At 39.4% G+C, this 72,089-nt stretch overlaps 2 long non-coding RNA genes across 2 annotated transcripts; one reads left to right on the top strand and one right to left on the bottom strand.

Moving 5' to 3' along the window:
* The first annotated feature begins 15,322 nt into the window (after positions 1–15,322).
* LOC118496162 lies at positions 15,323–38,276 on the top strand. Its single transcript, XR_004898648.1, has 3 exons — positions 15,323–15,333; positions 16,112–16,114; positions 38,176–38,276. It is a non-coding gene; the product is annotated as an uncharacterized LOC118496162 (long non-coding RNA).
* On the bottom strand, positions 15,365–22,731 carry LOC116049798. The gene is made up of 3 exons (XR_004104901.2): positions 22,625–22,731; positions 15,904–16,048; positions 15,365–15,542 (listed from the first exon to the last, which is right to left on the bottom strand). It is a non-coding gene; the product is annotated as an uncharacterized LOC116049798 (long non-coding RNA).
* Positions 38,277–72,089: the final 33,813 nt, after the last annotated feature.

Raw genomic sequence — 72,089 nt, 5'->3', positions numbered from 1 at the left:
TGATTTCTACACATGCTAACAATGTAGAATTAACATAGCAAGCCAGACTTATTACAACAATTACATTTTTTTTCTTCGATTGCTAAACGACAGTGGGCACAACTGGAGTAACGTGCAAAACTCTAACTACAGTCTGCACTGCAGCAGTTCATGTGGACCAAACTCTAGTTTGTTTTTCATTGCTTGAACACAGTGCTTCAACAAATTGCTTTCAAAACTCTAAACACTTACCCCATGGCTTTAACCACAACCTGCACAACACTGTGGGTTTACAGCACTTTGTTCAAATGCTAACACACTGCTGTCAAAACTGTTAACTACACATTCAAAACAGTAAGGATTTCAGCCTGGTGCATTTCAAACACTGCTGATTGCAATGGTTTCTTGTTTTAGACTTGTTAGTGAACACATACTGTATATAGTGCTCATGAAGCCTTTTTAAAAAATAAAGAAACACCAAATAAGAATGAAACAGTTACACATTGTACTGTTTGAGAGAAACAGTGAACCGGTAAAAGAGCAAAGATACCAATATGTCCAGGTAAGATGTCTGACGTTACATACACAGTTGTGAAAATGTGAAAAACATTTAATTTACTATAGTAAAACTGCACACTTACTGTTTTTCACAAAGTAATAGAGGTGTAATCAATGGGAACACCACAGGCATTTGTATTTATATGATGATATAGAAAATGAGTTCCATTTTGTTTTCTATTGTCCTTTTTATTGTGAACAGCGTGATTTTTTTGTTTCGTAGGATAAAAGCAGAGATTGACTTGGTAAATATGGATGATGCTCAAAGACTGAGATGGCTGTTCACATATGAAACATATAAATTAGCCAATTATCTAGATAAAGCTTGAGAGAAGAGGAAAAAAAGCTCTTTATCGAAATGAATTGTAGATGTGAATTTGTTTGTGTGTGTGTATGTGTATGTGTGTACGTGTATATACATATATGTATGTGTATATGTGTGTATATGTATATATTTGTATTCATGTATCTCTCTGAATGATTTGTATATGCGACAGGAAGATGTTTGTTAAATAAGTAAATTTGTGGTGTCTTGTAATCCCATCGGGGATGGGCCAAAATGTTTGGCATGACACAGAAATAAAACATAACTAACTAACTATAGATAATGTAGGTTCATGGCAAAAGAATGAACTTACTGTGGATTTCCACAGGATGCAGAACGTCTGCGGTCTGGCTCCGCTGCGGAACGGCTGTGTGCTCCGCCGTCCGTCAATACCCACCAGGTCCGGATTTGTTGCGTAACGGCTGCGGCCAGCCGACCACGACATCTCGCGAATTCACGTATGTTCGCGCGATATAACAGGATGTAGTTTCTATAAACAGAACCACAAAACCAACAATAGTTTGTTTCCATCCAGAGGAGTAGAGGGGAAACAACTCTGTGCTGTGTTTTCAAGGTGTAGTGCAGGGAAATATGACCTGCCGTGAGCACGGTGTATTTTATTTTGAAAAGTTACCGGATGTTTTATTTTGTTTCTGTGCTCGACTTCCTGTCCTGCACAATCTGAATTGTGCTGAATTGCTGCGGAGCTCTCCGTCGTCCGTCAAAAATAGAAGCTCTGCGTATCTGCTCCGGAGGGCTGCGGACTGACGGAACTGGGACGGAGTAGGGACGCAGACGTTCTGCAGTCAGTGGAAATACACACATTGACTTTAATGGAAACCTAATGACTCCGTCGACGTTCCGGAGACGTTCCGCATCCAGTGGAAATTGCCGGTTAGACTAGTTAGTGAACATATACGGTATTTATATAGAGAAAGCTCAGAAAACCTTTTTGTTTTTGTATATAAACACCAAATAAGAATGAAACCATTATACACTGTACCGTTTGAGAGAAACAGGTAAAAAAGCAAAGATACCAATATGTCCAGGTAAGATGTCTGAGGTTATATACACAGCTATAAAAAAAATGTGAAAAACACAAGTATCAAATGCCAAACGCAAGTAGCTTTGTGGGTGGATCTCGGGCGCTGTTGCTATTACACCGACGGGATAAATGACTCTTGCGCCCGACGCAAATCTAAACTGGGTTGGTCTGAAGTAGCTACATTACTCTTAGGTGCGCTTTGGGCGTAACGTGCAATAAACCAATCAGAGCGTTATCTCACATTCCCTTTAAAAGCAGGCGCACTTGTTCCATGGTGGTTTGCTATTATAATGCCGGATTTGCTAGGCGCACGCTCTTAATACATCCATGGGCGCACGCCAGGAGCGGTTTACAGCCGATGAGACCGACGTTTGCTATTGATTTTTCTTTTTGTCAAAATGTAAATAAATAAATGTCACAAAAACATACTTCCCGATGTTTTGAGCTCACTCTCACTGAATCACGAGGTTATGAATGCATGGTGATATTTTTGCAATGTAGTCTAACATTAGACCGAGATGACCTCACTATAGACGATGAAGCTCTTCTGTCTCTCCTCTCCCGGGCTGCTGCTGCTGGTGCATTTGGGTTAAGTGGCATCGACACATGCAGTTCAACATCACATCTCCTTAAGTCCTTTAATATTTCCTCATTTATGTCATCAACACATCCATGATTCATGGAAATGTTGTGTAAAACAAGGTCATATTTTTCCTTGTATTTATGTATGGTTTGCAAAAATGGGAACTGCTGGGTCCGTGAGATGAGAGAAGCAAAGTGTATGCGCGGTGTGCACACTCTACATTACGGCCAAGCATGCACCCTTAAAATAACATCTGAATAACGCGCCACTGACTTTAGACTAGGTTTTTCCAGGTCTGTGGCGGAACTGTTTTCTGAAGCTGCAAAATAGCACTAGGGAACGTTTGCGCCGGAACACGCCTCCTCTTTTTGCTGAACCGCCCCCCGGAGCGCAAGTTCATTCCCTAATTTACCAACGTGAGTCTGTTGAGGGAAAAGTCCGCTGTGTGTCGGGTGCAAAATAGGAAATGCGTCGGTGTACAAAGTCAATTGCGCTGGGTGCAAGATAGGGCCCTATATCTTTACGATAGTAAAACTTACTGTTTTTCAGAAAGTAATGGAGGTGAAAGCAATGGAAACACCACATTCATTTGTATTTAGAGATGATGCAGACATCCAATGTGATGAAGAAAACTTGCCACATGATGCTGGAGAGAGGCAGGATTAGTCACACTATTCTTTGTTACGGTTATGTACCTTTTTAGTTTTTTTTTCTTTAAAGAAACTATTGAGTAGTGTGAAGTCACTCAAACTTTAAAGATGAAAAGTTTAATTTCTGTATTGGTGTTTGATGCTAGTGTTTTTACTCTGAGGTAGATTTAAACTGCGTCTGTTTATGCAAGTTCGGTAATAGCGCACGCTATGCTTCCTCATTTTGCGTAGTATTTATCAAACCTGACACCCATCAGGCAGTCAGCGCATACTCCGCCATCTAGCGTAATTAGCACGCCTCTAAAAGAGCAAAGAATGGGCCCACATGTATCTATCATGGATCTTCCTACGGGAAAAAGAAAGCGCAGGCTTAAATAAGTAATGCGTTGAGTACCTGGGTGAGTATGTGGCTGAGTGAAGGCTGTGATATTCCCACGGCTGATGCAATGACCGATTGAAATGATCCTGATGCCAATATTTGTAATGTTGCCAGGAGTTTAACGTGTGCTTGGATGGAATGTGAATGCTGAGTGAGAGGTTCCAGGTCATCTTTGATTTCGTCCAGTAATTGTATTGTTGCATGGCTGCTTAATCTGTAACGTCGGATGATTTCTGGTTCGCTTAATTGGAATTCTTTGGATTCTCGTGGCATAAATCCTGTCTGCTCGCCATTTTGGCCTATGCCTTCGCCTTACTCGGATCACTGCTGCCATTGAATAAGGTACATTTTCACACACAGGAAAACCCGCTCCCTGGTTTAGACCTGCTTTTAAGAGGCGGAGAATTTCCCCCACAGAATAGAGGCACGCTCTTACTGGCAGTCTTTGTAAATATAATTTGTGAATATATAATTAGGCGCACTTTAAGCGCATCCTCCCAACTTTTTGGGTGGAACCCCCACTTTCTCCATGACCCTCCCACGAACGCATATTGAAAGCGCAATTTGTCTCTTCTTGCTCATGTGGCAGGTAATCTGCGATTTTACCCAAGTGCGCCCTTTTTGTAAATAGCCCGCATCGGTTAAGTCAGTCTTTGCAAACAATTAACGTCTGGAAACAGGTGCAAACGGCTTGATAAATCTAGCCCTCAGTGTGTTTTGATTGACAGTGTGTGTTATCTCAATGAGGATTGCTCATAGTGTTTGGCTGCACTGAGCCTGTTTTGAGACGTGCGTGAAAAGTTGTGTTTCTTGGAATGAGTTTTGCAGGTGATGTGAACTGTTTAGCTCAGGTGACTGTTGGTAATGCAGACTGTGGTTAGAGTTTTGCACATGTGGCTTCAGTTATGACCACTGTCGTTTAGCAGTCGAAAAAAACAGTAAGTTGACATGACAGTATACTTGTAAATCGTCAATACCTTTACCTTATTCACATCTCTTAAATCATTTCAAGAACCCTCCATGTCATCCTGGCCTCTTGGTTGGAGCTGCTGCCTGAGACCTTAAGTCTAAACCACATTTTATGGATGGATGAGCAGACAGATGGATGGGGGGATCGATGGACCGATAAACGAATTGGCAGACAGATGGACGGATGAACAAATGGATGGTTGGATAAGTGGATGGGGGAATGGATGGATGGATGGATGGACATTTTAACACATGGCTGTCTGCATTCCTGTCATGTCCAAAGCTGATTTTTCACCCTGTGTGTGTGTGTGTGTGTGTGTGTGTGTGTGTGTGTGCGTGCGTGTGTGCGTGTGTGTGCGTGTGCGCGTGCGCACGTATGTGTATATAAAGGCAACAACTTTTGTTTTTATGTGTGTCAAGCAGCTGCGTTCAGCGGACAGGTTATCTTGCAGGGATGTGCCTCAGACGGCAAGATGATATTTATTCAGAGGGGCGGATTTGATTTCCGCCTGGACCATTTCCTACTGTCGGCTCCATGTTGTTTAATCCCATGAGATTCTGCAAATTTGTGAGACAGCACAGGCTTTTGGCCCAGACGTGATGCACACAGGCATATAGAAGGTGTGTTTTTATAAGGGAAAAAATAAAATGTGAAGTTTTAAACATAAAGAAAGGGAGAATTGCATGTCATACTTGTAGTGGCATACATAAATACTGGTTTACCAATATGCCAACCAATATAAGGCATATTGATATATTGATATATGACATATTAGTTGTCTAATGCATTTGGTTGATTATTTTGTCAATATACTGTGCTATGTTAATTGTGGGGTCAAGGGTAGGTGAGCGAGGCATTGTTTTGTATATTGCTTGTATTTATGTATTTTTTTTTTTTTTTTTTGTATATGTACTGTATGTCTAATTTTTGTGTTTGTATATATGTGCAGGACCCCCTTGAAAATGAGATGCTACATCTCAAGGGGTTATCCTGAAATAAATTCAATTCAATATAATATGTGGGTGTGCAGTGCACTGTATTGTAACTAGACCTACACTACATGTGTGCCTGTATGTTTATGAAGTTGAATCACACCAATGAAAACAAATCCCTAAATTCTTGATGTTTCCATCATTAAATGCCAGACTTGTATGTGTTAATGTGTTCAAATGTATGAATACAAAGCAATATAGACATACTGTAGCTACCGTAATGGCTACATGTCAATAGCAATCTAAGCTGTCCCTCGAGGCTTAAAACCACATAAACCACAGATGGTATAATTCAATTTGCTTGGATGCATCATTTCATAAACTGCCTATTCATTTGTGTTGAATGAATGCTGTGTTTATTACACAGGGTTGTTCATTATGTGTAGATGATAAGTGACATAACTACTAATTGCTAAAACAGTCTGTACATTGTATGTTACTTTTTTATTATATATTATTTACAGGTTAAAAAGTTTTCCCTATTTAATGTTTTATTGATCTTGTAAATTAACTTTGTGTTTGCCTTCACTTCTCTTTCCCCCTCAGAGGTTTAAGCTATAAATAGCAATAACCTTACTAGAGCAAAGAACTGGGAATGAGTCATTAATTATGAGACAATGGTTTGGCGAAGGGCCGCTGAGTGCAATCTATGAATTAGGAGCTGGCCAACAGTCACCCATTTGCATGATACTGGGGGACTAAATTGCGATTCCAAAGATCTATTGAGAATCATTTGTGGGGCAAAGCTAATGCATCTAAGTCAAAGGAAGCTAGGCACACATTCATAATAAATTATCCCTCATCTATGCAATCACTTGAAGAAGTGATTGCTCTCTTCTCTCTCATTAGCATTTCCTCTCTATTTCTGTCCTGTCTTTCTCCTTTTATTTCCTTCTGTACTTCATTCTTTCGTCTGTGAGACTCAAAGGCACAAATGCATACAATTATCCAAGTGCACTCTAGTTCCACCTTCCCTGAGCCAAACTGTTGCTCACTGCCATTTAGGTGAATCTCTGCAATGCATAGTAATGACATCAATTACTGAGAGCTTTTTCTTCGAACATCCCACAAAAGTAAAAGCACAACTAATGTCTGTATGAATAAGGGAAGATGGGCTTTCAGGAGCATGGATGCAAGGGTTTGTATTACTGCAGGAAGAGGAAAAATGGCACACTAGAGAATAAAAAAAAATCAACATCCATTCAGCGTGTGGCTCATTCTTTATTTTAGCTTTAAGTGCCGTCATTTAGGATATGATTTTTTAACCCTTATTTTATCAGGTGAAGTAGTTTGAGAATTATTGGGTTAAAATTGCAACATTAACAACAAGTATAAGATGCCATGCAAAACCATAATGTCAGTGTTGAAAGCAACACCAAGCCACCTTGCTTTTAAAATCACTATATGAACATCACACGTTATACTATAATTGCCAATGCAGGTTGCACAAGGCGACATACCCTTATGTTCAAGGATGAAGGATAGTGGGACAGAGAGACAGAGAGAAAGACGCACACACACGTGAAGAAAAAAAAATAGAGATAGATGCACAGAGACTGTGTAATATCCTGTGTCTGTAATCCCTTTCCAGCTGGACCATCTGCAACCCTGTCAATGTAGCTATAATTAAAGGTTACGACAGCCGAGGCCACCCGGCAGGGGGGCTGCCTGCCCCGGCCCATGATGCACGTCAAACGCACCTCTTCACCCTCCACTGTCCTTCTGCATTGCCCCTAATCTGGTGTGACATCCACTGGAAACAATGCAGAAAAGGGGTTTTCCTTAGGAATCTTTTTCCAACACTGCTCCAAACCAATGACCAACATTGAAAACACATTTAAATTAACTTAAACAGGAGGTTGGAGGTTTGACTAAATTGAGTTTTTAATATTTCCTTTCATTTAAATCATCCTCAAGCAGGTAACTTCAAGTAGTCAGCTTAAAACATTTGATGTAATCATCAGAGGGGGAAAGAAAAACATCTAAAAATGGACAATTTATTTGACAATGATACTGGATTATTTCATTCCCTTCTTGCTAACAAGTCTGATCGGACATAGGTTTTTTTTATGACAGAAGCTTAGCAAATCTTACAAAATGATGAATATATATTTTTGCTAACTTTACCATTTTTGCAGTGCTGCCTTCCTGTGAACCTTTCCATTCTGTCCTGTCTGTGCGGATGGGAAAAAAAATAAGGTTAACTGGGGTGGACTGTGTGTTGTGGCAAATCTTGGGAATTCCCGGTTGCCGAGATGTAATTGTAAGTGAAGAGGGACTTGTGCGTCTCTCCTTGGGCAATGCATATAGGCTACTGCTGGTCTTCATAGATAGAGGCTACTCAGCTTAGGCCGAGGAGATCTGGAGGAGGCTAGACATCTATTGGATATGACTTAGTGGTCCTGCATAAATAACTATCTCCCCACCACACAAACACACAAATCACCCTCTACTGCGCACGCACACACACACACACACACACACACACACACACACACACACACACACACACACACACACACACACACACACACACACACACACACACATATACTCTCTCTCTACTGTTAGTAACATGTAGTTATCTTGGCTCACACTAGCAGAAAAAATTCCCCCCCTGCAGAACTGCCACAACAGTGAAACACTGTTTTGCAATTTTTCTCTCTATCTACCGTATCTATCTCCCTCTTTCTATGTGATTATTTTTTTTGTTTTGGAGGCTGTAGTTTGTGGCGCCATATACTGGAACATTTTAGAAATAAAATGGAATATGGTAAGCTTCTAAAAATTGACTGTTATGTTGTTGAATTCCATTTCATTTAGCCAGGTGTGCATAATAATAAACTAGCAGCTTCATGGATTTGCCTGTTAAGTAAACAGTATTATTCAGAACAAAAAGTGTCCTCTTAGATTCACTGCGTTGTGTTATCACACTCCTTTCTTGCCCATTTACCTTTCTGTTCTGTAGTATTGATTTTAGTTTTGTTTTTTTTAAAAGAGAAAGTGAGTGGAGTGAGTATGTGAGAAAGACGCAGAGGTACAAACAAATCAGAGTAAAAGAAAAAGTAGCAGACAAAGCACCAGAGATATGTTATTCTACTGTTTGCTGTGGTTGATGCTGTGGAGCGGTGTCTGTGCCAGATTTTCTTATTAGAGTGGCAACAAGTGCAGGTATAAGTACTCCACTTGGACAACGTCCAACCAAACACACGCACGCACACACACACACACACACACACACACACACACACACACACACACACACACACACACACACACACACACACACACATCTATAGAGCGTTTCCCCTTGCAGGTGTTTGGCTTGCTAACAGGCATCCTCTCATTATTCTTTTAGCGAGCTGATTAACCACTGCGTCGTAACAATCATGATCTCTAATCAGCTGATGAATACCACAACATCGTAATTCAGGAACTTGTAAGTCTCGTTTGTCTTGATGGCATTTTAATAGTAAACCTTTAATTGTTAATGTATAACCTGCTTTGGGCTATAAAGCTTCTTTATGTCTCTGGCTGGCATGTTTGTTCTTTCTGGAGACAAAAAAAAACAAACGCAAATGCATATTGTTTTCTAACTTTGTTTTATCCTGATAACTTCCTGAGTTGAACAGAATGCATGTCGATAAAAAGCAGAATGATGGTGTTTTGAGTGTTACGAGTGCTGGGACAGTGTTTCAAAGTTACTTAGTGTAACCTGGATTTTACATCACAGGATAAAAATAAGACCAAAACACTGCATTAGTGAATTGCAGGCTCCTATCCATGCAGGAACTTTGTGGTACCCCGGGATTTACCCTTCGCTTATTGCTTTGAACTAAGTAGGCGAGAAGAAATCAATATCTGGTGACAGCTAGTCAATCTTGGACTCAATGTTGAAACTCCAGTCTGCTTAAAAGGACGGATCTTCCCAACACACATTCAATCTCAACAAGAAAGCTGCATAGCTCAAGACGGTGAAAGCTCCATGTAAATTGGACCAAGTAGGAATAAATCGCCTGACAGCATCACTAAATAACTTTAAGTCCAGCTGTCCCTTACTGGAAATGGGTTTACGTCGACTTGTACTGAGAGCATTTACATGTGGGTGAGCCTGTGGTGGTTTTACATGCCTGGACGCCAAATGAATAGAAATCCTGACACATCGAAAAACTGCTTGAAGCTCCTAGGTCTTAAAAGAAGCCCTTCAGCATGTAGCAGGAGTGGAAAAAAGCAATTTCAGTCTTTCACGGTGGTTGGATAAATCAGATGATGCATTTCTGTGTGCATGCAGAAGTTGATTTATCAGGCAATATCAGTGGGGTTGCAACAAATCCCCTATTAAGCTCAGGTGTTTGTTATCCTTTGGTCTACTGCCTTAAAAAGGTATCTCCCTCCCTTTTAGACGGTTTCACATAACAAGTTTCATATGTTTAACTTCTGGCAGAGTTTTATTTTATTTTATAAAAAAAAGTTTGATAAAAAAATATATATTATTACTGTAGCAAATGCCTTATTATGCTCTTCCCTGCAGACTTGTTGTATTGTGCTCATGTGCTCACGAGTGTGAACAAAACTGGATTTTAGCATTTCACACACTACAATGTTTACTGAACCAGCTCACCAATCATACAATCAAACATACCGCTTTACAAATAACCAAAAATGATCAAATTCTGTTCTCATATATGTACTGTATAGCTATCATTACTTGTACATAACTTTTCACCTACTAAAACTCATTCTGTGATATTTCAGTGCTTTGCAGGTGGCTTCAATTTGTCAAAAATATCATTTAAGATGTAATGGCACAACTTTTTGATATTTTAAATTACATTTTTGGTTTGATTTTATACAAGAGAGTGATATGAAATACATAGAGAAGGAGGAATGTGACACAGTCAGGTGGTCTCCAGCCAGATGTAAACCCAGAACTTGTTTGAATGCATCTTAGACCATGGGGCCACAAGGATGGTTAACGTCCAAATAAAATGCCAACGAGTAGCACACGTGGCCAGTAACCATGCTTACAGTACATTTCTTAAGGAACCATAGAGGCACTCCATGTAGCTTACGTTTATTGCAACCATACAGTAATTAGTTTTACTAGTACTGCTTGGAATGAGTTTCTGTAGTTTGTGGTTGGGGTGAAAATATTCAACTCTTGGGCACCCATGGCTCAGGGATGCATCTACTGCAAAACATTGTTGCATTCACCACGAGCAACATCTGTATTTAGCTTTGGCCCATAGTGTTAAAAATGTATTATACATATCACATATTGTATGTGCACAGTCAGTAGTCAGTCAAGTCTTTTCCCTTTAGGAAGTCTAGTTGAAAAATCGGTGACCTTGAGAGAACAGTTCTGAGAACATTCAGCTTCATTCAGTGCCTCCTACTGCTGTTTTGACAAGTGCAGCCCAATCAGACATGTTGGTTCAAGCTCCATTTTCTCACTCTCTAGTGACTGTGGGGGGTCAAGGGTGTGTGTGCGTGCGTGTGCTTGTGTGCGTGCACGTGTGCGTGTGTTTGTGCGTATGTGTTAGAAAAAGATACAGACACGAATATATATACAAATACATAGCGAGAGAGAGAGAGAGAACTGGGGGGAACTGCGTATCATCCTGTGTGGGTATTGTATGCTTATGGGTGACATTCATTTTCAATTATGTGTATGTATGTGTGTGGGCTTGTTTGGGGGCAATTTGTGGTGTGTCTCAGTGTCGGAATGAGTATCTGTGTGTTGGGGACATCCATTCACAAGTGGTGATAGTGGCATGATGAGAGACAGCCGGGGGCCTTAGGACCCAAGGATGCAAAGACCCCTGACACATCTACCTCCAGGTGTGTGTGACAGAGAGAGACACCAGCATTTATATGTGTCTAGCAGCCCTATGTGGTGTGTGTATGGAGGCATGTGCTTATGCTGTAGTGCCAATAGGCTGCAGTAATTACCAGCACCAGAGGGAGACATTGGGCACTTTTTTTAGAGGCCATCCTGACTTTTCTGACCTATACTATTATACTGAAAACAGTTGAAGGAAAGGAAAGAAAGAACATATATTCAGATAGATGGAAAGAGAAAGAAGGAGAGGCTAGTTGAGCTGACAGATTGCAGGAGCCTTGGAGCAGGGCCCAGTTGTCCTCTGTGTATGGTTGGCTGTGGGGTAGGTGATGTCAACCCCTGACAGGTAATTTGGTCTGAGTCGGACTCCCTGGGGCCAACAACACACGTACTGTACACTAACCCAACACACACATACACACACTCACACGTTTGTACGCACTCACATGCACACGCACTGTCTCAAACCTGGCCCAAATCCCCTTAGCTACTCTATATTTGGGCGTGCTCTTCAAAAGGACATTAAGAAGAAACACATGCAACAGTGTCAAGTGTTCTTACAACAGAGCAAGGGGTCCAAATCTGAAAAATAAACTATTTGAAAGGTTCAATTGAACACATTTCCAGCACTTCATGCAGATGTCAGTTGAAAACAACACACTCTTAGGGTGCTTTCACACCTGCCTCGTTTAGTTCAGTTGAATCGCACTAGAATTTGTTTGCCCCGCTGGGGCAATTCATTTGGGCAGGTGAGAATACGTCAATCGCACTCGAGTGTGCACCGAAAGCGGACCAAACACGCGTACCGAGACCTGCTGGATGAGGTGGTCTCGGTACGCTTTCAAACAAACTCTGGAGTGGTTTGTTTGTGGTGAGATCGTGATCCAACCTTGTCTGAGCTAATGTCTCCTGTAATCAGGTGTGCTTTGCAATCTGCGATGTGGCAGAACATGCAACTCTAGCAGCGTGCAGTGTATCTCTCCCAGTAATAGAAAAAGGTCAAGCTTGCCGTCTGTCAATCGCATCTCCGTGGTTGGAGACAAGACACCGTCAGAGCAGAGCGAAGTCTCAGTGACCAGAGCAGACGTAGTAAGGTCGCTTGCGAAACAATGTCTGATTATTATTTAAATTAAATGAGCTGGTTTGACAATGGACATGCAAGAAATATACACTAGTCCAGAACACAGGACCTTCTTCCTGTATTTACTCTCTTGCTCCCGCCCCCAGACACATCCGACCAATAAGAGGAGTGAATTTCTTGAGTGATTTGTAATGACGCATTTTGGTATGCTTGGATTTTTCCAGGTGTGAAACAAAACCGAACCAAGGGGAAATTGCTCCAAGTTTACGAACTTAACTGATTCGGACCAAAGCAAACAAACTACAGTATAGGTGTGAAAACACCCTCAAAATGATCTTCTATTAGCCAGCCTAACATGACTAGGTGAGGTAATATACTATATATCTGCCTTGGGTGTTAATATTACACATTTGACACACAATTAAAATAATAATAACAAAAGTATTATATTTTTAGAGCTCTGTGACTGCAGTGAGAATGCAGTCTGTCTCTGTCCGTTGGCCAATTACTGTATCTCTCTCAGCACTGAGAAATGAGGCTCTCACCTTGTCTGCCCTGGCTGTCCCCATAGATCCCCAGTGTGTTGTGGTGGATGTGAAGGCATTGTGAGGGCATGTCATCTGGCAGGCTGGCTTGGTCAGTTACTGCAGCTTTGGCCAGGATGCATGCACATTGACTTTGGGCCACAGAATCTAAATAAGGGGACTATTAATGACTTTCATTAATCCTCTGGCTGACTATTTTTAAAAAGGGCAATAAGTAATGTTGCAGTTTCAAATTATATTACCCTTTTTTGTGCCAAAAGGAGAAAAAGAAAAAGATTTGATGAAATTAAAATATCTTGCAAACCATTACCTGCCTGAGAATTCAATTTAATATTGTCTTCCAACTTTATAGGGTTTCTTTAAGCTATTCATAAATGCTGCTGCACTTATTTCCATGAAAACACTGCCAGTATGTCTCATGGCCATTATTGGACTGTCTCTGTTAAAAATTGCCTCACAATTTTATTGAAAATGTATTTTCTTCTGAGTCGTATTCCTCAGTCTGCTCAGGACAGAAGAGCAGGCTTCCCTTTATTTTTGCCATACAAGATGATAGTTTATTTCACTGAACTGGATGCTGACATAATGAAAGTATTTGATGGCCTTTCAAAGAAACAAATTGTTGTGATTTTAAGCCATCAAGAATACAAAAATAAAAAGGTTTAATTCATTTGTTTTATAAAAAGCATCCTTTTTGAACAGGATTTTTGTAAAAAGGGACAGCCCGCAGATTGAAAGAACATATCCCCTCAGAGCACTTCCACATCTCTATCTCCCAGCTGAAGTCATATATCCCCTGGTGTGTTCTGGGTGTGAAAACATGTCAACATATTGGTTGCCCTGGTCAGTGCTGCTCTGGCCTCACTGGACTCACTAACTGCCTAGTTTATGTCTGTCTGCTACTTGGATAAATTTGGCCTGGCTTGACTGTGGCCTGTCTGTCTGCTACCCAATTATTTTTCCCAAGCCAAGACCCCTGAACTCTCTTCTTCTAGGACAGACGTGTAGATCCCATGTGTGCAGTAGTTGTGTCACTGAAGGTTGTCCCGGTCAGTACTGCTTCAATGAGGCAGGAGATATCTGCCTGCTTGTGGCTAGGTTGGGCTGTTCAAAAGAGTCTACAGCAGAAACATTATTGTATGCCTGTGGTTGCTTCTTACCCCACCTGGAAGAGAAGGAAAAAGTACATTTTTGTACATGTTTGATGATGTGAACTGTCCGGGAATTGATTTAATCCATGCTTATTTATTTTTTTGGAGTTGGGTTTGCTGTGAGTGTGTGATATGGCCTTTGTGAGCCATGATAAACTACAACTAACTGCCTTGGTATTTCTGTCTTTGCCTGCCTGCGTCTTACAGCTCCCAATTATCTTCCCCAGGCCAAGACCCTCTTGAGAAGAGAGATGGAGAAGTGGTCCTGGGGAGGGTCATGGTCTTTGCAAGATGTACTAGCCATAGCAAAGATGCGTTTACTGAAGAAAAAAAAAAAAAAAAAACACACAAGCAAGCACACACAGCCTGTCATCATTCACATCCCTCAGAAATATTTCCATCACTCAGCCGAGTTATGTCCACACACACACACACACACACACACACACACACACACACACACACACACACACACACACACACACACACACACACACACACACACACACACACACAAATGCAAATTCGTGCACAAACACAGGCGTACTGCACAGGCATTTGCAAACTAATGAGTTCACAAGGGGTTCAACATCAAACTTCTGGGGGCTACCTGTAAACCTCAGGGGAGTTAAGCAGAGGTGAAGTTGTGTGTGTGTGTGTGTGTGTGTGTGTGTGTGTGTGTGCGTGTGTGTGTGTGTGTGTGTGTGTGAATTTGTGTATGCATGGCATGTGCATTTGTTACAGTAGTCTGATATGAAAACAAATGGTTATTGTTATTCATCACAGCTGCTGCAAAATACAAATAACTATTTTTTTAGTAAGCCTTTATTGTATAAGCACAAGCTCTCTGACAGCTGTGGGTTTTCTGATGTAACATATCAGCCGTCTCTGAGTCTCTCAAAAGACAAGAGCTTGAGAGGAACTGAGCACTTTGAGTATCTGCTGTGTCAGTGAGTAAGGAAAGTTGTCAAGAATAAAGACAACAGAAACAAATCATGAAACAGGCAATGGATCAAAAAGACTTCCTTTAGAGAATGGAACCTCATATTCAATACAGTAGCAATATTAACATACGGCAGTTTAATGGATACAGAGTATATCATCTTCTTGCTCACTTTATAAACTGAGCACCGGGCAGCAGCACTGTTGCATCAAAACCAGAGGCAAGGCTAATAATAATACGACTAGAGGGCCAAAGGGCCAGTGACAGGATCATTTGTGACTCAACTAAAAGTGTAACTTTTGTCTACAGAAAACTGCGCTGTTTTTTTTTTTTTTTTTCATGGAACACACATAGAAACTGTTGATTTGAATATCGTCAGTGCCCCGCAGAAATCTCATATCTTCAAAAGAGTGCACTTGATGGAAATTCAGGAATAAATAGCTTCAGTTTCCCATCTTTGCATTTAGTGGATGTGTTGTTTGTCATCATCTCCATATCACTGTGAGAGTGTGGGAGACAATGCAATCTGTCTATTAACTAGAAAAAGATACATTGAACATTCTTAAATATTGGGTGCTTATGAAAGTGTATATAGCATTTTGTGTATAGCAATAACAGGGTAGGAAGATATATAATTATGTCAAGCTTTTGCATTTTTGTTAACACTTTTTCAGGACTGCAACTAAGGCTGCATACACTACATACAGTATTATACTGTATGAATTTACTTAAAGTTGACAAAATGGCATTTTTTAGTGCTATTTTCACATGTGACAGTGGAGAATTTGCACATTTTAGCATTTGTGGGGGGATGATTTAGTAGTGTCATCACAAAGAGAAGACAAGCATTATTACATTACCTCATTATTCACCCACCCGTGACTCTTCCTCTCTGTCTTTCTCTTCATCTCAATTTCCCTCTGTCTGTTACCCTCCCTCCACTGCTCCACACACATCCTAGACCCTTCAATTCCCTTGGTGGCAGCCAAGGCTTTAACTGACAAGCTTCAAGGGAGACAGAGAAAAATAGATGGTAAGAGAGAGAGAAAGAGAGAGAGGTAGAGAGAGGCAGTGATATACAAAAAAAGATCCTGGCACCAGAGTACATTGTTTTTGCTCTTTGCCATGTTTCCTATTTTCGCTTTCTTTACACCCAACCCCCTCCTCCTCCACGTCCTTGCTGCTCCCTCCGTCTGCCTTGGTTTTTAGTCTGCTGCGCTCCAGGCAGATCAAAATTCAACTCACTGATGTGTGACTAACGTTAGGACACACAATACGCACAAACTCTTTGATCATTATTCCATTTAACAGTGAAAATGTACGCCGCAAATAAAGAATGAGAAAGAAAGAGGAAGGAAGGAGGGAGGGAGAGAGGGAGAAGGAGGAAGGAAAATAGGGACATTATTGTGCTTGTTACTCTGTCTCCATGCCCCATCAAGCTTGAGAAGGTTGGCTAAATGTCAATAAAACAAAAGACATGTACTGTACACAATTAAGGATTACTTATTTAAAATATGCCCATAGCAAAGAGTGATGTTTTATCTTGATTCATTCATATATTAATGTTTGCCTCATTTTTATACAGGCTACATGTCTTTAACAAACATGGGTACCATGGCTTAAAAGAAAATACATGCCTTTCCCTGTACTGAATCCGGCAATTTTATTTGTTGTAATACAAATAAAAACTTTAGGTAAAATAGCTTTACAACAAACACATTGACAGAGTGATTTTGTACAACTGCTTCTTTCTGAAGAGGATGAACAGAATATGGTTCATAGATACATGGTTGCATTCATGGTTGGATTTCAAACAAACTACTCTCCTGTATAAGGCTGAAATTTGGTAATGTTAGTGGGTGTGATTTTTAATTGACCGTAATGTGTTGCTGTCAGATGTGGGCATCAGCCTAGCTTTGACAATGTTTAAATGGTAATAGAAATGGTTAGGCTTATTGAGAAAAACTTTTCAAATCTTCAAAAAATAATACATATATAGTCTTGGCCAACATTAGGTTACCCATTCTCTGTTGACATCATAACTTCTCAGAGTGTAATGTAGAAGAACACTCTCACAGTCTTTTTCATCATAATTTAGAGTGAGTCTCCTGAGGGAATCCTGCTGCAATGGATGACTCTTGGTGACAGACGCATAGTGTCTATGTTCATCTTCTCACAGGCTATATGCCCACACAGCAGGCATGGATTGGCCATCGGGAGTACCGGGAGATTTCCCGGTGGGCCGCTCTATTTGCGTGGGCTGAATGGGCTGCACTCGCTGCACTCCGGTCGAAAACTTTATTTTTTTATCGGCCCATAGCGAGAAGAGCGATCACATGATTGGCCCAGTGGTTTGTCTCTCATCTGAACACTGGCCAATCACATCTCACTATGGCCCACTTCCATCCTACTATAGAGAGAGCGCATTTAAAACCCGCCCCCACCGGCGGCAAACTCCACAATGTGCTGGTAGCTAGCTAAAAACACAAGATTTAAGCATGTCAAATGATTATTTTAGCACCCTTGTCTACCAGAGAGGACATGTTAGCTGTTAGTAAGCTAATGTTAGTTATGTATTAGCAAGCTAAGTGCAAACATAGTACTATAGCTTTCTGATGTATCCACATTCCACAATAACACAAGTTGCATACTGTGTACAAAATGCAGCTTTAGCTCAACTTACAGACTCACCACTTCTTAACTATAGGCTACAAGGCATCTTGATGACACCCATGCTCCACCCTCAACCTGCCATCAAGAGCCAGGCAGCCTTTTTGACTAAGTGAGTACATTATCATGCTCTTACTTACGACTCAGCTATGTGACAGTAATCAGGGCTGTTATGCAGGGTTCAAAATTAACTTGTTGTCCACCAGCTTATTGGCTAGTGACTGTTAAAATTTTACTTTTTTTTTTTTTGGCTGGTGAGTCAAGCAAATCTACCAGCCACTTACATAAATTATTTTACCAGCATTTGGCTGATAAATGGTGCTAATTTTGAACCCTGTTGGTATGTACATGTGTTGAAGGGGAGTGCAAGGACAGGTGGTGTCCGGCTGATTGTGGTGGGCCGGTCTGGGTCTCAAAAGTCCAGGGCTGATTTTTTACCCCAGTACAGCCCTGCTACACAGTCTCCCTCTGCAAATTTGGATGCACTCAGGATGGCACACTACTGGAAGGAGCAAGTAGTCATGGAACATGCTAGGAAGTAGTGGTGTCCCTGACTAAGAATTTACATAGTCAAATCAGAATCGTCAAGTCTTGCCTATCGACGACTGATCGTCAAATCATGTGGGAGTGCTGACTACAGTGATGAAATATTCAGCTGTGATAAAGTTGTGTGTGAAGCTCTTTTGTATGAAAACATGTATCTGATTAGGACACAGACATAAAAAGAGTAGCTTCTTATTGCATAAGTGGTGCAGGGGTGGAGAAGATTATTTGAAAGAGGTTTGGAGCGCATGCCCGCATGTCACTCAAGCAGTCAACAGCTGGCATTATGTTTAACCATGTTTCCAGGTAATTTAAATAGCTCATGTTACTGTATTGAGTGGCGGTTTCTTTTGCGGGGTGCACATGTTCCACTAAAACAAGTTCTTTCCCAAGGCTTTTTTGCAGGGGCACCGTCGCTGGGGCCGAAATTTAGAGCCACCCAAGACGATTGTGATTGGTTTAAAGAAATGCAAACAATCCACAACGTTTTCTGGGTTGTTTGGAGATAGGTCTTGCAATGCAAGACTATACAGAGACAGAAAAGTGGACATTTTTTAATTTCCATTTCCATATTCAAAGGTCATGGCAGCCTTGAGGTACAGTATCTCAGAGTCCACAGTATAATATGTAGCTGATGACATGCTTGTTCAGTTTTCATTTCCTGTCTAAAAGATTCCCTCTAGAAAGAAGAATACTCCCCGTCTTCAGTGTTCCTAAAAAGTGCATTGTGAGCAACAAAAGGAGATGATAACTGCTCCACAATCACATGCTGTGCTTATGTAGCTTGGTTAGCTGCGTCTGCCTCCCCGGAGGGTATGCAATAACTATTGTACTGCCAATATTCTCAACAAAGTATGATGCTTCTGGAGAAACAGAAAAAAAGTATTTGAAAGTCATACTCAACACCCTTGGAACCCTACAGTATGCTGAAGGTTGAAGGCCGCATTGTTGAGCTCCAGTTGCTTGGCATGATCAAACTGGAGGGTAGTTTGGAAGTGTCCATGGAGTTTCAGATTGTCTTAGGCATGACGAGCTGTCAGGACAAGCTCCTCATGCAGCCTGCAGGTGTCTCTTGTTGGGTTGAGTGAACTGTAATGTAGGCAACTGTATGCCTGCCAAAATGTCACGATAGTCTTGGACAACTATGACACAAGCTTGTGTGGTAAACCACTAGCTAATCCTATTAGGAATGCAGTTAGGTTACATTTTTTTTAAATAATAATAAGTGAATCTGTCAATTGTGACAAATGTAGCCTTTTTCTATGGAAGCACTGTTACACCGACTATGTTTTAAATTAATCAAAGACTATTTTGAAAGTCTACCAAATACCCCTGAGAGCACGGAGGACTGAAATAAACATCTGAAGCAGTTTGATTTACCCTAAATGTCCTGGATTTTGTTTTCTGTTCAAAGAGAAGGGAAAACAGGAGCTGGCGGTAACCCTCTCTGTCCTGCATAAACATTTATATAAAATACTTTCCCTTGACAAGGAAGGGGTAGAGGTTACATCACAGGCATTCTAAGATGTGTGTGAAGCTGTCAGCAGCAGCTCTCTCAGCAGGTGGTCTCTAGCACATGTGCATACCCAAAAAGCTGATGCTTTCTGTCAGTGATCACAACCAGCAAGGTGAGAGAAGAAAAAAACACCCGGGAAAAAAAAAAAATGATACATACTTTCTGCACAACATTGTTCAAAGAGTTTCTCAAAACCCTGCAAATGGCACTGCTGGAGCAAATAGTTTGGAAGGCACTGAGTAAATACTGAATTTATTATTGAGGTGCGCTCACTAATAAACATACAGTACAGTTGTCCCTCCTGCTGTGAGGAGATTTATGACTGTATACAATATGGCAGGAACTTTTGCTGGTGCATATGGCATGTTACTGAAGTGTGTTTATGAGAGAAAGATGAAAGAGGAGGATGTGGAGATAAATGCAAAGAGAGAAGGATGACGAGAGGGCTGGATGATGAGGGAGGTGAGAACATCAGTGCTTTCCTTTACACAGACTATGGCACGTGATATTAACAATAAACAATAGTGTAAACATCACCTTAAAACATAACCCTCTTTTTGCTATACGTTTTGTCATACTTTAGCATTAAGTCAAAATCTGCACAGTTTTTTCCCTTTGTATTAGTTATCCTTTAAACAAGCCTGACAGTCACCTGCTACAAGTTCTCTCCATATTGAAAGGACTGCACCAGTGTTTTGAATGCTTTTGCCCATTTACTACATTGCATTCTTTTCATGATTACTGCCGAGGCTCAAATCGATCATCTAATTCAAGACACAACACAACAATTCAGAGTTCCCACCAGTTTCATCTTGAATTACATACACTGCACATGCTGTTGATGTTTACATCTCCTTTTTCATTTGTTACAAACCCTTCCTTTTGTGAAACTATTTTTTGAAAAGCCAAGCTCATAACTAGCACTGTAAGATATGTTACCTGTAATCCATAATGTTATGTTTATTGAATTCTCAATTTAGTTCCCATAGTCCATTAGTACATCCCAACATATTCTACAAGACACCATGCTATACGTCCTCTGTGATGGGCTCTCACATAGATATAGAACAATATATCTATGGGCTCTCATACCTGAGTACAAGGTGAGAGGGCTTTGCAGTGTTCCACTTACATGGTACCGAGAAGCAGTGACAGGTTAAGTAGCCACAGAGGATCAAATTATATGAAGCTCATCCCCAGTGGATAGATGTCTGTCTTTGTATTACCCAATCTGGAGAGTGTGTGTGTGTGTGTGTGTGTGTGTGTGTGTGTGTGTGTGTGTGTGTGTGTGTGTGTGTGTGTGTGTGTGTGTGTGTGTGTGTGTGTGTGTGTGTGTGTGTGTGTGTGTGTGTGTGTGTGTGATAAATATACATAAACACACAAACATGCGCTAACAAACACACATACCCACAAACACAAATAAACATGCACACACCCACACACAAGATATACTGTATATATAGTTAATATAAATTAATCTTAATGTTTTGTTAATATTCATATTACTGTTCACTGTGTACTGTCCAAATATTTGGACAAATTGTATTTTGATGCTTTGGCAACATTGTTGTTATTGAAACTTCCATGGCAATAAGCCCCTTTGAATTGAATTGAGTTATATTGAATTAAGAGAGTGAGTGATCGAGAGAGAGTTTGAGAGAGAGAGAGTCTAAGAGAGAGGTTGTATCTGTAGTGGAGGAACTGGAAATTATTCCACGGTTGAAACAGCCTAACTAGCCTATTTATGAAACATGAAATGTGATACAGTATTTTAAATTTTGTAAATGGGTGGTGTGTTGCATGGCCTATATTTTAACTGCAGTTGCTGTAAAGAAATATGATGGTGATAGAAGGGGAATACAACAAAATAGTGTTGACAACTTACCGCTTAGGTGCTTGTTGCGTGCTGTGTAGCTAACCTATACTTGGCTTTTCCGCACTGACCTCTAATAGGTTAATTGAATTAAAATCACAAATCATAGCACACACATTTAGCATCTTAGAATTACAAAAGCTTATTTAGAACCTAAGATTGGCAAGGTTATATGGCCTGGGGCATATGTTACTTATTGGAGCACAAATTAGTCACACGGTGAAGCAAATTCAATCGGAAATGACCATGCATATTCAAATTAGGCATACATAGACACACATTCAGAGATAGTGGTTCATTGGTAAGTATAGCTTGGGGATGTTTAATATGAATTCCTAATTTAGTGTTTTAACTCCAGGGTAGGCGGTAGCCCACTATAAAATGATTATGTTAAAATGACAATGTAGGGAACAAATATCCACATTTCAGTATTAAAGTAGAACCATGTAATCATAGCCTATGTGTGTTTATATTAAAAATAATATAATGTGCATGTGATAGAGAAAAAATAACAGTAATGGGCAATAGAATATACAATAAGGTATTAATGTCAAATAAATATACATGTATGACTTTAGTTAAATGAAGCTAAATACATTTTTCAAAGTAGGCCTAGAACAATCCTCAGATAATGAGGAATGTGAAAAAAAAAAAATCATGATCCAATTTGTATTTTTTTAAGTGTTACTAAATCACCACCAATTTTAAATGGTCTTACATTTTATACCTAGTGAAGTAGGGAAAAACTACTGTGTTCCTTAAAAGGTATTTTCTCATATTGACAATGAGGTAGTAATATGGCTTTACGACTTAGTAAGTCCAAATTCCATCTGATAGTTTTAACTAAAGCTGCAGTAAGCTAGTAGTAAGCCCGTAACAGCGATCATAATAAAAACCTTTACAGACAATAGCAAACATCCTGAGGTCACAATAACAAGAAATACAAAGATTAAACAGAGTTTATCCCAAAGATACTTACGAGTGCAACAGCAAGAACGCCAGGTCAGCATCGGATTTGCAGGCTTCTGTTTGTCTCAGTTCTCGCCGTTCTGAAAACGCAGGTCCGATGTTTACTCGTGTCTGACTTCTTGCTCGGTCAGTCATCCGCTTCCTCTTTCTCTGTTCCTCCGACAATGCTTTCCTAGCTTTCTGCTTCTTTTTGCCGACTCAGCCATGACGATAGTGTGAAAAACTCCATCGCTAACGTGTTCTTATAGCTAGCCGGTTCCTGAATGGGGGCGTGTATGTGTGCAGTGCCGTAAAGCAATTTGTTACATCGCGAGACCTGATATCACACGATATTTCCCGACTGGCTTAAAGTTGCAAGGGTGGTTTTTCCGCTCACAGGTGGTAGGGGAAAGCGAGACGGCCACCATTCAACCCAAAAAAAAGTACTATAACCATTCCAATGACTCTGAAGCAGTTCAGTTAAGGTAAATTAAGCTAAAAAAAAAAGCTGCATAGTTCCCCTTTAAGTGTCTCATATCCAGATAAAATCCAGAAGTGATGCAATGCACTTAGCCAAATGTATGCATGTCTGTATGCCACTTTATTATTCTGATTGCAATCTGTCAGCATAAAGCCGTCGAGAGGGTTGTGGTAATGCCCCTAAAGCTGTTTGGAAATTGCAAAAAAATTGTAAGTTAGGAGAAATCATGTTTTCCTAACATACAAATACCGTAGTGTTGTTTTTGGCGGCCTGTTTTAATTTTTAGTTATTAAAGTCTAGTCTTTGTGTCAAGCTGTCATTTTAGTTTTTATTAGTTTTAGTCACGTTCATACTCTTTTTAGTCTAGTCAAGTTTTAGTCGACTAAAAGTCTGAGCATTTTAGTCTTATTTTAGTCAGAATTATCCATGACTATTTTAGTCTAGTTTTAGTCAACGGAAATTGATGACATTTAGTCTAATTTTAGTCAATGAAAATTGTATTTTAGTCTCTTTTTAGTAATGCAATTCTATTTAATCCAGTCAATATAGTATAAGTACCTAGTAGTATAGACAAAACCAAAATGTTGGCCAACAAGGGATGCTTAGTACACATGGAGTCAGTCAGGTAGGAACTAAGAACCCATACACTCTCACACAAACAAATACACACACACACACACACACACACACACACACACACACACACACACACACGCACGCTAGTCACACACGTTTGTCTCAGTCGTTTTCAGCTCCAGTGGCTAACGTCTGAAGCTAACGTTAAAATGAGACACATTAACCACAGCCTCATGAGTTGGCATTAGCTTTCTAAAATAGAAAGTAACGTTACGTTAATGTCTTGACTTACCTCAATTTCATTATGGAATGGCTTGAGATGTCTCTTAAGGTTCGTGGTGTTTTTTCCTGTGATTTTGTGGCCGCATTTCTCCCCATCTTTTTCCACAACACATTCAGTTTTCTTCATAATGTTCGTTGACGAAAGCAACACTAAAATACCGGTTCCATCTTGGAATCATTTCAAAAATTACAATTCCAATGAAATCGTTTTTTTTTGGAATCATATGGAAAATTTGGTTTCAAATCTGATCATCGGTTCCAAATTTAACACTCGCAAGTTTTGGTTTCCCTAGTGGCTGCCATACTTCCAGGCGCTTGTTGTGTTGCAGCAGGAGAACACTAAGATTTGAATCGAAATAAAATGTTCCTCTTATCTGTAAAATAAGCATGTGACCTGTTTCACTTCCATCCTAAGAACCGGAATCAAAACAAAGAATCAGAATTAGAATCAGAATTGTTAAAATCAAAACGATGCCCAATCCTAAGTACAAACTGTAAAGAAGAAACATACGTAAATATGTGTGTAAATCTACTTTAAAAGTGTGTGTCATGTTCCTCCAGCATACATTGAACTACAGAACCCCAAAAATGTAAGGCCATGGATAAATATGGCTCTGTTGCTATGGAGACTAGATGAAGCCTTTCTGCAAATAGAGAGTGAATGCTCTGGTAACTGTCAAAACATTTCATTAAATGACATCCCACCTGGTGTCCTTGCGTTACACACGTTACAGTATTTAATGTTGCTGGTGGAGCGGAAAGAGGGTTAATTTACACTACTTCCACTATTCCTTGATTAATCTCTGTATAATCTGATGTTGCAGTACACACTACTCTCATCCTTATAGCAAGGGTTGAGAAAAACCTCAAAGGAATTAATGACAGGAAGTTGTAACATCTGTTATCAAAATATCAACAGTGAAAGACACTGCAACACTTTGCATGATACAAAATGTTGAATTGTGTGAAAGAGACTGTCCTCCCCTGAAAAACGAGCCCATAGGTTGTTTGTACAAGCAGCTTATTAGGACTCATATTTACGTTTATAGTGGTGGCGACCTAGTGTAGTAATTATGACGGAAGCAAAGGAGGAAGTCAGGTGACAAAGTATAAAGAGCGAGAAAATCCACGTCAGGAGGGGTTTTGGGGTGGATGTATGTGTCAAACAAACTAAACCGTACCATGAGCCATTTTCAGGAATGTTTAGGACTTAATTAATATAAAAATATTAAGAATTAGTGCTGTGGTATTTCTTTAATAGAAGATCATATCAAACAGTGAGCATACATGTATGTACAGTATATGTATATGCATATGACTGTGTTGCTCTGTGTCCTATTAAAACATATTTTGCTGAAACAAACCCTCATTTATCCCATAGAGTAAAAGTGTTCTTCTTAAGGAAAAAAAAAGCATGCACGCTAAATTTTAGTAGCATGGACTTACACAGACACACAAATAAATGCACACATTTGTGAGTGCTACACATATTCACACACACAAAAGCATAAGAAGTCTGTAGCTTAAGAGCTGTCACTGTATTAGATCTTGCTCAAGAGTACACTGGAATGGCTTAATAAGCTGGACATAAAAAGACATGCATTTCAAAGTATTAACATAATAACTAGAAGCCTCATTGTCAATCAGAAATCAGAAATGCCTCTCTACATGTCACAACAGAATGTCTTCATTGCAATGCAGACTATTTAATAATGTGTGTATATATGTGATTCCTTTAAGTGCTCATATTATGCTTTTTGCCTTTTTCCCTTTCCTTTATTGTGTTATATATCTTTTTTGTGCACGTTATAGGTTTACAAAGTGAAAAAGCCCAAAGTCCACCCCAAAGGGACTTACCATCACCAACAGAAAACACTGTTCACAAACTGCTCCAAACAGCTCTATTGTAGTCCAGCCTTTACTTCCGTGACGAACGTGCGTCACTTTGTAACACACTTTATAATGCTCGCCTAGCTGCTAGCGTGGCACTCCCTCATACTCTGCTTCTGACTGGCTAGTAGTCCTTACCTAGGTGCGCATGTGCGACTCCCAACAAAAATAGAACAGAAGTGAGATGCCTTACTCTGTAGCTAAAACAGAGAGCTCAACACACAGGGTGAAAAGAGGAGCTGCATCAAAAATATAGTGTTTTTTGAAAATTAAACCACATAAACTTATTCTGGTACAACCTCTAAATACAATTACTGTATGAACCTGAAAATGAGTATAATATGAGCACTTTAAGACTTAGGGGGACATTAAATGACACTTTTAGATGCATGAAACTCAAATCAGAAACCAGAAAAAAAGGTTCCTATAATGCCACAAGACAGTAAAGTCCAGTGCTTTCTCTTAAGTATAATGAGAACGATAAAGTGCTTGTGTTGAGTAACCACGAAGGATGAACATGCATTTTACATATGAGAACATTCATCACTATCAGGACAGTGGCCAAATGGGGAAGATTGTAACCTCACAGTGAGAAGATCCTCAATTTTTAGGGAGTTTTTAATCTTCTCCCTGTTTAATGTAAAGGAGTGACAAAAAAAATCGTTGACATGCAAAACATCATTTATGACTATGCAAGCCAAAGAGATTATAGTGTGGTGTTTGAAAAGTATTCAGGTAGAGTGCTGGCTGTGGAGAGACAGAGCACGTTTTGGCCCAGAGAAGCCTTCCTGAGATCAGTTGCTGATAGCTGGAGGCGATTCAGATTATCTGCAAGGCACCAGAGGTTACACAGGAAATGGCACTGGTCATATATCAACATCGTTGAGTTTGCATTCATTTTTCTTCGGGTGCGCCAGTGTCCTCCCACCATCCACTTAAATCCAAGTCAGGTGAACTGAAGGCTGTAAATTGCCTACAGGTGTGAATTTGCATTTATGTGTTTCCCTGGCGTCTGCTCAGTGTATGCTGCCTGGGATAGCCAATAGCCTCCCTGTGACCCTGAGTGGGAATAAATGAATATGGAAAATGTACGAATGAATGAATACTATAGTGACTGGATCAAACATATGTGGGTATTAAAAATCAAATACATACTTCTGGAATAAATCAGATTCCACGCCTTGGTTTTGGTGAGAATTCAAATTGTACATATTTAGTCTCTCTGAGACCAGATGGATCCAAAAACTGCCTAATACTGTAGTTGTAGTAATATGCTGTGCTTTGACCAATAAAATCAATTTAATGAAAAGCATAACTAGCTGAATGAATTAATATTACGTTCTACAGAGGATTACATTTGGTTAAAAAAACACACTGGTAAAGTGTCTTTTACCAGTCTTTCACTCAGGAAATGAGACAAGTCAAAATAAATCTAGTGTCCTTTGCGCGTGTGTGCATGCGTGCGTGTGAGTGTGTCTATGCCTCTGGGTTCAACATCAGGAGGTTGCCCTCAGCGTTTCCTGCCATCTCACGGCATCCTTTGCCTGTCTTCTTCTCTGCATTTCCTGTCTTCCTCTCTTCTCGTTGCAGTTGCATGCCCCCATCCTCTCTCCTAGGGTTCTTACTGTAAGTCGTAAACTGTTCTTTATTGTCTTTAAAGATGGACCCTTTTTATTTACATAAATATGTACACTTTGAAAAAACAAACATGTATTAACACAGATACAAGGCGTGTAAAACTAAAACTCTCTTTTCTCTTCCTGTGTTGTTTTAATTTTGCTTCCCTCATTCCCCTGCGTCTCCCTCTATCCATCCTCACGTTCACTCTCTTTCTCTATGTCTTTCGTTCAGTGCCAGGTCCTGGTGGTTGGTGGTTCCCTCTCTCCAGATGGCCTACTCTGATCATTTATTGATGACAGGAGAACAGAGGAAGGCCTTCCCAGCTGCTGCTGCCTGGCACCCCACTCAGTGCACACACACCCACACACACACACACACACACACACAAACAAACAAACAGACAAAATTATTCGCACAATGACTCAAACACATGCATGCAGTTATTGGAATAGACTCACACTGTGTCACACATACAGATGCACTCAGACAATATTTTTCCCTTCATCCCCTTTTTTGAGCTGTCACACGTTTCTTCTATTGTCGAGCGCGATTCTGTGCTGCACTTTTGCATCCTCTCCCCCCGTCCCTCCCTCCCTCCCTCCCTCCACCTCTCTCTTCCTGCCTCCAGCTCTCCTTCTTTCACCTCCTGCTGTGGTGTTACTGACTCTGTCACACAGGAACAGACAGAAGGAGAGACAGAGGGTGGGAGGGGGAGTGAATGTTAGAGCTTGAGAGTAGTGTGTACGAGTTTGGAAATGCTGTAACAATGAATGTGCTGCAGCTTATGTTAAAAGCTCTTTTTCTGGAAAATTAAGAGCTCTGTCTATAATAACTAATTAAAAATATATATATATACAGTATATATTTCAAACCACCATGGAATAAACCACTGCAAGTCACTCTCGATAAGGAAGTTGTTTAACATCCTTACATAAAACATCCCTTCACCCCATGCTGCTCATCCAAAACACTCCTTCCATTGTTTCCAGCATCCCAAAAAATCCTTCAATGCCATGTTCCAAGCCCTCCAATGGCTGCCTATGGGAGCTTGTATCAAATTCATAGTCTTGTGTCTTAGAAATTACGTTTATATACTATATAACTAATTAGATAGTTTTGAAGGAAAAATAATTTCTGCCTGGAGTAAATGGCAACATTTTTTTTTCCAGTCAAGAAAGTGCTACATTCATTTGTCATAGAAAGGTGGCCCGGGTCGATGGTCAGCGTACAACGCTTAGGATGCTGACACCAGAGACCAGGCTTCTGAGGCATTCTGAGTGTGGTTAGGTTCAGGATACTAAACATTATGTGTTGTGTATTGACTTTTTCCATATTTAACCAAAACTACCACCTTTCCCTGACCTTAACCAAGTGCTTTGAGTCACTAAATATAACCACACAAAAGATGTATTATGCAAGAGATGCAGAAGCAGATATTGTTTAAGTTCAAGTTTAAGGTTGTACTGTAAGAAGTATATCGTCGCTGTCGGGTGAAAACCGTCGTTTTTCAGGAAACGAAAAAAAAGGCTAATTTGAAAACATTCGATTGAGCTATTTACCTCAGACAAAGTCAGACGAAAACGCCTCGTCCCTGTTTAAATATTTGTTAAACCCACAGACAGACGTAAACGGTGACCTTTATTACATTACATTTATTTATGAAAAAAAAATGTAAATGACAAAATATGGAGATACAATTGTTTCTGCCTGACAGTGACCATATGTTGTAGGAAAACACATGAAATACATTCTCAAATACATTAATTCACAACATTTCCTCTCTATGTTGATAAAAAACATATTCCGGGTGGCATCACAATTCTCTCAAAATGCACTACTGCTGAAAATGAGTAGTATATTTTAAGATACAAGGCTATAAAGGGAACTACACCCTAAACATTGAGGCTTTCGTCCAGCCCCTGACCTGGGCTACCTCTGCATTCCTTGTATCTGCTAAGAAACACAAAGCTACTGTAAACTTTTCTTTAAGTAGTCACCCTACTGCTACCGAGTGACACTCTTTTATTTGCACGTACTTGGCTCTAGCATGAGAGGTGCCCTGTGGAATTTTCTTGTAAACAAACAAAAGTCATAATTGTATTTGATGTTTCTCGCCAAAGCGCATTGTGTGTATCCCTGAAGTCTAACGATTGTGTTGAATACATTTTTTTCCTTCTTCAAAAGACTTTGCAAAGCTTTAATGTTTTAAATCTTGCATTGGCTACATGCTTATTCACTTTCTAGCACGTTGCCACTGCGTAACGCAGTGGCAACGTGCTAACACTAAACGCCACCAACTGTCGATTGGCTGAATAGCGTGAAACACCCCCGATGTGTCTCACACCGCCCACATGCTCCCATAATGTGCATGTGCCTCCTTGTGTTTCTACTAGTGGTCAAAAACTCTACAGGGTACCTAATTAGTGTGGAGTCCCTGTAAGGACTAGGCCTGAGCCGAGCAGATACTGCCTTTATCCATATCTGCAGGCCATACCTCAATTATCATGCTGGACTGGTCTGGATATTTTGAAAGAAGTAGAAAAAAAACAGTGCAAACAATGTAAATAAAACACAAGATGAAGAAGCTAGCAGCAGTGGTCTGCAGCTCCTGTTGCTGCCTATGGGGAGCCACATTGCCCCTGTGTTCTTGTGGAAATCTAGTCTGTAGAGATGCAAAGCACTTTGCTTTATGTGTATTTACAGATTTCTTCTGATCTCCCCCCTCCCCCCCATATGCTTTTTTATCCAGTTTTGTTTGTCCTGTCTTTTGTTCTTCTCATCCTCTCCCAAGTCTTGACAGTCCAAAAGTTTTCAGGCAGAACTGAAAAACAAAGCCAACACACCGAAGAATGAAGAAAGTCAAATTCTCAATGGCCAAACTGTTTTCAAAGCATGGTTATTTTAGTTTTAAGTTGTGTGAAGGACACATGGCATGCCTCTGCTGTCCAGGGCCGGAGAGATTTCTTTGCAGTCCTCTTAGATACAAAACTCACTGAGGAAACTTACTGACATGACATGTTTGTAAGAAGAACATAGAGACGGTAGGAAAGTGAGCAGTATTATTTATATATGTCCAGGTTTTGTTACACAAAGACCAGCATAAACACATGTGTCCTTCCTGTGACTGTGTCATAAATAGCCTGAACCGAGCATGCAGCGACTTTGAAGTTACACATGGGAGACTGCTGTGATATACAGCTGGCTTCAGCTGGGGTACCCCAAGAGATGCATGAAAACACATACACATATACACACACACACACACACACACACACACACACACACACACACACACACACACACACACACACACACACACACACACACACACACACACACACACGTGAATATATTCCGTCATACATCACGCACACACACAGACCCATAACAGAAACCCCCGGAGGTGCTGTTAGTTCCAACGCACATTGTTACACACCAGGAAGGGTCATCCTGTCTATGGAGCACAGAGACAATGAACAAGGAATACTCTCTCAAGAGAGAGAGAGAGAGACAGAGACTTGAATTACTCACTAGAATTAAAAGGTAAATTATGACTGATAACAGCCATCTAATTTGTTAACTCAGTATGTGGTACTGTATGTATTTGCTGTACTGGGAGGAACATAAAAGAAATCCTCTCATGATTTACCAGCTGGTCTGTAATTATATTGCATGCATTTTCTCTTTTCATATATATTGAATTGAATTTTGAATTATAACATCAAAATAATTTTAGTTTTCCCCAGAACAATTTGCCATTACAGTAAGTGGCAGCATTCTATGAAGCACTTTTAAAGTATATAATGCTTCTGTACATCCACGTTATCCCAAAGAGTGATCAAAGTCTGATTATTGTGTTGTTTTTACTACACTGCATGGTAGAAAACTTGTAATCTGTGCAGGCCCATTCATCACAAGCATGCAAATGCACCTCTAGGTGGCACCGTCATCATGTGTGAAGCAGAGTGGCTTAAACGGCTGTGATGCAGTTTGCAGTAATAATCATACAACCACAATAGAACATTACTCTATGCATATAAAACATCACAAAACAAGGGCTTTAAAAGGAAAGACTCCAGCAAATTGATGACATAAAACACAATGATACCATAGAATAAACAATAAAATGAAATAGTGAAATAATGGTAATAGTTCTGCCCTCAAACACAGGATGACTGTCTTATATTGTAAAGACATAAATGCCAGTTGTTGAGATACCTCCTAAATAAAAAATTATCAGATTGTGATGCAGATCTTACAGGTGAGTCAAAAGAATATTTTGGGTTATTTTGTAGCACTGAACAGAACAGTAAAATTCTGAAAACTGCAAGTCTTGCTTCAGTTCCCATAGACTTTAGTCTCAGGAAACATCTGCAAGCCTGAGGAAGAGGTTACAGAGGTAGAGGACAGGATGATGATTGTGTGTGTGTGTGTGTGTGTGTGTGTGTGTGTGTGTGTGTGTGTGTGTGTGTGTGTGTGTGAGAGAGTGAGAGAGAGAGAGAGAGAGAGAGAGGCAGGTTGACAGCCATAGAACCCTGCTGTGGTTTAATCCCTTCACAGGCCACTAAGGGTCATAAGCAGGGGCACGTGTGTGTGTGTGTGTGTGTGTGTACATGAAAGAGAGAGATTGTCTGCGTGTGTACTATGCATCCAAGCAATCATACATATGCACATATAGTTCACACGTACCCACTTAGACATAGGTATTCATCCATCTACACACTACAGGTTTGGAGAGAGTTGAGCAGCACAGAGGCCCCTCTGTATGTCCAAATCCAACTGTACATTCCTTTCTGTCCCACTGGACCTTCTACTGCACACAGCACCACATCTGGATAACTGAAACACCCCCAAACGTACCTGTGTCTGTATGTGTGAGAAAGTGTGTGAGAGGAATGGGACTTTAAGTCTTGCATATCAAACATGTGGTTTACAGTTAGTTTTTCAGGTTGAAGTTTTCATTGAAATTTCAGAACCCTGGTTAGGAGGAAACATGGGCCCATTTTTGCACACCCTTTAGATTTAGTAACTAGTTTTATTTCTTTTTATTCACCCTTCATTTTTTTGGTTCACAAAATAACAGGCATATGATTTGACATATTTTGTGAGATATTATTTTGGGTTCAGTTCTGTAACAAAATCTTTGAGTTATTTCTTTCGGCCTTTTAGTATGTTTTACTAAAACTTTTGCACAGCTTGAACATGTTCAGCTGTTTACAATCAGTTTGAAAATCATCATTTATAAAACATGTTCCTGAGAAAAAAATGTTACTGATGCTTAAAAAAAATCTGCATCAATACAACTAGGGCTACTTTACAGTGTATGTAGTTTGGGATTTTGTGACTGACGTTTAAAAATAATTGTGATTAGAGATGCAGTTTGAAATACAATATAACTAAATTGAATAACATAGAATAAACAGGCTCTGTTTTGTCTCAAGATAAAAAGCAAGCAAGAAATAAAGAAAATAGTGGGTGAGTGAGCCTGAGACACAGACATACCGAAAGATCTGTACAACTGAGTTATAGCAGGCTGCTGCTGAGTTTCTGACCCTGATATGTCTCGCTGAGAATGGCAGCCTTTCTGAGTTGAATCATACAGAGTTCTGCTGCAGCTCTTAAGACTTCAGACATGAGGTTATAAAACACTGCAATGGACTGATCGGTATGTTGGAGCTGATTGATTTTGCCTTCAAACAACACAAGTGCATGTAAGTCTCCAGTCAGGAAAGCAACGTGTGTGATTTAGCTACACACAAGTTTTAGAAATGTATTTGAAGGCTGTGAGCAAAGTCCAGGATCAGGACCTCAGTCAAGCTGTGGTCCAGACCCTGACTATGCCTTTGCTGTTGTGGCCCACACATTCTCAAATTGCCTATCTCTAGCCTTTGTTGTGCCTCTACTATTGACAACAGCAATTTCTTCTTCCTTGCTTTTGGCTGGGTTGTCTATTTTTATACATTTGATTTTTAATACATGCACATAACCCCATACACACAAGTGATGAGAACATTAAAGAGGCCACTTTATAAAGCTATATGGTTCAGTTAAAAAAACTCTCAGCTGTGAATACTTATAGGTTCAATAAAGCAGCAGGGGTCCAATGAGTCATTAAGGGAAGATGGGAAATATGGGAAACAGTGCCCTTAACTCCTTTTGGAAAGTGTTTAATCAAGCATGCTCTTTTTCCATTGAAACATTCGTTCAAACAGGAGAAATGTTGTGCATAGAAACACTTTAGTCTCTTTTAAAGTGAAGAACCTTAACTTTTCTATGTTTTCTGAATTAAATTACAGTAAAAATGTAGACGTAAAAATGCAAGAAAACCATACGTGCGTTACGTTCTCAAAATCCCTTCACTTCGGAAAACAACAACAAACTTTGAGCTAGCAAGCTACACATAAAAATGGCACATTTTGAGGAAAATTTGGATTGTGCAATAAGGCAGGCCTGCTTGGTTCTTTCCGGGAATGATTGTAAAAATTTACAAATAATATGTTTACGGCATTTACTATCTAACTGGGACGTTTTGGGACCGATTGGTGGGGATTGCTATGGATGAAGTATGAAGTACACACTGCAAAACACTGGTAAGAGCAAATTACATTTAACCATGTATCCAGATAATCTAAACTCAGGTAACTGTATTGTGTGAACAGAATGCATCTGTGGTGTAGCCAGACCTTACTCCACAGCGCTGTAGATATACGTCTGGCAATGCAAGACTAGTCTAGGTGTAATTGAATGGTCAAGTAAAAGGGAACTGAAACAGAAAGCCCCCACTAATGATTGTAGCATTAAAGTGTTAAAAAATACGAACTAGCTCATTGATATCGTTAGTCTAAGTAGCTAAAAGGATTTTATGAGACTCATCTGTGAGTATTTAACATTAACAAAGCAGCAGGTCTAATGAGACAGTAAAACAGATTGAGCTCCAAACACATGGTGGATTTCAGTGCCTACCACTCGTCTGGGAGGTCTTTGTTAAAGAGTCTTCTCAAGGATCATGAGGTACCGGCTTGCCAGGTCATATTACTGCAGACAGATTTTTAAGGACATCCCATTACTGTAGTGTGACAGGCTAAAATGCATGCCGTATTTTTCACAGTGTAGCATTGTGACATAAATCACAAGATTTGATACTTATCTTTTCTGGCTTCTTAAACTTCCCCAGTTATTCCCCTCTGTATACTGTATGAAAAAGGAAAAGCTATCATTAAAATATTTTAAGGAAAATACCGTATCTACTCAAAGATATATCAGCTCATTATATTCAGGCAATCTTGTGAAATCACTTCCACCCACCGGGGCTCACCGACTTTAAACACTGTGGCAGAAAATCTGACATCAATGCCTGCCAGAGCATGTCATGATGTCATGCTTTGACTTAATGTTACAACTTCAAAGTTCACATTTCATAATCTCAATAGAAAATCATCAGAAGTGCGTGGTTCATTATATTTTACGGCAGGTTTAATTCATCCTAGCGTCTTGCTGCCAGACGCATCTCTTCAGGGAAGCCAGTGGCAAACAGGAATAAAGGTTGAAGAAAAACCATCAGAGCACTTGTACTTTGTCAACCAATGCAGGGTGGGTTTTTAAAAGATCATCTTGCACATCGGTTCTCCCTATAATTATCTCCCTATATATTTAGGGCATTGTTAAATCTTATGTATATAAATTTTAAAATATTGAGTTTATCTTCAGACAGTGCTGAAAAATAGCATTAAATCTTCGCAAAATGCTTAAAATGTATTGTGTGTTATTACAGGTAAAGGCCCAGTTTGATGCACTAATGGGCCTGCTACTGCATTACACAGTTGTATAGGGGTTACAAAGGAGGTGTTACCCTTGTAAGGGAAATGGGCAAAGTGATTGAGTAGTCAGTGAGAAAATGGTTCCCAAGAATATTCAGACTCACAAAGAACCCGTTTTAGTTCTTGATAAATGCAGCTGTAGTTATCTTTCATTAGTAAAACAATTGAATTAGCAGATTCCATGCTTTTTTAAATACATTTATAAGCTCAAGTATGCCCACTATGGACAGAATAGCACTTTGTCCTATTTTAAAAGCCAGCTGCAAATGTGGCCTCTTTACATTTGTATTACTGTACGCGGCTGTGCCTGTATTACACAGTATGTCCAACAGTAACCAGCTGTACAGTCATCAGTCAACAGGTGGAGCTATTCCACATGAGATGAACCATACCAGCTAACCAAGCATGACCCACTGTGAGGTCTTGACTGCAGTATGCTAATGTAAGTTCAAAGTCTGGGATCTCTTGCAAGACAGGTGGCCACGATGCCAGCTCATGTGTTACATTCCACGCTCAGTTATTGCAGAGTTTTCCATACATTTGTTTTTAGCTGCAGTTTAGAATAGCACTGAGGGTTTAGTATCAGGCTTTGAGAGATGCATTCATAGCAGTTTTCCAATGCACACTTAACCTGGTGGAGCCGGTTGTTTTTTAGGACCAGGACATGATTGACAACTGTGTGGCACAGATAAGCTTAGTATGAATTATGCTCAAGTCAAATGGAAAGACAGAAGCTGTTCTAACAAAATAGCATGGGATGCATTCTTGTCAGTTATAATAGTGACCAGAGAGTACAGGGAGGACAGTAGTAAGACCAAACCCCAATAACTCTGAGTCTAATTTTGTAGCTGTAAAGAGTGTGCTCAAATATAATAGCCGATCATCAGGGACTACAAACAGTAAGCACTCTCGTATGTGCATAATATAACAAAATTGTGTAAAGATGGATTAGTGATGTGGCGCCAGCAGTTTAACACACACGTTTCACTTTAATCCTAACTTCCCTTTAATAGAGAATGAGTTGATGACATTAAAAGGTTTTTCTCTATTATAAAAGATTATTTTGCATTGTCAAATGTGTTTTTTTTCCTAATCACAATTTAATAAGCTTCAACGATACTGTTTGAGCTTGGACTCATCCCAAGTTGTCTCCAGTGACAAAGCCATGTGAGAAAGGTCAAGTGTGTGTGTGTGTGTGTGTGTACATGAGAGTAACTACAACATGTGGGAATCTGCTCATCATCTCTCATGTTTATGCATAATTTTCTCTCCTCTCTCTGTCTGTAAACACTTTTTCATCAAAATTCTTTGTGCAAAAAACTCTTTGAAGGACATTGCCTTTAGGTACATCTGCCTTCAAAGCGCTGCCTCTCTTTCTCTCTCCTTCTGTCTGTCTCGGTCTATCTCTTTAATGCTAAGCCTACACATGTGTAGCAGGAGAACAAAACTCCTAATTTCACATCCCCATTGTTCAAAGCCATGTGTGTGAGATGTAGGGCTGTTTGTGTGTATTGCTGTTTGTGTGAGTCTTTAAGTTGCCGTTTTGGCTACAACAGGGCTGAGTTTGAACCAAAATCCTACAAAGAAGTTTGAAATCTGGCTTGGCTGCTCTGTTCAGCTGTGGTGGGGGCAATCACACACACAAACACTTGGAGTTGTGGTGGGAATGCTATCAAAGAAAAAGATGCCTGCAAGGCACAGCAGCCCCAAGCCCAAAATTGATTTACAGAGTGAGAGAGAAAGAGAAGTAGAGGAGGGGAAAAAAGGAAATACGTTAGATTTAGGGTGTAGGAAACACAGAGGCAGAGAGATACTGAGCGAAGGCAATAGATTTTAGAATAAATGCTGGTATGCCCAGCTAAACCCAAAGCTTGTTCAAATAATATTCATCATATTTTTTCCCTCTTGACGGTTTAAGGATTTAAGGATTAGTAAGTACTGCTGCTCTCTCCCTCTTGATAATTCAGTTGTGTGTATTTCAACCTTGAGTCCCAAAACTTAATTTCATATAGAAGCTTTGCTCATTACAATGTTATCAACCCATATCTTTATTGATTTATGGTAAGTCAATTGAAGAAAACAGCACACAGATCCAAATAATCACTTCATGCTAAAGTTAACAAAGAAATAAAAACTACTTTGACATGTGACTTGACAAATTTCCTCTGCACAACCAGGCAGAGCAACGAAGAAGGTAGCGAAGCTAGTTGATAGATTAAACTTTTGCCGTATCCGGTCGGCAAAACTCCGAACGCATCTTCCTTTTTTGAGAATGATTTCAGTTTTCAGTTCTTTGTTCTTTTCTCAAAGGAAAAGCTTAACCCCCAATTTCCACTGGATTCGTAACGGTTGCGGAACGGCTGCGGAACGGCTGCGGAACGGCTCCGGAACGGTGGCGGAGTCATTAGGTTTCCATTAAAGTCAATGTGTGTATTTCCACTGACTGCAGAACGTCTGCATCCCTACTCCGTCCCAGCTCCGGCGGTCCGCAGCCCTCCGGAGCAGATACGCAGAGCTTCTATTTTTGCCAGACGCCGGAGAGCTCAGCAGCAATTCAGCAGACGGCAGATAGTGCGGGACAGGAAGTCAAGCACAAAAACAAAATAAACATCCGGTTAATTTTCAAAATAAAATACACTGTGCTCACGGCGGATCATATTTCCCTGCACTACACCTTGAAAACACAGCACAGAGTTGTTTCCCCTCTACTCCTCTGGATGGAAACAAACTGTTGTTGGTTTTGTGGTTCTATTCTACGTGAATTCTTGTGGGTCCTCGTGACTACATTTGTCAGTCATGGCCACAGCCGTTCCGCAACAAATTCGGACCTAGTGGGTATTGACGGACAGCGGAGCACGCAGCCGTTCCGCAGCGGAGCCGGTCCGCAGAAGTTCTACATTCAGTGGAAATCCGGAGTAACTCCAAGTCTTACAGAAGGCCGCTGTTCCCAGCAGCAGCAGCCATAAGCCCTTCTACCGACTCTATACACGATGTGATTGGCCTGACCAGAGTTTAGTTATTCCAGCTCGCAAGCCAACGGAGAGTGCCTAGACCCCCCTGGCTGCAAATTAAATTTGCTGCCGCTAGGGTGCGTCTAGATTTCTAGGCTACCCCAACCTACCTTCTTACACATAATTTGGCCACTTATACTTTGTCACCTTACTTCTTGCTTTCCTCTTTCGCCACTATAAACGTTAATATGAGTCGTAATTGCTGCTTGAACAAACATCCAATGGGAGGGTTTTTCGGGGAAGGACAGTCTCTTTTATTGGTTGTGCATCTGTGTTGTTTTTTAATTTGCACAAAGCACACTCAGTGGATTATCTGGATAATGTAAAGTTACTGATTTATTTTCTGACTTGCATCTTGTGTTCAGTGACAGACTGTTAGGACATCAAATGTGGTGATTGTGAGGCCAACACTCCTGGAGAGCTACTTCTTTTACTCAACAAAGCGAGACACCTTTCACATTAACCCAGCAGTACCAGGTTGGCTGCTGGGCTTCCACATTAAATATCCAGTTGTGATATTCATCCCCTATCCCCTTGGTCTCTGCCGCCGGGTAGGTTTCCTGTTGTCAAGTGTGTGAAGTATGTCAAGCCAGAGATGGTACACAGTAAACTTGATCTGAAGAGGCTCCTGGTACAATACCTGCTCAACAGCTTCCAGATTTTGCGTAACATGGCGGGACAGCAGTGTCATGTAACACTTGTTCCAAGGAAAATCAAAAAGGTGTTTTAGTTTTTCACATCCGAGGCAGTGAGTAGAAGGAATGCCATGTTAAAGCGTAACTCTCGCCAAAATGCAACCTAGGGTCTTTTTGTGAATGTACCCGAGTCAAACTTTCATTTAAAAGCATATTTAGGACGGAAGCGCCACTTTTAAGATTTACTGTATTCTTGTTTTTCAGTCAAATGGCCTTTTGAATGGGAGTGCTAGGGGCACTTTTATGCTAGCCTCAAAATATCTATTTTTAAAACACTAAGAAGGCTCGACACAACATGAAACTTTGCTCAAAGTATCACCAGGGGCTCTACACCTTAACGAAAGCATTGACAACATTGTTTGTGTACCCAGAGTTTACTAAAAAGAAAGGTTTTGAACAACTCACCATAGCTCTTGTTGTTTCCGGCTGCAGCCATTTTATCAGTCAAAAACAATCGATTTCCGAATGCAACATAACAGGGAGAAGAGTAAAGATGGAAAGCTCCTAAAGCTTAGTTCCATATAAATACATGGATTATTTCTTGTTTTGTCATTATTGAAAAACAATATTTACCTCGTAGTTGATATGGAGTCCGTTCTTTCGCATTCGGATATCGACTCGTTTTGACTGCCGAGGTGGTAGTGGCCGGAAACAAGACTTACGGTGAGTTGTTCAAAACCTTTCTTTTTAGTAAACTCTGTGTACACAAACAATGTTGTCAATGCTTTCGTTAAGGTGTAGAGACCCTGGTGATACTTCGAGCAAAGTTTCATGTTGTGTCGAGCCTTCTTAGTGTTTAAAAAATAGATATTTTGAGGCTAGCATAAAAGTGCCCCTAGCACTCCCATTCAAAAGGCCATTTGACTGAAAAACGAAAATACGGTAAATCTTAAAAGTGGCGATTCCGTCCTAAATATGCTTTTAAATGAAAGTATGACTCGGGTACATTCACAAAAAGACCCTAGGTTGCATTTTGGCGAGAGTTACGCTTTAAGTCTCACTTTCATCACTCCATCCAGGAAGTATGCCCTGAGAAGTTGTATCTTTGCTTTTGTCTTGTCAAAGACAAGAGCAGTGGGTGCACACAGGATAGACTATTACATCACAAAAAGTAGGTCTGGTAAAAAACTGACCATAGTGACCAGGGCAGGATGGGTGGTACCCCACAAGCACGTAGTCTGACAAGTTGATAGTTGATTATGTTGCTGTTTGTGGAAGCTGAAGGAAAGAGAAGGATAAGCAGAGCTACCGATGCCCCTTACGTGCAACCCCAGAGAGCTGAAGAGTCTCATCCTGATGCAAAGTTAAATGGGTAAGGTAATACGTGTTTGTGGTGGAGGACAAAGCTAGTGTGAATGTGGACAATACTTGATTCAGTGGGAGCAACAACCACTTTAAAAATGTATTTTGTCAAACTGTCAATCCATATTGTCTCAAAAATATGAGGCAATATTGGCTTAAACTATTCAAAGTGAGATACACTGACTCAGCTCCAGGCTTCCAGCTGTCACATAGACACAGAGAGAAACCATCACTCTCATGCTAACTCAATCACTGTCTGCCTTTCTTTTTTGTTTTCCCTCAGCCTCATGCTCCAGAGATCCCAGCAGGAAGGAATAAAACATCACACCTGTACTCTCTCTCCCTCTCGCACACAAACACAAACATTTTTCACAACAGAATTGGGGATAAGTCTCTGACAGCATTAAGGTGAACTTTGAAAAATAAGGACAGGAGTTCAAAGGTCACCATAGGCCAGTAGCCTCTAGCTACTCGGATATTAATAGGTGTGTGTGTGTGTGTGTGTGTGTGTGCCCATGTGCCCATGTGCGTGTGCGTGTGTGTGAGCGCCTGCTGATTCTGCTGTTTTCTACAAGAGGTCAAACCAGTGCTTCATCCTCTGTGGATTGAGACCACATGCTGCACAGAAGCTGTCTTTATTGTGTCATTGTTTTAACTTACAGTTTAAGTTTACAATGTAAGCGATGTTGGGATACAAAATTTTGGTGTGTGTGTGTGTGTGTGAAAGAAGAAAGAGTGCATGATTGCACTGACTGCAAAAAAGCCAATATTTGTTTTTCAATTTCTCACTATACTGATTTTAGAAAAACAATTCTTACCAAAATGTTGAATACTAAACAACCAATATCTAAAATAATTCATGATTTCATTATGAGGGTCTTTTTCGAAGCTTTTTAAGCCTTTCATCCCATATTCTGTTTAGTGCTCTTGAAAACACAATCTGGGTTTAAAGTACCACTGAAGCAGCTTGATGTGGCAAGCTAATGACATCAAAATGCAGATTGGGAGCTTTGGCTTTGGCAGAAAAACACCTCTCACTTCTCTGACAACTGTATGCTGTATGACACACAAACACACACACACACACACACACACACACACACACACACACACACACATGCGTGTAAACTTATTCAGACACACAGGCACAACTGTGGTAGCAACCACTCCTCCCAAACGCCACACACGCACAGTCCTCTACTCACACAGTTTGCACAGTTAAATCAAACTGATTTGCTACCATTGTGAGAGGAAATTAGCATAACAAGGATGGGATCAAATGAGGTAGTTACAGCTTGAATCATAAATTGCAGACTGAGCGAACGTGCGGCTGCAAATGGATTGTAGTTCACATCAGTATTCATGAAAAGAGAAAAGTAAGCTTCAGAATGGGTTGTGGTATTTTTTTCTTCATTGTCAGTTTTATGTAAAAACCTTGTATCTCAATTTTTGTCTTGTTCTGTAAATGACCACTGACAGGTCATCCAACATTTAGTTTTCGTTTTATGACTCAAGGACAAAGCAGTCTTTACACAGCATTCCTGTCCAATGTTAAGTGTGTGGATGTTAGTGGGTAAATAAACCTTTTTTCCCCCCACTATTTTTGAATAGTGAATAATCTGAAGATACAAGGTTTTACCGACCACTGATAATACATTCACTTCATTGTGAATCCATATTATCACCATCAGGAAACACGCCTTCCTCAGATCAGCACCATCCACATCCATACAGATGTGCATTACGCAGTATAAGATGAACGCTTATAGTATGCAAAGCATTAAGACTGTGGCAGCTGTGACAATGACGCTTTTTCTCATAGCACAATCACCAGTTACTCAGCACTCAATGAAGTCAGTAATGGTATATGGTATATTATACAAATAGTAAAAGTATTGGTATTCTCTATCCATGAAGACTCTGTGCTTACAATCATACATACATTAATATATCAGGACTCTCTGCAATAAGGCCATTCATTAGGATGATATTAATTTTTAATACACTTCTGTCTTTGAGTTGATAGAGTCAAAAAACAATTATGATTAGGCAAAACAGTGGGAAATACAATACTTACATAACGTCTATTTTGCATTCTCTTTGCAATAGTAAGATTTAGACTGTCAGAACTTCACAAGTATGATCATCTTTTTTAATGCTGCTGTAGAACAGTTATTTATTCATTATAACACTGCATGAATTATCCATAGTCACTGTTAGAATTTTAAGAACTAGGGGAGTTTACATAATGATAATTAGAACTATTTCTCTTTCTCATCCAATATTTGTACTGTCACACTTCATCCTTTCTCTTTTAATCTCACTTTTTTCCCATATTTTCTTACTTTCTCTCTATTGTACAGTGAATGTTTTGATGCACTCATCCAGCTGTTGACATCATGCTGACTCATACAGTGTTATGGACCAGACATGTCTACAGAGGATAAAGGTATGTGATTCTATATTCCACCAATATTGTACCCTGTCTGTATATAATCAGATGCAGGTTTTTACCAAGAAATGAATGACACTGCTGCAAAGGTAATGGATAATAGAATTAGTTATGAGCATAGTTGCCTGAGCAATTGAGCAAGCAGAGCAACTGCACCCCCACTATTAGAGTTGGGGAAAACATGTGTTTTTGTGTCCCCACTTTTTGATCATACAATTTAGCTACTTTTAAACATTTGAGCTAGTTTGGATGAAAAATAGTTATATATGTATGTTTCATACGGAGTATATGAATGAAAACGTTAATGTCCAGTCCTCATCTACAGTAAGCCGTTTACTCATATGAACTCTAAACAATGTCTGGGGAGTCAGGTCCGGACATCTGGAGATGCTTTTCCACCCATGTAGCACACAACGTTAGAGGCGTTCTCACCTATTGAAAATGATTTGTTTGGATAAGACAAGAGGTGTTGGAGGAAGGACATGACGCAAAAAGTATGCTGCAGTTGTAATTCTGCATTTTTAAGCTGTTCACCAGAAATATAAAGGGTTTTTTTTTTTAGAGCGATCACAGGAAGTCCTCTCTTCCATTAGTGCAAGCTTCACAGCGGAGCATTCAGGCCCACTTAAAACAATCCTGCAAAGAAAATAAAAGTAGTCCCTTGCTGTCAAGACCAATGGCAGTCACTCTGACTCTGTTGGTGCAGGCTAAAAATTAAATATCAAAGTTTGTTGAATTTTTCTTTCATTCTCTTCCTCATCGTTTCAGTATTGCAATAATCATTAATGACAAAAACTATTTGAAAGAAGATCAAAGAGTGTGAATGGGAAAGTGAAATTTACATGAGGTGGGATCAGGTCACAAACTTGAAATATGCTCAGATGAGTTATGTAGCTTTGCAATTCTTCTAAATATAAAATATACATGCATTATACACTCTAAGACAACATGTTATCTGTCACTCACTGCTGAAAGTACAGAACACAATGAAATGAGAGTATTTTAATATAAAGTGCAATAAAAACTGAGCTTTATAGTGAAAGAGGAACTTTATTAGTCATAATTGAAGGCTCTTTATTGCAGGAAATGGCACTATCAGGTGTTAATTAAATGAAAATGTTTAGGCATGTCACTAATCTTGCACCCCCACTTTTAACTATAAATAGGCACCCATAGTGTTGAATGTAATGTCTTTATATGTATAATATAATAACTCAATTTCAACACACAAAAGGCAAGACTTTATACTGTAAGAACACACTCGTCTCAATCTCTAAGTGGTGAAGCGAGAGAGCACAGAATCTATCTTCATGTGACTGAGTTATGATGGATTCAACTCACGTGACAAAATGCAATTCTTGCCTTGGATTCAGGGTCACTGATAGGAAATCCCATAGGTGTGAAGGAAGTGACAAATCAAAGGTTAAAAGAAAACATAATCTGTATGCCTGAAATGTCTTTCTGAAAAGAGTCTGAATAGTTTGGCGCTTAGATCATTGAAAATGACAAAGCTGTGGTTAGCCTTGGATTATCAGCAGTCACAATAGATTGCTGAATCTGGAAATAGGTAACTATTTGCTATGTCAAGCTTGGTGTGTCGTGCCCAAGTGGCAAATAAAAATAATTAACGCAGGTTTAGGAGCAAAACCTGACCATAAAATGAGAAGGGCTGGGAAAAGCTGGACCAAAGTTAGAATGCATTGAAATCTAGAGCCTGATTTGTTGATATAGTGTTTTTATAGTGTAGTTATTCAATTCTGCGTCGTCCCCTTAACAGTTACTGACCTGTTGTCTTTTGAGACTGCATGCAATGTGCCATAGCATAGACATGACAGATGTTTGACTCCCCCCCCTCCCAGAAGCATCTTTTAATTGTGGACTGGAAGTTGGGTGGGATTTATTACCTCTCATCTACAATTGATGAGTACTTTCCTGTCTCCTGTCACTGAAACCCTGTCTTAAAACAAGATTGCATTGGATTGCTCAAATATCTGAACGTGCTGGCATCTCTCTACTTGTATCTTGATGAATTAAACAGACCTACACATGGGCCTACTGAAACAGTCGCATGACAGCTACATGACATATAATCAAGAAGACTGGTGCATACTTCATGTCAGCCCTCATACAGTATTTATGAAATACCATTTTGTTTGGGAATGGAGCTTCAATTTATTAAGTAAATATAACCAAGCTAAGTGAAGTGGAACCGTGTTGGAATAGTTTTTTTCTGTGTGTGTGTGTGTGTGTGTGTGTGTGTGTTTGCATGTGTTGACAAAAAGATGCAATTGATGATGAGGCATACTGACCCTGCTCCTCACCAAAATACACACACAAACACACGCACATACACACATACAGAGGCTCCAGTTGGAGAACAAAAAGTTGATGTTGATAACTTGCATAATGAATGTTTCAATATTAAAAGGTTGATGCCATATTCCTATTTGACATTTTGCTTGCTAAATATTCACCATCCTGGATTTGGAGAGCTTAACCTTCCATACGAATGTGAGGTTATTGAAAAATACATTCCAGCTTCCAGTCATGACTGATATCATGGAGAATCCACATATTAACTAATAAAAAAATGGAACCCAAAACAGAAACGTTGGTCTTAATCAAAAAAGCCTTCGTTACTTATTCTGCTCCATGGCTGACAGTGACGTTTCCCTGAATGTAATTAAGCTTGAGCCTGTAAGGATAAAAAGTAAGCTTGTTAATATGTTCTGGAAGTAATGAAAAAAAGAAATACAAAGAATGAAATACACACAAGTACTGTCTCCCATTTATTGCTTTAGAAATGATATTGGATCTAATAACCCAGAGCTGTGAGACCACATAGCAGGCTATCATTACACCAAAAAACACCTGGCAACTGAACGATAGAGGGAGAGAGAAGACAGAGGTGGAGAGAGGAATAGAGAGGGATTAAGAGGTGGAGGATAAGGGAAGAGAAAAGTGGTTAACAGATGTAAAGTAGGGAAGAGAGGAGTCTGTACATGAAGAGGAAACAGAAATGCTTGAAGATTAGCAGGGATAGTGGAAAGAACAGACACGACAATGGAGTCAATAATTGACAAGACATCCTGTTGTCTTTGTTTTTCACTCCAACTAAGAAAACCCAAATAAAACCAATGAGCGCAAATTGCACCAAGCCAAGGAGCCCATGCTGGGGATAATTAATGAGCTGTAACAAACCACCATGTGTTTATTAAGCTGGGATCGATTGTTTCGGTCAAATGGATTGTCTCTTCAAAGTTAAGTGGTGTTTGAGACTCTTGGCAGCTCAGTGGCATTACTATACTGTGCATAGCAGATTGTGAGGAGGCATTATTGACATAGAATGCATAATCGAGAAGAGACGAGTGATTCAGTTAGAACATTTATGAACGGTACTTTAAACAAATTTAACAGTAAGAGCTATTCTCTGCAATGTACTCCAGAGTGATGTGACATGTTGTCTATTGAAGTATTTGCCTATTTTTTCTTCAGCATTATAACATTTCATTGCAACTAATTTCACAGCAATATTCTAATGAGAACAGCCACAGCTTCTTCTCTATGGATATTTTTCACCTCCATTTGTATGGAATTAGACCACCCACTTGATGTTTTACTTTGCTGTGAGCACAGAAAACTGAGGAAATTATTCTATCTGCTAGTTCATGACCTCCGTTTCTCAAACTGCCACGCTTTAACTCTGGGTTCATGCAGTTCATTCAAATGGTAATCCTCACTTTAAACAAACAAGCCAAAGCTTCCTGCAGACAGCACTTGAAAACACTCCATCTCCAGCCACTTGCTCCTCATCACGTCAACTCTCATAATTATATGAATGCATTCAGCCAAGCACATGTACAATATCCCTGCCGCCCAGCAACTTAACTTCATACATACAGATGTAACTGCAACTCTCCATACGAGTGCTGCACAATAGTGGATCTCAGCAAGCATACAGTACTGGCACACCCACACACACACACACACACACACACACACACACACACATTTTTGCATCTTAACAAACAGCCTACAGTGCCCAACATTAATACACACTCTGACACATGCATACAGGCGATCCTCTTTTGAAACTACATACGTTTCTTTGCTACAAGAAAGGAAAAAGGTAAAAAGGGGCAGGGGAGCAATGTCTTGAGCAGCCCAGAGTCTATACAGTGAGTCACGGTGAAGTTGGCTGGAGAGAGATGGAATATCCTACCGAGCATGGACCGTGGTAATTGCCTCTGTGTCTGTGTATGTGATAGAAAGAAAGAAAAAGAAAAATTATGTGTGTGTGTGTGTGTGTGTGTGTGTGTGTGTGTTGCCAACAGCACCTCCAGGCTGAACTGATGAGCTCATTACTTTTGCTCCCAGAACCCCCTCCAGTCTCTGGAAGCACACAGTGGAGCTCCCTGTGTGTGTGTGTGTGTGTGTGTGTGTGTGTGTGTGTGTGTGTGTGTGTGTGTGTGTGTGTGTGTGTTCTGTGTTTGGTCTGTCCAGGACTATGGCCTTTCCCTTGGAGTTCTGCCTCTATTGTAAAAGCGATAGGGATAAAGAGAGGTGAGAGATGCAGAAATGGAAGGAGTGAGGAAAGTGAAAAACAGACAAGATGCCACACGGTATTCCAGACAGCGATATTTTAGCTTTCATCAAGATTGTGCTGAAGAGGATCATAGGCTTTGACGATTAAAATACAGCTGTTGACAAAAGACCATATGGGGATGTGTCAGATCTTTGTCCGAATCCTGTGATGCAGTCTTTTCCCTGCTTTGCCTCTGCTCAAATAAATAATAAAAGTACACATCACAGATATGACATCAAAGAAAAATCACACAGCCTAGATAATTGAAAAATAATTATAATTTTAAATTAATTGATGTGATCCATTTTGTGTTTTCAGTGGAAAACAAGTTAATATTTTTGTCTTAGTCGATACATTGCATTTTAGGACTCACTTTGGCAATGTTACACTGAAATTATAGAGTGTTTTCAACATGTTTTAGATTTTTTTTTACTTCACTTTCACCTTTAAACTGTTACACATGCCGTGCCTGACAAAATCTGTTTGATTGTGTGCAGTGATCTGAAATAAATCATCTCATGATCCCTCATTCATGTGGAAACCCAAACACATATTGTAGACATACTGTATATGCATAAGAAATGCTGTGAAACTACAATGTATGAAATGCAGTAATAAGATCCCTCTTGGTTAATGTATAGATCCTCAAGTCAGGACAGCGTGACGTGCCCTGCCAGAGAATCTCACACAGCCAGCGGTCTGATATATAAAGTTAATCCCCAAATGACTGCAGAGTCACTGTATAATTAGCATTTTAACCTTCTTACTAAGCAAGATTAGGGAGGTGCATATGCAATCACGCATGCACAGACACACACACACACAGATCCCTATCATTTTGATAATTAATGCCAATATAATAAAAGGCCGGACGTCTAAATTTAAGACTTTGGGCAAGACAGACATCATATGGCAAAATTAAGCTCCATGATACAAAACAGACAGACACACACACACCCAGCTGTGCTTTCATGTGGTTTGGAAAAGGCACTGTTTCTGTATCCATGTGTGTGTGTGTGTGTGTGTGTGTGTGTGTGTGTTTGTGTGTGTGTGTTTGTGTGTGTGTGTGTGTGTGTTCAGTTAAAAAGTTCTGTTCAGTCAAACTGAAATTTAGTCTACCGTTTTTTCCATCTTTGTTTATTTGTGCATGGTGTAGCTTGATTTTATTTCATTTTGTTTGATATATGGTAGTTTTGTTTTCTTTACCTTAACAAGCTCAGTTCAGTTCAGATCAGCCAAGCTGTTTTTATCATTTTCTTTTTCAGAGTTCTGTGTGTGTGTGTGTGTGTGTGTGTGTGTGTGTGTGGGTGTGTGTGACTTTATCCCAGACAGCATGTGTATAATTAACAGCATGATAAACCCTACTGTGTTAAAATGCAATTAACACCACCAGTCATCTCTCGTATCAGAAAATCACACAGAGGCGTGAGCAGGGTGGACGTGTGCTTCATCATATAAACTGAATACTCTCTGTAATCATATTTAGAAAGAACCTATTTGCATCCAAGCATCTGTCCTCTCATTTAAAACCCCATCTATCAATATCCATTTAGTTTTTATTTAGTTTTTTTTTTTTTCCTTTTTCCTTCTTTTCTCTGCCATCGTCTGCATCCCTCTTTCCTTGTCTTTATGTGAAAAAACAAACTCACCACTTCTTTTGCCACCTTCGACAGGGAGGTCAAAGATCAGCTGGAGAACAAGCTGTGGTACATTTACTGGTAGTCTGTAATGCTCATCTTCCTTTAACAGCATAAAGTTAGCATAGCACCATTTTCACTACCTGTTTGAGTTAAAAAAAAAAAAACGTATATCAGTTAGGCTATATTACAGTAAGATGTTGGATGTCCGAACCTGGTCCTGCTTCCAGGTAAATTTTTCAGTGTGAGCGGTGTTCTGTTACAGAGCTTGTTTATTATTGATTTGGAAAGTGCTAACGTCAGATGTTTCGGTTTATGAATGCTATCCTTCATCGTCTAGAGTCTGGTTCACATAGTCCCTCTGGGCCTTGTGATTACATCAAACATGTCTGTTATAGCCTGGCACTGAGAGAAGTAGGGTGGGAGGAGACATGTGAAGGATGTGAAGGACGCCTGTGGTTAGAATGGATAGAAAGGGAATTTTTAAATGTAGAAGTATGTGAACATTCCTAGGTCATTTGGCTGATCCACTCATGACGTCTAAGGGTTTGATAATGTTGTCAAAGATACATAGCAGTAACAAGAGATTACCAAGGTACAACTTTTTAGGGAAATTCTTTGTCATGTGCAGGCAACTGTATAATAATCACTTTTAAAGAAAAAAAGGTAAAATAATGCACACTCCCCACATCTTCCATGACATCTGCTAAAACTTTTTTTTCTAGTTGAAAACCTAAGTGCAAGCAACATCACAAATACCAGCCCAGAGTTACCATGATATACAATAATCTGGTAGAATAATGTATTATTCCAATCTGGTAAAGCATGCCACAGTACATGTATCACAGTCCCAGATCTGCACTTTAATGATGATGTAGTGACAATATCCAGTCTTCCTGGGGCTCCAACACCAGACCTCTCTGTACGTGTCTGGCCTTGTCAGCAGCTGGAGCTGCAAGCCTCATTTACCAGATTCAGATCAGGTATGTTGTGCAGCGGTTTAACTGCTGAAAAGTACAGGAAAATAAAGACAGATAGCATCTGAACTAAGAACAAACCCATAAAAATGTCCTCTAGCCGTGGCTATTACTGTGTTGTATAAGGCTTTGAAACAAAGCCAACAGTATTAGGAATTAAGTATTATTGCTAGGTCAAAAGTTGCTTGCAAAGCAGTTTGGCTGAGATTAGAGTTGCCTTTTCATTTAGGTCTCACGTAAAGTAGGAATAGATAACAAGGAGGGGATGTACACTATAGATGAAGATAAGGACAGACTGAGGGAGACTGTAAAGTCAAAGATACATTAGCAACATTTGAAATGCAGGAGGGGAATGATAAATTGGAAAATGGACAGCAATAAAATGGATTAAACAGACAATTCTGAATGGAAAGGAGTTATATTTAGCATAGCCTCATCTGTATTACAGTATGTTACACAACAGAAATTGAACCAAGGTCCTTCCTGGAGGCCTGGGCAGAGAGAGGACACAGAACAGGAGAGAGGATAGAGTTCCCAGACCTGCAGCAGCTGTGTGCATGACAGCATGGGAAAAACAGAAAGAAGATTGCAAGATTTTTTTTTGCAAGAAAAAAAAGAAAAAGGGAAAAGGACAGTGGAAAAAAGACAGAAATCACCTGCTTTGTGGGAAACTGGAGTTGAGCTGGCCGTGTGACCAGCCGTTGCTAAACTGACATGCGTGAGGGCAGTAAATAAAGATCTGCTTCCCGTGACAGAGCAGGTTGGCTCTGCTTTGCTGCAGCATCAAGCTGCTCACTGGCTTGTAAAGCCAAGCACCTTGTAATAAAAAGCATAATTTTAATTTTGTGGTATAAATTTACATAAAATAATTATATTACAGTTTATTATATCACCACTAAGCAAATGAATATTTGAAGCATTTAATGTTTTTTTATGCATATGTAGCCTGTTATTTATTCTTATTCCTTTTTCCAATAGCAGATTATAAGGAATGAAAAAGGAACTACATTCTGCAATATAGTTTCTTCCAAAAGAAAGAAAGAAAGTTTCTTGCCAAGAGTTAGATACCCTTTCCATGTCTATATGGCAAATAAGCTAAGCTACTGCCAGCTGCCAGTTAGCTTAGCTTAGCATAAAGATTAGAAACAGGGGGAAACAGCTACCAGTTTACCAGCAACTGTAAAACTCACTAATTAGCATGTTATATTGTGTTTGTTTAATCCTTACAAAAGTGGAAGTGTGCAAACTACAAATTGTCTTTTTACGCGGGTGGCTTGGCTTAGGCTTAATGCTAGGCTAAGCTAACCGGCCGCTGCAGTTAGCTTCAAGTTTATGTTTAAGCCCAGTCCTGACCAAAGATTCACGACGAGACAAAAACGTTTTTGAACGTCGCAGAAATTTTGCAGCGGTCGGAATCGGCCCGTCTCAGCTCGACTCAAACCAGCTGGTCAAGTCGCAGAGGCTGGTTTTAGAACGTACAGGACGTCACCTTTTCAACAGCCAATAGCGAAGTCATCTTGTAAAGTCAGCTACAATAAAGGGATCCATAATCCATTTGATTTCTGTTACAAACTGTTAACGGAGCTTCAACGTTCACCCGCAAGCACGTACGGTCGAGCAAGGTATAGAGTGACTGAAGAGAGGCAGCGCCTAGGAGAAAGCCATGAATCAGAGAAATAAAACATGTTTTCGCCGATTCATCACTAGCAATGTGACTGTAGCAAGCATCTCACTATCACTAAGGTTATCCATATTCATATTTAGACACAACAAATGATATATTTAGCTACAAAAAGCCTGGAAGTCAGAAGTTAGGACGGATGTACAAAGAGTCGTTGCTATGGAGAGGATACACCGTCTCGTCTCGTCGCATTGGTGTGACTGGCTGGTTTTAGAAAGCTGCAGACTGACGCATTGCAGGTAGTTGCAAGTTTCAACTCGTCTCGTCGCAAATCTTTGGTCTGAACTGGGCTTTACAGACGTGAGAGTGGTATTAATCTTCTTACCTAATATTACGCAATATAGTGAATTAGCACATTTATCAAAATGTCAAACTGTTCCTTTAAATAGCCTACATCTTCAGAGTTTAAAAATGTAAAATGCTCCTATAGCCACTACAGTACATCAAACATGCAGGATCACAGTCTGTACGATGTTAGGACAATGTAATACTACAGCAGTATTTATATTAGTTGAATATGAATTTGAACATCAGTAAGTTACGAAATAGGAGACTGAAAGGACGGGTTAGTACACAATGTCTTACTAAACTAATAAAAGTTGAAAAATAAAGAATAGAGAGGAGAGGAGAGGACGAACTGTGGGGCGAATCAAAAACAGGATCGAAGAGAAATGACACAGCACTCACATTATCAGAAGCAAAATGACCTAGGATTTCTTTTCAGAAAACTGCATCTTCAGCTTAGAAGGTGGGGCTGAAAGAGAGTGTGTGTTTTGTCACATTTCTGATGCAGCCAATCAGAAAACGTTGATTAAGGTTCACAGCTAAGTTTACTGGGTCAAAACAGATGCCAGAAGAAGGGAGCGCATGAGATAGAGGAAGGGAGGAAAAGAGGGGAGCGAGCATTGAGAAATGTTCACTCTCACAGGCTCTATCTCTCTTTTTGCACAATGTTTCTGTTAATCTTTGGCAGTTTTCTCCCTCTCCTCTTTATTTTCATCTTTCTGTGTTGCTCTTTGCTTTTCTCCCTTATTACCCACTTTGCAATAAATGTTTTATTGTATTGCAATAAAACCCATTACCCCCTTACTGAATAGCTGTATCATGTTCTAAATATATCTGTGTTCCCTTAGGTTTTATTAATGTAATTCCTAAAATGCACAAGAATTACACAAGAATGCACAATAAAATAAACAGAAAATATTTAGTGGATTAGTTCCTCTAGCAGAGAATTATTTTACTGTGTGTGAGTTTGCATAAAATCATCAAGGTAGATATAAAAATGCTCCTTCCAGCTGAAACTCTTCACTGTTTCTGGATTTAGGTCCCAGGTGGTTCAAGGTAAAACTCTTACAAACTCTCTTCTTGGGAATCTCTGGCAGTATGGCAGTATGGGGGTTGGAGGTTGTTAAAAATCTAAATGCAGTCATTGACAGCACAAAGTGTGATTTCATGCCTAAATTGCAAAATTTTGTCCACCTTTTTTCCCTCTGCTTTCTATCTTCTTTTCCATTGCCCTTATTAATGTTGCACCTCATTCTGATGGAAAGTCATTTTCTCTAATTGTCACTCTCTATTCTTGCATCTTCATTTTTGTAAGTTCTTTCTCGTTTCTCCTAGCTCTGCCTCTTAGCTCTTTTTCAACTGTTATGTTTGCTGTTATTTTAGACATCCAGCAGCATATTTGTACCTGTCAGCAGTCTGTCAGTATTTGAGATGTAAGGGAGGAGCTAAAAAAAAAGAAAAAGGATCCCTCTAACGGGTGGAGGGGGAGTAATTTTGTAGAATATTTAGATTTTTAGAGGTATAAATGTGCACATGAGTATGAGGCATGCATTAGCTGAGATCCTGTTATTTTTTAACATGGCTTGGAATCGAAATATGTATGGGTGTGGGGAAAAAAGGTAAGAGAACAACACTAGATGAAACGGAGATGCTGTAGGCTGTAGGGAAGAAAATAAATCACAGGTAGAGAGATCAAGAGTAAAATATTAAAGAGAGTAGGAGACACTGAGAAACAAACAGGGGAGAGGCAGCTGAGAGATAAGAATGAAATGTGAAATGGAGGCTTGATTGGGATGAAAATGAGATGACACAAATGAGACAGAAATGAAGAGAATTGATACGCCGTTCACTGAAAACACAAAGGACTCCACACACATTCCTTCATAAACAATTCAACCATACTTGTCATATAACACACACACACACACAAATTATTCCACACCATATGCTTGTCCCATTTACTTATGATTTTCACATGCAAGCAGTGCTGTGGCTATAATTTAAGAATAATTTGTCCCTGCTGTTTCATATGCCCGTATCTTATTGCTACCCATATGGCTAAGCAGTATGGCATTCAGTTTACATACAGTATGCTTCTATTTCCAACATCTCCATCAGATAACATTCAGCACAACACACACACTTAATATTGGACTGGCTATTCTATCTCTCATAGCACAATGTTTTTCTGATTACCATCAGAGGCAATATGGGGCACCGCAATTCACTTGCAAATGCTGCATATATAAGACCGCATTATTCTTTTATTGGCGACTGAAAACATTTCTAATATAAGGACAGTCAGTGGGAGGAATAGGAAGGCACTGTGCTGGGTGCAGTCTTCAATAATACAATTTTGTGTCAGCAGCAGTGGAAGACTCCCTCCTGTGCCGCACATATAAGCTCTGGCCTGTCAAACAGGCTTTTATTATGAGAGACAGAGAGGGAGAGAACATCTGAGACAGCAGGAACAATTATAATACAACAGTATTATTTGGGTTTGGTTATTTCCTGGCACCCTGTGTGTGTGTGTTTATGGGAACTTGCAAGCTGGTGTGCGAGATGGGTTTTGTCCCGTGTCTTTTGCCACATATTCTTCTTGGTTCACTCAGATAAAACACAGGAAACATGCGCATTCCCTAAGGCCATGATACACCTGGAACATCTGGAATATTAGATGGACAGTGATAGTGTTTTCCCATAATATTTTTTTCTTTGTACGTTTGATTTTACCTAAGGGTTTATATAGCCATCTTTTTTCTTTTCTTTTTCCTGAAGTCAACATCATAGTAGAATTCTCTTTACTCTATGCATTGTTATGAAGGAAGAAAATAGCAACAACATAGTGATATGAGAATTGAATTCAGATTTGTGTAGTGTATATTTTTGCGATGTGATAACTGAGCCAATGATGATGACTGTATTAAGTGCATCAATCAATCCATTACTAATTGTGTGGCCTTTCTTTTAACAGTGTGACTGTGTTTGTTTTTAAAAGGCTTACTGCTTCTGAGTATATTTGTATATATGATGCTGCATGCGGTATCAACATGGCACAATTCAACAAACATGGTTCATTAGGTTTGTTTATTTGTTGGTAGCCCGCAACTATTTGTGTGCAACCACCTGTTGTTTTGTCGGGCCTATTCTTAGAAATAGAAATATGATATTCAGTCCCTGAAGACTATAAACTTCATAGCTATACAGAAAATCTGATCTCTTCTTTTATTTAAGCTTGATTTATGCTGATGCATTGTAATGATCCAATACTGAACTGAAGCCCAGAATTGTTATAACAGCTAGCAGCTCAACTCCACGACTTAATTTAAATTAGGGAGGAAATTGTAGTGCCTGGCTGGACCAACAAGGTACTTTACCAAATCCGGGAAGGCTTTTTACATCTGTTAAAGTTCCAGATTTGATGGGGGTGCCTCATTTTACTCAGACAGATTATCCAGATATCTCAGTAAACCTAATTCTTGGAACAGGCTGAGCTGTGTTTTTCACATCCAGTGTCCGGTGCTGGGAGGACTGTCAACACCATGTTTTTTTGTGCTTTGCAACCATTGCTGTGGCTAAAGGCTGGAAGGCAGCAAAATCTACCACTTGCAAAATGAAGGTAACATCTTTGATGAGTTAACATTAGCAAAACAACAAGAATTTAGCATGTAACCATGCCATTAAAACCCCCAGAATGCCAGTCAGCTCTTCAATCTTAAAAGAATTGTGTTAATAGCAACACATCCGATGCAGTTGTAAACAAAATAAGCTTCCCTGAATTAGAGCCCTCTTTCAACATATTACTATGTTGACAACAGGGCGGCCTGTACTTATCAGCAGTACTGACACAGAGCTGTGACATTGGCAAAAGCCAGCAGTGAGGGACTGAAAAGGTGTGGCTAATAAAAAATAATCAGCTGCCTCAGTTGCCTGCATATGAGCCATAAGATATTGATATCATCAACATTTGTCAGCTAAACATGACACTTCTTCATATCAATGAAGTTTCAGTTCAATAGGGAAATAAATAATTAGCCCCCAAACAAAACAAATCACATTTACCTGACCTCAGAGCTTGTGGACAGAAACTGTCTTGAATTGCATAAATGCAGGACTCCTGTCAGTCAGTGAGTCGCGCAAGTAATACTCAACTTAGGTGTTATCTATTTTTGAACATGTGTGGAAATTGTATCTCAGTATAGACTAATTCAATTACATTACATTTTATTTATAGTATCAAATCATACAAGAGTTATCTCAAGACACTTTACAGATAGAGTAGGTCTAGACCACACTCTATAATTTACAAAGACCCAACAATTCCAGTAATTCCCCCAAGAGCAAGCATTTAGTGTGACAGTGGCAAGGAAAAACTCAATTTTAGGCAGAAACCTTGAGTTTTGAGGAAAACTTCCTTTAAGGGAGAAACCTCGGACAGACCCAGTCCCTCTGTAGGTGGTGTCTGACGATGCCGGTTTGGGGTGTGATGAACAGTAGCAATTATAGTCACAATAAAGATAATGGAACTATGACTAGAAATAGTAGTTGTAGTAGTTCATGCTGTAGCAGGACACTGCAGTGCGTTACAGGGTGTAGCAGGGCACTGCAGGGAAGTAGTAGGACATAGCAAGGCACTGCAGGGCGTAGCAGGGCATAGCAGGACTACAGGTTGATTTTAAGAATGTAACTAAACTGATGATTATACATTTCCATTCATCGCCAAAACAACTTCAAACACACGTACTGCAACTCTGGCATGTTCTGTAATTAGTGTGATGCAAATTTTGAAATGCAGAGTTGAAATATTATATCTCTACCAACTTTTATGACTATCCAATAATCGTCAAGACATCAAGAACTGTCAAGTGCATTAATGACACCTACTGTAAGAGTTCATTGCCACAGATGTAAGTTAATGGGAAGTAATTTGCTGAGCCCCATACGGATTTAGGCTGTGACACATTGTTTGATGTTTTAGCTCCCTACTGTTATTACTTTACTGAATATGAAATGACACAGTAATTATGAGGCAAGAGACTGGCTGCTTTAATTAGAGGTTATAGTCATCCATATGGAGTGAACAATTAAATAACTACTGTCATTTCCCCATCCAAGGTAATTAAAACATCAAACAATGTGTCACTGTCCAAATACTTAGAATGCAGAGAATAACAGAGAATACACCAAAGAATAAACTCAAATGGCAAATGACCTTTGTTATTGTGAAATTCAGACTGCTATTGATATTCTGAGAGAAGTTAGTGACATGTTGACTGGTGCTGTGATGTATCACAGAAACACAAAGTTGTATAGTTGGAGTGTCTATTGTCATGAGATGGTTCTTTTAAACATTTCAAGAAAATGCATCACATTCACAATTTCATATTATTTATATGATATAGTGATATGAGAGCATTATATAATAAGTTACATAATAAGTCACATATTATCAGAGACGGTCTTCCCCCGGAAAAAACAACCTCATAAGCCGTTTGTACAAGCAGCTATTACGACCCATATTTATGTTTATAGTGGCGGCACCTTCTGTTGGCTGTAGTAATGACAGTAGCAAAGCAGAAGGTAACGTAACAAGTATAAGTGCCACAACTCCACGTGAGGAAGCAGGGTGGGGTGGTGGATGGGTCAAACTGACGTTCACCCAAGAGACGGGTTTGTGTCCCGTTAAAAATAAAAGCAAACAGCAAGTTTTTTTTTTTTTTACTTTACGGAACTAATGGAACTACGCTACGTCCCGCGTCACGTGCTACACTGGAAGTGAATTAACAAATGTAAAGATTTTAACCCAAACACAATCTTTTACTAGACCAAATTAAGTAGTTTTTGTGCCTAAACGTAACTAACCATTTCACAACATTAACAACTTGTTTAAAACCGCCACCGTTACATTCTCTGGTTTAGATAAGAGGACGGAAAATGCTCCTGTGGGTCGTATTTCCTGCCACTGCTACACTGTAAAACATTACAGACCCATTTAGTTATGTCCACTTATTTCTTATTTTTAACTGAACGAGCTTATACAAGTTGTGGATTTTGAACTCAACTTTATGAGTTTTTGAAAGTTAAACTTGCATTTATTCATTGGGTCAACTATTTAAATTTTTTGTCAGATATGTATGTGTTGATTGAACTTGGGTATGTAAGTTAAGTTATCAGTTGAAAAAAAAGCGGGTGTGTGTGTTGCAACAAAAAAAGAGTTGCCTTTGGAGTTTAAAATAACCTGTCTTCTTTCACGGCAAAGTTAAAGCATGGGACACAATAAATTAATTATACACCGCAGATAAGTGATGTAGCCTATTCAAATTTCAACTAAAATATAACACGTGTTGTGGCAAACAAGAAAGCACTAGTGCCACCGGCGGAGGGAGTACTTGTCAACGGCTTGTGAATTGTGAATTTGGCATTTCACTCTTCTCAAATTGAAATGGAAAGTACTTTTCAAAAGTCAAACGTTTAGCTCCACCCACATTTAGCCCAACCCCGATCTGCTACTGCAGTCAGGTGCAATTGGTTCATTGGCTTGTCAATTCCCATGATGCAAGGCGGTAAATAGAGTTGTGTTAAAATTTGCTGAAAAGTTTGCAGTTTGTTCGAAATACAAATGTAACTTTATGAATTCCGTTTATTAAACATGTCTGCTTAGAATGTAGTGTTTTGTTGCCTGGTAATTGTCATTGTTGTGCTGGTTTACATTTGTAACCGTGAGTTAAGTGACTGTTACGTTTGATAAGAAGAGCTGGAGTACTGCAGCAATAGGCTTTGAGCAGTAATAGGTTTCCTTGAGCCATTAACCTGCGGCGTATCACTTAACTAGCAGCCCTTTTATGTCAATTGACGCAAGATCAGCAGCTTTAGAGGGGCCCCTGTTTCGCACGGGACCCTGGGGCGGCCGCCCACAAGCACCCACGCTATCTCCGCTATAAATGTGGTTATGTTGTTTTAACTTGAAACTGTGAGTTGTAATAAAGCAGAAAAGTATGTCTGTTATACTAGGCAAGGAAGGCTTCTTGCATTATTAAAGAAAATAAATTATTTATTTTAACTTAAAGTATGAAGTTAAACCAAGTAATAAAAAGTTAAATCAACTAAAAGAACAACTTTAACAAAACTAGAACACTGTAGTTACATCAACCTCATTAACTTTAATTTCTAAGTTGAAATAAAGGCAGTCTTCAAGTTGAGTGAATCGATTTTCAAGGCAGCAGGTGAACTTGCATTTCCAATTTAAACTACCATGAAATGTCTTACAGTGTAGGGGTGTTAAACCATGAAACGCTCCTATTGGTCGTATTAAGGGTAGGAATAGATTACATATATGGTCGTATGACAAGAATCAGAGGAACTTTAATAAGGTAATTTTGATTTTATTTCATAGTGGACATTTTTGGCTTGTCACAGCAGTATAAAATACGAACAACCGCATTCCCTAGGTGAGTTAGGACTAGGGTCCTGGTATTGTGCATACAGGCTCACTGTCATGGCTTATCGGGACACTTAATGGAACTGAGCATCTTCAACACAATCAGTTGCACCTGTGCCTTTTCCACTACAAGTCAAAATGTCTGCTGTGACAACGGTCGTTTGGTTTATCAAATGATATTTATTTAATTAAAGGCATTAATGAAAAAGCCTGATGGGAATGAAAATGAGAGGAGAAGATCATCCCACTTGTAGAAATGCATACTAATATTATTACAACATAAGATAAGATAATAAGAATATAGCAGATACAGTATATTGTTGACAAATAAAATGACCCTCTAAAACTGCAATACCAAGTGGTGGCTAGTAGCAGGCTTATACATACACTGTACTTAGTAGTGCCTAGTATTGCGGGCTCCAAACTTGGCCTCCAACCTCTTCACTCTCACTGATGTATTTATAACACCACGTTCTTACAGATTGGAAGCAGACGTAGGAAGAGGGCCAAGCTGAGCTGGAGGCAGCCCAGGAGGAGGCCCAGATCTGTGAGTACTGAGCTCTTTAAAATGAAGAACTGCTATAAGGAGGCTTTAGGTCAATTAGAGACCGTGAAGAGGGAGAACAAGAATCTGCAGTGTAGAGTACATCAAGCACGTTCTTCCTGTGGTTAACACTTAACTGTCTGTTCAAGTTCAACCAGGAGTCTGGTATATAACACACTTGGAGTCAATTTTTACATCACCCTCTGAATGAACAGATTCAATGTTTGTGGTCAAGGAAACGCTATAGACATTTCTTGACTATTAAATCCTGTTTTGGTAATTAAATAATATCAGGTTAGAAGACTATACAGAAAAAGAACCATACAAGCTTCTGATATCATGAAACAGCAAAGTTCCAGGTGAGTATTGGGATTCATCATCTTTTGACTAACGAGTTCCCAGTTGGAAATTTCAAATGGAACGCCCCCTGAAGTCGGATTTCCGACTCAGAAAGTCGGAGAACCTCACAGTACCCAGAGCAAAGCCAGCCTCAAAATCCAACATGGCTGCTCTGTGCATTAACAGTAGTGATCGCTGTAGAAATATGCAGTTTAATAGCTCTTCTGTCTTATTTGTGTCTCATTAAACCATTCGTACACACAGTACTGTCCATCCTTCATCTGTGGACATGTTGCTGCGGTGTACATATACAGCGTAATGCGTTGTTATTATTAGCAATGGCTAACCTGGCTAGCGCAAACCCCACTGAAATAATGGTTATTCCAACTTGTTGTACTAAAATGCGGTCACCTCGGGTGTGGCGTCATTCACAGTTCCGGCTTCCGACTTTGAGGTAAATGGAATGCAGCATTAATCCAGTACTGAAATAAAATAAAAATGCTACCCTTGATAAATAAAAATTGTAGTCTGCTTGTTCAGTTTTTGTGTTAGAGCCAAACAATATTTTGGGGAAAACACTATTAAGAAGTTGCAACATAAAAAAGGAACTCTTATAAAGACTTAAAAAATGTCTTATGAGAAAATTAGGATAATAACTTTACATTTTATTATAATATAAAATGTGTTATAGTCCCTTGCAACTTTTACTTTCATCTACTTTAACATAATTTCTTACCATAACATAAACATATCTTTTGTACAGTGGTCAGATAGTCAGACTATTTGAATTAACAACAAGGAAGAAATCTGTTTGTTTTGTCTGTCGCTGTCACACATTGCAAACTATCAGTGTCAGTGGAATATTCATAACACAGCCACATCAGGATTGCCGGACACAATGCGTTATTAATGTACAATTCACTGCAAACTGACCAAAAATAACCTAAAGAATTATTTAAGAATTAAGAATTCAGCTTCAGCTGAACATAAAGGTCAAGGCTGTGAGGCTTGACAGGAAGTAGGAGATGGAACAAATTATAGGAATAGCCAAAGGGTGATTGACTGCATGCAGAGCATCCTGAACTCTGTTGTGAGGAGCAGGAACGATGCTGAGAGGATCAGGAAGAAGATAGAGGGAGACATGAATGACATAAAGATTTAACTGAGCCTAGCCAATCAGAAACAAGCTCAGTATTCAACAAAATTGTATTCTTAGGAACTTATGTGTGCATATGGGGCTGTAGCAAGCTCATAAAGCATCACAGAGTCAAAGGTCAACAAGCAGAGGGCCAAACGCTGTAATACCCTTCACATGTTGTGTTTCAATAATGAAATGTATACTCACATTTGTCTTATTTACCAAGTTTTTTGAGTCTACATTCAGTAAGCATACAATAATAGAGACCAGTAAGATGTCATAATAAAGTTAACATTACATAACATTAATTTGAATAAATGCTTTTATTCAATTGGTGCATTTGGAGACATTGTTTCACCTTCTCTACAGATATCCAGATCTCCAGAGAACACCGAGATGGACATTTCAACAGTACTGATAACAATGGCATTTTATTCACTATTGTGGTTAGTGTGCACAGTGGACAAAGCAATCTTCTGGAAATAGAGAGGCGATTTTGTTTGTAATTCTTCCTGTCACACATTGGGTGACCAATGGGCCAAAATCCCCCTAAAAACCAGTGCAATCTTTCACTGTAATAGCAGTGGACCTTTTCACTTAGAAACTGTGAAACATGAGATGCAGCAGTGGCATTAAACTGCACAGGCTGATTAGGGGCTTCATTTTAAAACACATGACTTCAGCTAAGTGGGGGTGATTTACAGGATGTCTAAGCCAGAACAAATCAGCATTATGGCAGGAATGGGCCACAATAGATACTAGAGCTGTCAATCTTCCTCTATAATACCATTGAAATTCCATTTGATATTTTTTTAAATATTCAAATAATATTCTAATATTTAATGTTCAGTTGCAGCCTGTTAAATAATATGGACTACACTACTCAGACTTATGCATTGTCAATGCCACTACAAGTATGTGGTTGTTGTTACATGTTCTGTCCACTAGAGGGACTTCTAACATTAGCCTGGCCTTGAGGGGACCTGCACGCAACTTTGTTTACATTCCTTTTCCACCACGAGCACACAGCGACAAACCCAAATCAACAGAGAACTCTGTAATGAAACATTATCTAACAAGTGTAGTGAAGTGGCATCGTTGTAAAGGCTAACGGTGCTCGGTTAGCACAATGACATCATGTTAGAAAGCACAGCCGAAACGAGGTAAGTAACAAACGATGCTAACAGCATTAATAACCAAGTCAAACAGTGCTGTCACTACTATTTTAGTGATTTATAAGCAACCTGTTTCTTGCAGATTGTCACGTTACTGAGAATACAGCTATTAGAAGGTAATATATGAAGTTGAAGCTAACTCTGACAGCTGTAGGGCAGCGAACATTTAGCTTTCTCCATGAAGATCCCAGCTAAGCTAACGTTACTATACCTCGCGACGCAGTTAGAAAACAACAGTGAGCTAACTAATGTTAACATAAGCACTTTGGCTCGGTGGATGTCGATTTTAAAGTCATGTTAAAACTATTTCCCGTCCTTACGATTTCCAGCCTAAGCTTGTCACTGTACTAACTTTACTCGGTACGTAACGTTAGCTCCGTAATGTTGTCTTAGACCTCACAATGCCTTGTGTTTCTCACTCCCGCTAAGTCATTGTTCATAAGATCTGACATGAGTGACACATGCGGGTAGGCCAAGACGAGAAGAGGGAGATTAGCTAACATTAGCCAACATATTTATTTTTTAAAAGATTCACATTTGATGATAATTTCAGCATTCAAATAGTATTGATTTTTTTACTATTCAAATTATATTAGATTTTTGGTATTCATTCCAACTAAAACCATAATAGATACCTGCAACAACACAGAGGTAGTGATGAAAATTGCCTTAAGGCTGCGCTGTAGGAGCAAGAGGAATCTATTTCTTGTGTACAGCAGTGGCAGGTACACACACCGACACCCACACTTGTACAGTGCACAAAAATACTGGCATTGATTTGTACACATGCACAAACACTCAGACACACACACACATGCAGGCACACACACACACACTCAATAGGTGGTCTGACAGAAGTGGTTTATTGTGCATGAATGCTCCTCAAATTTCACTGTGTTGCATCAGCCAGCCAACTGTGTTTTTGCTAAATTAGTTTGCCCTTGTTTCCTAGAGCAAATGAAACAGCAGAGTATGCAGTGCAAATGACATTTAGATCTCACATTTAAAGTGAAACATAGCTGTGCAAAATATATATAGGCTATATATTATATTATGTTCAAGGAGTTTCATCCCTTGTTATTTCCCACGCACTTTTTTCTGCCCTCATAATTCCTATGATATGTTTGTAATAACATCAAAGAATAAGACTTTTTTTTATACAAAACATAGAACATACAACAATAGAATAGATTGTTGAACTGGAACATCGTAGCATAGGTTGCTAAAGAGGAAAAATATTGTCATATTACTATATAACTGCCGTATAGGAGTTGGAGTGGATTTACCATAGGCTATGAGTTTACCGCAGCTGATTAAAACAGCTGCTTTATAATGAAAACAAGATCCACATTTTGCATTGATCAATTTGACTTAACATATACACACACGCATGTGCAGTCATTTTGTGGTGGATCATTTTTGTTTTTTATGCAAATTTTACCCTTCAGTTTGATTTAGCTTTGTGGACTTTTTTTTAATTAAAAATTATATTAACAAAAAAAAAAAATACTGCAAAATTTAGCAAGTTACACAAGTACCAACATTCTAATTGTATATGATTTGATACATAGGATAGATTTTTATAGTTCTTCCATCTAAATAAATATTATTATTCATTCATATAGATATAGTTATGTGGTAAATTTGTCAGAAAACACTTTCTGCACAAGTCTGATTATGCAAATATGGTGATGAGGCTTTGGAGCATTGTCAGGCTCTGACACGCGCTTGGTTTGTATAACTAATTAAACGATTAATCATTTCATTACTTATTCATTTATTTGTTCATATATTTACCCATTTCATCAGTCATTCATTGGGTCATATAATGTGATACAAAGACTTTAACACCATCATACATTAATTATATTTTTTGGGGCATGATGTGTCAACAGTTTAGTTATGACAAATTAATAGTCTTGATATCTCACCATGGCCATTTTTCAGTCTTATGCCCATAGATCAGGTAAAATTGTCTGTCTCCCTATTTTCTGGTGACAAAGTCAGATCTGCAGACAGAGTGAAACATTTGTACATTCGACACCCTGTGTTTTTAATGGTGCTGAAGTATAAAACAGGCCATATTATGTTTTGCAACTACAAGGGAGGGCCACGCACACATTTTGCTCATGTCATCTTTAATTCAGGCGTGTACAAGCATTGCAAATGTTGCAACAGCACACGTGTATTCTTGTCACTAACATGTCAAACACTCAGATCATGAGTGAGCAGTTCAAGAGACAACAGGAGATCCAAGGCAGACAAATACATGAACATTTGAATGAGAACTGCAGTATGCATGGTATATACTGTATATTTTGTGTAGCAGTGTCACTGGAATTCAGCAGCCTAAATTAATTTGTTCTGAGGTCTTAAAAACATCTGGCAAAATGTATTCCAGAGTTTATACCAACACAAATCACAAATCAGTTATGCACGTAACCCAAAATAAGTTTTATGCCTACTAAAGTCATGTATTGTGCCTCAAAAACAAGTGTTGTGTTTGTATCTATGTATTTTTATCAAACGGCTCTTGTTCTTAGGGTTAGGTGATAGCTCGCACTGTAAATGTTTAATCATTCTTCCTGCCTCCTGTCTCAATAACTAAAAAGGAAAACCTTTTTTCTTTTTTAATCTTACAGAAAGCTAAAATTCAGCTGCTTGTGTGCATTCTAAGATATATGCACAACGCACAACACACAAACACACACACACACACACACACACACACACACACACACACACACACACACACACACACACACACATACGCACACTGCAGGCCTGTCAGACCTCATTTCTTCAGTGAAGCTACAGACTGTCTTTCATCATGGTAAAGTGAATGTGTGCAGTGCATAGTGACAGTTTCGCATACACAGCCACTGAGTTAGGTCCAACCCTGCTGGTATTTTTAGCAATTTCTGTTTTCAAACAGAATTTATCTGATAGTTACTTTGGGTGGTACTGTTCTTGTATCGTCTTTAATCCCCTCTCACATTGTGTACTGTACTGAATGCTCTTTCTTCAACAGTGCTGGGTTATTTTGTTTTAGTCTGGTTTTGTCTGCAATGCTTTTGGGTACATTCTTTGTCATTTTCTATTTTATTCTATTTATTTTAATCCTATTTTATTCTATTCTATAGCAGCACAAATGAAAATGTGTACCACATACTGTTACAGTTATATACATATATGTACAGTGCCAGAATTTAACCTCCACCCCTTCACATATATTTTCAACACGTCTGACAGTTTATCCAACAGAACCTGTCTTTGAGAAAGAGTAATGGTAAAAGTTGTGGTGAAATTTCTCCTTTTTGTGTCTCTTTTCTCTGTTCTGCTTTGTGTTGCCTGTTCTTTTTTTAGCTGTTCTGTTTCTTTTCTTTTCCCTTGTTTTTGTATTCCATTCCATCCTGCTTTCCTATTACATTCTCTCCTCTTCGGTGCCCCTGCAGTATCACATTTGTCTATTCTATTACATTCTATTCTGACCTTCCTGTTATTCGCTGCATTTTTAGTATCTCAGTATCAGGTGCAGTGAGTGACAGTTATTGGTCTGGTGTCAGTGGCTCAGGCGTTACCTCTCTATAAGGCTGATCTCATTTCCTGCACACTTCCTCTGTGGGGTTAACGGCTGGCAGGCTCACACACATCCTGGCTGAGGTACATACTGTAGGAAGGAAAACAAAATAGCAGCCATTGCTGTCATGCCAGCTAACAAGTGTAAGATAGCATGTGTGTAGTGCATTTTGCAGCATAATGTCCAATTCAGCCAACTGATTAAAGAGATAGGTAACAGGTCATAAACATGCAGCTATGATGATAATAATTCTCCCTTAATTGTCCCTTAAAACCATAATTTCTCATTCTTGCTTCCCCCTTCTATATTATGTATATGTTTAGCTGTAGTTGAGCAAAGTAACTGCAGGTGACATCATTTTTGCTTGCTAAATGTGGAGTTTTTTTTTATCTTTGCAAACAAGCATTTTATACATCTCAGGAGGGAAAACGGTGGTGCAGACTCTTTAAAACTTGAAAGAAATAGTGCATTTTGAGGGTAAATTATTTGTAGAGTGCTAAAATTGATGTTATTAATGAAATACTTTCCTCCAGAAAGTTGAAAAATAGGAACCAGTCCGTATGTTGTACTGTCTATTGTGAATTTGGTCTTGAGAGGCCCCGGCCTAACTTTTCAGCCCTTGTGAAATTAGCCTATTGTTGAATGTTGCACAACAAAGAGGCTGTAGCTGAAGTGGAAAAAAGCAAGGGGGAACTGAACGGTGAAGAGAAGACAGATGATGTTAGAATGGAATTGGGTCTTCAAATATATATTGTACGCTATATATTGTACGCTATGTGCTTCAGTTTCAGAAGACATGGGGCTCTTTTTCATTTACTACAGAACAAAAGTTGTAGGAAACATTTTGCATTAGTAGACTATTCTATAGCTTATAGTTTTCCCTAATTTAAGTTAGTTTGTTATAAAGTACTGTATGCCAAGCATACGTATGTTTACTTCAGTGGAACAGAGTATTCTACCTCACATACACCAAATATTAATAAAAAGTCTGAAGCAGGGAAACGTGAAGCCAGGTAAGACTGACAGAAAGTATGACAAACCGCCATAGAAAATAATAAATTCCCTTTACCTGGTATTTAGATCCATACTATGTAATGAAATCAACTGAATCACAAATGATTTATTAAACACTTTATTTAATAGAATTCAACTCCATACAGTTCCAACGAAATAAAATTCACAGACATTCAAGTAAAAATCATTTTACCTACCATTCAATTCCATACCATCCAATATGTATAGGCTCATTTTGACTAACTTTAAATCAATCCAATGTGCTATTCAGACATTTATGTTCACTTGTGAGGGCTGTTAAAGGAAACCCCTGCTCCGATCTCCTTCCTGTTTTGTGTTTACTTGTGAGACTTTAAGGTTATATATCATCAGCATGCTGTACAGTGCAATATCCCATTTGCACTGTAATGGTATGTCACAAAGTCTTTGATTTTCCTGTCTGGCAGACTGACTGGGGGCCCATAGCAGAGGGAAAGGAAGTGTGATAAACTGTCCATGGAAAACATAGGAGGACCATATCTGAACACTGTAGCTGGGGTTAATAACCACAGACAAAGATGGAGGGAGGCACATAGGGAGGATTCAAAACTGTTAACTGCAGGGGTGTAGGGCTAACCCAGCTCTGGTATTTTGTATTCTCTGCAATTTGTTTCCTTATACAAAGAAAATACGTGTTTTCTTTCATGACTAATTACATATGACTGGTTTAAATGCTTAACGATGTTAATTAGCCACGCAAGCAGCCACTTTGGCCCAGACTAAACTATTGCAAAACTATCAAATGGATTGCCGTGCAATTATGTGCAGAAATGCATGATTCCCAGAAGATGACGCCTTGTGACTTTAATGATCCCCTGACTTTTCATCTTAAGGAGAGCCACTCGCAGACAGCAGGTCAAATTGTTTACCTATCCTATGAAAAATCTCAACATCTACAACATGGATTGACATGGAAATGTGTACGGATATTTATGATTCCTAGATGATGTATCCCACTGACTTTGGTGATCTATGTGGTTGACATTTGTGGTTTTTAGTGTGACTAGTGCAGTGCCCGTTCAAAATGGACCGGTTTGGAATGGGCCGATTGCTTGGCCTCCGGTATTCCGGTAACTGCTGCTTTCTTGGGTCCTGAACAATACACCTGCCATGACATAGCGTCCCATAGCAGTGTTAGAGTATACGAGTCAATTGCTATGGCTTGCTATTTTGGACCAGTCTGTTTCTGGGAACAAAAGCTTTCATTCCAAAAGTTACATCGCTGATGCTTGAAATGTTTGAGTTTTTACAATCCAATCTCTCTGGTCTCTCTTTCTCCATCTGTTTTTGAATGTACTGTACAAGCAACGGAGAGGGAGTTGTACCCAGCATGCCATAACACACTAAACAAAGATGGTGAACATGTATAACATTGGCATTTTAGTATTGATATATATTGAATATGTTAGCATGCTGATGTTTAGCATTTTGCTCAAAAGTATCTTCAAAGCATGCCTAGCCCCGCAGAGCCCCTAGCATGACTATAGACGCTTAGTCTTGTTTTTATCAGCCCTATGTTAAGTCATCAAAACAATATAGGCTGTACAATATATTACAAAAGAAGTAACCAAATCGTATTAATACCTGATGTAAGGGCAAATATAGTCAATAACATGCTGCATATGACAAGAGCTTTGTCATGAAAATATGTGATGCTAAATAAAAGAGAATAAATACATAAGGTCTGTGTGGACTGTACAGTCAAAAAAGGCAACCACATACTATAGGCAAGGCAGGCAAGGCAGCTTTATTTGTATAGCACATTTCAGCAACAGGGCAATTCAAAGTGCTTTACATGAAAACAGAATAAAAAATGTAAAACAGTTAAAATACAAGAATAAAAGTTACAGTGCAGTATAAGAAATGAAACATTAAAGAGCAATTAAAACAGTTAAATATATAAAAACAGATAAAATAGGAATTTCTCTTTATAAGCTTATATAGAAAGAAAGGCAACATCAAATAGATAAGTCTTCAGCCTTGATTTAAAAGAACTGAGAGTTGCGGCAGACCTGCAGTTTTCTGGGAGTTTGTTCCAGATATGTGGAGCATAGAAACTAAACGCTGCTTCCCCCTGTTTAGTTCTGACTCTGGGGACAACAAGCAGACCTGTCCCAGACGACCTGAGAGGTCTGGGTGGGTCATACTGTACTAGCAGATCAGAAATGTATTTAGGCCCTAAACCGTTTAGTGATTTATAAACCAACAAAAGTATTTTGAAATCAATTCTTTGAGGCACTGGAAGCCAGTGTAGAGACTTCAGTACTGGAGTGATGTGATCCACTTTCTTGGTCTTAGTGAGGACTCGAGCAGCAGCGTTCTGAATCAGCTGCAGCTGTCTGATTGATTTTTTAGGGAGACCTGTAAAGACTCCGTTACAGTAGTCTAGTCTACTGAAGATAAAAGCATGGATAAGTTTTTCCAAGTCCTGCTGAGACATAAGTCCTTTAACCCTTGATATATTTTTAAGGTGGTAATAGGCTGACTTTGTAATTGTCTTAATGTGGCTGTTAAAATTCAGGTCTGAGTCCATGACTACACCAAGATTTCTGGCTTTGTCTGTTGTTTTTAACATTATCGTTTGAAGCTGAGTGCTGACTTTCAATCGTTCCTCTTTTGCTCCAAAAACAACCACCTCAGTTTTTTCTTCATTTAATTTAAGAAAGTTCTGGCACATCCAGTCGTTAATTTTCTCAAGGCACTTAGTCAGTTGTTGTATTGGACTATAGTCCCCTGGCGATAAGGTTATATACAGTTGTGTGTCATCCGCATAACTGTGGTAGCTTATTTTGTTGTTTTCCATAATTTGAGCCAGTGGAAGCATGTAGATGTTAAACAGGAGAGGCCCCAGAACGGAGCCTTGGGGAACTCCGCACGTCATATTTGTATGCTCAGATGTATAATTCCCTATCGACACAAAGTAGTCCCTATTCTTTAAATAAGACTCAAACCACTTTAGTACTGAGCCCGAAATGCCAACCCAATTTTCCAATCGGTCTAGTAATATGTCATGGTCGACCGTATCAAATGCAGCACTGAGATCAAGTAATACTAAGACTGAAATTTTGCCACTATCTGTGTTTAAGTGGATGTCATTAAAGACTTTAACAAGAGCTGTCTCAGTGCTGTGGTGTGGTCGAAAACCCGACTGGAAGGTATCAAAACTGTTGTTTAGTGACAAGAAAAGGGTCAATTGTTGAGAAACCGTTTTTTCAATGATTTTACTTAAAAATGGAAGGTTTGATATCGGCCTATAGTTGGTCATTAGTGACGTGTCTAGATTGTTCTTCTTTAAGAGTGGCTTAATGACTGCAGTTTTCAGGGCCTGTGGGAAGATACCTGAGAGAAGAGACGTGTTTACAATCTGTAGAAGATCTGGAGCCAAACAATTTGCAACATTTTTGAAAAGGCCCGTTGGTAGAATATCAAGGCAACATGAGGAGGTTTTCAGATGTTGTATAATGTCCTCCAGGTTTTTATAGTTAATCATACGAAATTGGGTCAAGTTGGAATCTGTTTTGCTTGGACACTGTGACAACACATACCCTGTACTCGATATGGAAGCACTGACTGTTTGTCTAATTTTTTGAATTTTGTCATTGAAGAAGGTGGCAAAATCATTGCAGGCCTTTGTGGATAAAAGTTCAGATGCTACTGGTACTGGAGGGTTTGTTAACCTATCGACAGTAGCAAACAAAGCACGTGAATTATTATTGTTTTTGGCAATAATGTCCGAGAAGAAGGACCGCCTTGCATTCCTCAGTTCCAAATTATAAATGCGAAGTCTCTCTTTAAAAGTGTTGTAGTGGACCTGGAGATTAGTTTTTCGCCACCTGCGTTCTGCTTTTCGACACTTTCTTTTTTCTGTTCTTACCAGTTTGGCATTTCTCCATGGAGATCTTTTCTTATCAGAGACAGTTTTTACCTTAATTGGAGCAATGGTATCAATAACATTTGTAATTTTACAATTGAAATTGTCTACAAGCTCAGTGACTGAGACCCCTGAGAGGGCGGGTGTGGACGAGAAAAGCTGACTGAATGTTTCACTGGTGTTGTCAGTGATATACCGTTTTCGTATTAGCTTTGTTTGGACACTTTTTTGCACAGAGATAGTGCCATTAAAGAAAACACAGGAATGATCAGAGAGAGCAGCATCAGTCACCACAACCTTGGAAATGTTCAGACCCTTCGAGATAATCAAGTCCAGAGTGTGCCCCTTGTTGTGTGTGGGCTCCGTCACATGCTGAGTCAGTCCATAGTTCTCAAAAATACAACACAGTTCTTTTGTCCCTCTATCCTGGGGGTTGTCAACATGAATGTTGAAATCACCAGCAATAACTACACAGTCAAAGTTAATACAGATTAAAGACAGCAGTCCACTAAAGTCGTCAAAGAAGGATGCACAGTATTTAGGTGGCCTGTAGATAATTAGAAATAAAGGTCGAGAGGGGGACCTTAACTGAAGAGCCACATATTCAAAAGAAGCAAAGTTTCCATAAGCTATTTGAGTACATTGGAACGAGTCGTTAAACAAAATGGCGACTCCACCTCCTTTCTTATTTGCTCTATTCTCACTCATAAAACTGAAGTTAGGGGGAGCTGACTCAATGAGAACAGCATCACTGTTGTTATGGTCTAACCAGGTTTCAGTTAAAAACATAAAATCAAGATTGTGTTTACTAATAAAATCATTGATTAAAAATGATTTACCCGCCAAAGACCCGACGTTTAGTAAGGCTAGTGTTAGTGTGTTAAAATAGTTATCTGTCTAATTTTTTGGGACAGGCTGTGGCTGACGAGGAATGGATGCTAAATTTGCTAAGTTGGCAGTTAAGTGCTTCTTTTTCTTACTTAGCGGAGTCACCATTCTTTTTCTATTACCTATCACAACATAGATTGAAGAAGAATTGAATACACAGGACCCAGGCTTGTCCTGGA

Source organism: Sander lucioperca, chromosome 10 (assembly GCF_008315115.2).
Source record: "Sander lucioperca isolate FBNREF2018 chromosome 10, SLUC_FBN_1.2, whole genome shotgun sequence".
Taxonomy (NCBI): domain Eukaryota; kingdom Metazoa; phylum Chordata; class Actinopteri; order Perciformes; family Percidae; genus Sander; species Sander lucioperca.
Note: the sequence above shows the minus strand (reverse complement) of the source record. Positions and strands in the feature narration are given on the sequence as shown.